Below are 72,089 nucleotides of genomic sequence, written 5' to 3'. Positions count from 1 at the left end.
AGGGGAAGGAGGGGATGCTGCCATGGGTAACAAAAAATAAACTATCAATACCTTTCTCACCCCAAGTTTAAATATAGAATGTCTTGGTCAAAGGGCAATTCTAATCTAAATATTTTTATAGTCAAGGAAACTGAGGCTCAAAGACATACCCTCACTTGTTGGGGAGGATATTTAGGATTGGGTACCTGTAAATAGGCATGAGGTACTTGGGAATAGGCTGTGGAAAGGCAAGGTCAGAGCTGGGGCTAAAATTCAGGTTTCCAGTTTTCTTATTCTTAGCTCATTGTCCTCATTGCCACTGCTGGACTCCACTTTCTTTAAGTGAAAAATTTGCAGAGTTGGAAAGGGTTTAGGCTGTGTGCGTGCCACTTGGTCAAGAAAGAGACAAGAGAGCAACCAAGTACCTTTCTAGGCTGACCTTTTGGGTAAGTGGACAGGTCTTTTGAGGTTTATTGTTCAGGTTTACTGCTGTCCCATTTTTTAAATAAAAATGTCATCATATGAAGGATACATTCTCTAGTTGTGCATAGTCTCTACAACTCCCTATTGTCTTCTCTCTGGTAACTTAATTCATTTATGTTACCTCTCTGGCCCCCGGAAAGTATTCAACTGGTTGACTGGTTTTATTTGAAGGCAGGGACTAAGTCAGATTTAGTATCTCTTTATCTCCAAATGGGAAATGTTAGGGAGAAGATATTAGAGTTCCCATCCATATACCTCGAAATATATCTTTTTGTGACTACCTGTCACAACTTTTAAAGACTACCTTTAACCTTCATTAAAAATTTATTTCACCTTCCCTGGATCACGGTTGATACGTTCAGCTACACATCCCCTCAGCCATATCTCACCAAAATGACTAGAAGAAGGAATGCCCAACAGAGGAAAAATTCAGAGACTGTGCCCTCTCCTTCAGAGCTACTGGATATGGACATAAATAGTATGTCAGAAAGGGAAGTCAGGCTAACAATTATCCAGGCAATGGCCAGGTTGGAGAAAACCATTAATGACAATATGGAATTGATTAGGGCAGAAGTAAAAGCCACCAGAGATGATGTTAACAATGCTATCAATGAGTTCCAATCTAATCTAAATTCTCTAACAGCTAGGGTAACTGAGGCAAAAGATAAAATTGGTGATCTAGAGGACAAACTGATAGAGAAAAAGGATCTGGAGGAGGCCTGGAACAAACAGCTTAGAAGTCATGAAAACAGATTTAGGGAAATAAATGATGCCATGAAATGGTTCCAACATCAGAACTATTGGAATCTCTGAGGGGGAAGAGAAAGAAAGAAGACAAGAGGATATAGCTGAACAAATTCTCCATAAAAATTTTCCCAATCTGGTGAATGGAACTAGCGTTCGTGTCCTAGAGGCAGAAAGGTTTTCCCCCAAGTTCATAGAATCTAGAAAGAAAATTTTCACCTGACTGTGAAAATGATGAAACATAATTTTAGACAGGAGCTCTTGAAAGCAGCTTAGGGGAAGAGATTCCTTATGTACAGAGGAAGGCCCATCAGAATAACGTCAGACCTGTCCACAGAAATCTGGCAAACCAAAAAGGGCTGGCAAGATGTATTCAGGGCACTAAATGAGAAGAACATGCAGCCAAGAATACTTTATCCAGCAAGACTGATGTTCAAAATGGATGGAGAGATAAAGAGCTTCCAAGACTGGCAAGGTTCAAAAGAGTATGTGATCACCAAGAAATATTAAGGGGGGGTTCTATAAAAGAAGAAAAAACCCAAGAATACCATTGAACAGAAATTTATGGAGTCAATCTACAGAAACAAGGATTTCACAGGTAACACAGTGTCAATAAAAACGTATCTCTCAATAATCACTCTCAACATGAATGGCCTAAATGTGCCCATAAAATGGCATAGGGTTGCAGATTGGATAAAACGACAGGACCCATCAATATGCTGTCTACAAGAGACACATTTTGAACCTAAGGATACATCCAGACTGAAGGTGAAAGGATGGAGAAGCATCTTCCATGCCAATGGGTCACAAAAGAAGGCAGGGGTAGTGATTCTCATATCAGATAAATTAGATTTGAAACTAAAGACTACAGTCCGAGATACAGAAGGACAGTACATCATTATTAAAGGGTCCAACCACCAAGAAAATCTAACAATTGTAAATATTTATGCTCCTAATATGGGAGCAGCCAATTACATAAAACAACTGTTATTCAAGATAATGTGTCATATTGATATGAATACATTAATAGTAGGGGTTCTTAACATGCCACTCTCAGTATTAGACAGATCATCCAAGCAGAAAATCAATAAATAAACAAGAGCATTGAATGACACATTGGACCAGATGGACCTCATAGATATATACAGAACATTCCATCCTAAAACAACAGAATACTCATTCTTCTCAAGTGCACATGGAACCTTCTCCAGAATAGACTGCATACTAGGTCACAAATCAGGACTCAACCAATACCAAAAGACTGAGATTATTCCCTGCATGTTCTCAGATCACAATGCTTTGAAACTGGAACTCAACCACAAGAAAAAGTCTGGAAGGAATTCAAACACGTGGAAGCTAAAGATCACCTTGCTTAAGAATGCTTGGATCAACCAGGAGAGCAAAGAAGAACTTAAACAATTCATAGAAACCAATGAGAATGAAGATACTTCAGTCCAAAACTTATAGGATACAGCAAAGGTGGTCCTAAGGGGGAAATAAATAGCCATCTAGTGAAAAGAAGGGCCATCTGTACCCCAATGTTTATTGCAGCAATGGCTACGGTCGCCAAACTGTGGAAAGAACCAAGATGCCCTTCAACGGATGAATGGATAAGGAAGATGTGGTACATATACACAATGGAGTATTATGCCTCCATCAGAAAGGATGAATACCCAACTTTTGTAGCAACATGGATGGGACTGGAAGAGATTATGCTGAGCAAAATAAGTCAAGCAGAGAGAGTCAAGTATCATATGGTCTCACTTATTTGTGGAGCATAACAAATAACATGGAGGACATGGGGATATGGAGAGGAGAGGGAGTTGAGGGAAACTGGAAGGGGAGATGAACCATGAGAGACTATGGACTCTGAAAAACAAACAGAGGGTTTTGAAGGGGCGGAGGGGGTGGGAGGTTGAGAAACCAGGTGGCGGGTAATAGGGAGGGCACGTACTGCATGGAGCACTGGGTGTGATGCCAAAACAATGAACACTGTTATGCTGTAAATAAACAAATAAAAAATATTTTTAATTAAAAAAAATGGAAAAATCCAGAATACACCAGCTGTCTCTACACCTTAAAGAACTGGAGAATCAACAACAAATTAAGCCAACCCCACGCACAAGAAGGGAAATAAAAGCAGAGATCAATGAGATAGAAACTAGAGATACGGTAGAACATATCAATGAAAGTAGAAGCTGGTTTTTTGAAAGAATCAGTAAGATCAATAAACCATTGCCTAGACTAATCCAAAAGAAAAGAGAAAGGACCCAAATTAATAAAATTATGAATGAAAATGGAGAGATCACAACTAACACCAAGGAAATAGAAACAATCATCAGAAATTATTATCAACAGTTACATGCCAATAAGTTAAGCAACCTAGATGAAATGGATGCATTCCTGGGAAACAATAAACTTCTGAAACTGAATCAGGAAGAAATTGACAACCTGAATAGACCAATATCTAGTAATGAGATTGAAGCAGTGATCAAACAGCCCCCAAAAAGCAATAGCCCAAGACCTGACGGATTCCCTGGGGATTCTACCAAACTTTCAAAGAAGAAATAATACCTGTTCTCTTGAAGCTATTTCAAAAAATTGAAGCAGAAGGAAAACTTCCAGTCTCTTTTTATGAAGCCAGCGTTACCCTGATCTCCAAACCAGGCAAAGACCCCACCAAAAAGGAGAATTTCAGACCAATATCACTGATAAATATGGATGCTAAGATTCTCAACAAGATCCTAGCTAATAGGATCCAACAGTACATTAAAAAGATTACCCACCATGACCAGGTGAGATTTATCTCTGGGTTGCAAGTGTGGTTCAACATTCACAAATCAATCAATGTGATAGAACAATGTGCTTGTTCTCTCAATAAGAGAAGAGAGAAGAACCACACAGTACTCTCAATTGATGCAGAAAATGTATTTGACAAGATACAGCATCCATTCCTGATTAAAATGCTTCAAAGTACAGGGATAGAGGGAACATTCCTCAACTTCATAAAATCTATCTATGAAAAACCCACAGCGAATATCATCCTCAATGGGGAAAAGCTGACAGCCTTCCCTTTGAGATCAGGAACACGGCAAGGATGCCCACTCTCAACACTCTTATTCAACATAGTATTAGAAGTCCTAGCAACGGCAATCAGACAACAAAGAGAAATAAAAGGTATTCAAATTGGCAAAGAAGGAGTCAAACGCTCTCTCTTCGCAGGTGACATGAAACTTTATATGGAAAACCCAAAAGACTCCACCCCCAAGCTACTAAAACTCATACAGCAATTCAGTAATGTGGCAGGATACAAAATCAATGTACAGAAATCAGTTGCTTTCTTATACACTAACAGTGAAAATACAGAAAGGGAAATGAGAGAATCGATTCCATTTACTATAGCACCAAGAACCATAAGATACCTGGAAATAAACCTAACCAAAGAGGTAAAAGACCTGTACTCAAGGAACTACAGAGCACTCATGAAAGAAATTGAAGAAGACACAAAAAGATGGATGACCATTCCAAGCTCATGGATCGGCAAAATAAACATTGTTAAAATGTCTATACTGCCTAGAGCAATCTATATTTTCAGTGTCATTCCAATCAAAATTCCACCAGCATTTTTCAAAGAGCTGGAGCAAATAATCCTAAAATTTGTATGGAATCAGAAGAGACCCCGAATTGCTAAGGAAATGTTGATAAACAAAAACAAAGCTGGGCGCATCACGCTGCCTGATTTCAAGCTTTACTACAAAGCTGTGATCACCAAGACAGCATGGTACTGGCATAAAAACAGACACAGGGGATCAGAGTAGTGAGCCCAGATATGGACTCTCAACTCTATGGTCAAATAATCTTCAACAAAGCAGGAAAACATATGCTGTGGAAAAAAGAGTCTCTTCAATAAATGGTGCTGGGAAAATTGGACAGCTATGTGTAGAAGAATGAAACTCGACCATTCTCTTATACCATACACAAAGATAAATTCAAAATGGATAAAAGACCTCAACTTGAGGCAGGAATCCATCAGAATCATAGAGGAGAACATAGGCAGTAACCTCTTCAACATTGGCCACAGCAACTTCTTTTAAGAAGTCTCCAAAGGCAAAGGAAACAAAAGCAAAAATGAACTTTTGAGACTTCATCAAGATCAAAAGCTTCTGCACAGCAAAGGAAACAGTCAACAAAACAAAGAGGCAACCCATGGAATGGGAGAAGATATTTGCAATTGACAGTACAAAGGGCTGATATCCAAGATCTATAAAGAACTCCTCAAACTCAACACTCCAAAAACTGATAATCATGTCAAAAAATGGGCAGAAGACATAAACAGACACTTCTCCAAAGAAGACATACAAATGGCTAACATACATTTAAAAATGTTCATCATCATTAGCCATCCGGGAAATCCAAATCAAAACCACATTGAGATACCACCTTACACCAGTTAGAATGGCCAAAATTAACAAGACAGTAAATAACGTGTGTTGGAGAGGATGTGGAGAAAGGGGAACCCTCTTACACTGTTGGTGGGAATGCAAGTTGGTACAGCCACTTGGAAAACAGTGTGGAGATTCCTTAAGAAATTAAAAATAGAGCTCTCGTATGACCCTGCAATTGCACTACTGGGTATTTACCCCAAAGATACAGATGCAGTGAAAAGAAGGGCCATTTGAACCCCAATGATCATAGCAGCAATGGTCAGAGTCGCCAAACTGTGGAAAGAACCAAGATGCCCTTCAATGGACGAATGGATAAAGAAGATATGGTCCATATATACAATGGAGTATTATGCCTCCATCAGAAAGGATGAATACCCAACTTTTGTATCAACGTAGATGGGACTGGAGGAGGTTATGCTGAGTAAAATAAGTCAAGCAGAGAGTATCATATGGTTTCACTTATTTCTGGAGCATAACAAAGAACACGGAGGACATTTGGAGATGGAGAGGAGAAGAGAGTTGGGGGAAATTGGAGGGGGAGATGAACCATGAGAGACTGTGAACTCTGAGAAACAATCTTAGGGTTTTGGAGGGGTGGGGGGGGGTGGGAGGTTGGTGAGCCTGGTGGTGGGTATTATGGAGGCAAGTTTTGCATGGAGCACTGGGTGTGATGCATAAACAACGAATTCTGGAACACTGAAAAGAAATTTTAAAAATAAATAAAATTCTGGGGCGCCTGGGTGGCTCAGTGGATTAAGTCGCTGCCTTCGGCTCAGGTCATGATCTCAGGGTCCTGGGATCGAGCCCCGCATTGGGTTTTCTGCTCCGCAGGGAACCTACTTCCTCCTCTCTCTCTGCCTGCCTCTCTGCCTACTCGTGATCTCTCTCTCTGTGTCAAATAAATAAATAAAATCTTTAAAAATAAATAAATAAATAAAATTTTTTAAAAATTTATTTCATCTAGGGGTGCCTGGGTGGCTCAGAGGGTTAAGCCTCTGCCTTCAGCTGAGGTCATGATCTCAGGGTCCTGGGATCAAGCCTGGCATCGGGCTTCCTGCTCAGCAGGGAGCCTGCTTCCCCTTCTCTGTCTGCCTGCCTCTCTGCCTCCTTGTAATCTCTCTCTGTGTGTGAAATAAATAAATAAAATCTTCAAAAAATTTTATTTCATCTGAATATAAATTGTGTGTGTGGAGAGAGGCTGTAAGAAAAGAGAAAGAAGGAGAGCAGGAGCTATTTATTTATTAAGAACTCTCCTTCCTCATGAACCTAGAGAACATTATGCTAAGTGAAAGAACCCAGACACAGAAGGATAAACATTACATTATATCACTTATATGAGGAATCTAAAATAGTCAGACTCATAGAAGCAAAGCATAGAATGGTAGTTGCCATGGGTTGAAGGGAAGGGGAAATGAGCACAAAGTTTTAGTTATGCAAGATGAATACATCCTAGAGATTTCCTGTGTAGCATAGTGCACAATACAATAGTTAATAATACTGTGTTGTATTTGGTAAGAGGATAGATCTTATATTATTAGCTTATCACAAAAAATTAATAAATAAGAAGATTGGAGGAAAGTTTTAGAAGTGATGGATATGTCCATGGCATAGACTGTGGTGATGGTTTCATGGGTGTATACTTATCTCCAAACTTACCATATTATATACATTAAATAAATATGGCTTTTTGTGTGTCAATCATACCTTAAAAATTAGTTTTTAAAAAGTGGTAAATAAGGTGGTGGGAGGAAGCTGACCTCTTTCCTCCTGCAATTCCTGTCTGGGTTTCGTGTTGTGGTGATGGTACCTTCAAAGAGCATATCTACAGTCTGAGCCGCACTGCTTAGCACAATAACAATTTGATATTCTAAGTATGTGGTGCTTTATTATGGTATTTTACCCTTTTTCACATGTGTAAACACTCTCAATTTTCTGAGCTACTATATAACCCTGTGAGTTAGATGCAGCAAGAAGGAGGAAACATGTTCAGAGAGGTTATTTGTCCAAGGTCATGAATACGTGAATAGCCAATAGGCCCCCAGCTCTACTCCTGACTTCAAGTCTGATCATTTCTTCTATGCTAAACTGATATTTTTCTGGAAGTGTTTCATTTGTGAGTATGTCTTGTCTTCACAATGAGTCTTTGAATTTTTGGAGGGCAGGGATCATGTTTTACTTATCTCCGTATTCCTTGAAGCATCAATCACAGAGTCTTGCATGAGGTGCTCAATAATTACTTGTGGGTAGTAAATTAGCCAGTATATCCACTCTGTCCTGCTCCCAATACTGGATATCATTTATCTCTAACTTCTAAGTGTCCATGTTTAAACTTTCATTTTAATAAGCCTTTTCTAGGCATGAAAATACATTTGCAGGGACTGTGTTAGGCTCTGCTCTGGAAATTAAAGCTGTAAGTAAGATAGGGTCTCTGTACCCAATTAGTTTGAAGTTTTGACTTCAAACAGAGGTGCCTAAAGGCAAGAGAAATAGAGGGATAGAAATAAGGGAAAGGCCCTGGGACCCTGTCTACTCTCTTTCATTTCAAACATCAGGTTGGGCCCCTTTGTGCAAGTTATTATGATAACAGGACAAATTTTAAGTTTCTATTAAAATTATTGTCTTTCTAGAAATGAACTTTTTAAGATCTAGGTTTTGTCTTTCCTGGGGAATGAGAGTGGACAATTAAGAGAAGACAGGGCATCAAATTGGTGGTATAGCTTCCTCAGGACAACCTGGCCAAATTTACTAGGCTTATTCTTATTCTTCTGAGAGAATAATTTGACCCTGTTGTGGTTATTCTATCTAAAATAGCTACCTAGGGGTGCCTGGGTGGCTCAGTTGGCTAAGGTCCCACTCTTGATTTTGGCTTAGATCATGATCTCAGGGTCATGAGATTGAGCCCTGCATCAGGCTCTATGTTCACCGGGGAATCTGCTTGAGATTCTCTCTCTCCTTCTCCCTTCCCCATGACACCCCTACAGCCCCCGCACATGCTTGCTCACTCTCTCTTTCTCTAAAAATAAGTTAATAAATCTTTAAACAATGAAATGAAATAGCTACCTAGATAGGGTACTTCATAAGCAATGGATACATTCTTCTCTAAGAGGCCTCAGTGTCCTTTACAAAGTAATTTTCCACCACTTTCACTCCTCTCTCCTGACTCTGATCAATGGATTAACCAAATCTTACCTGAGCACTGAGCCAGGCAATATTATAGCAAATAGAGTTTTAAAAATTTAGACTCTTAAGCCCTTGCTGATACAGAGAAAGGAAAGACTAAGTGAATAAAAAACAGACTTCACACAAAGCAGTTGTATTCCAAGGTCAAAATGAGGGGTACTAATAGTTAATATTATAATTCAGAGAAGGCAAAGATTGCTGTGGTCACAAAAGTTTTCAAGACTAAAGTCTTGAAAGATGGATAAAATGTAGAGTGGTTAAGAAGAGAGGTGGGCAGGGGCGCCTGGGTGGCTCAGTGGGTTAAAGCCTCTGCCTTCAGCTCAGGTCATGATCCCAGGGTCCTGGGATCGAGCCCCGCATGGGGCTTTCTGCTCCGCAGGGAGCCTGCTTCCTCCTCTCTCTCTGCCTGCCTCTCTGCCTAGTTGTGATTTCTCTCTGTCAAATAAACAAAATATATAAAAAAAAAAGAAGACAGGTGGGCAAAAGCAGCCCAGGCAAAAATAGACATATCCAGAATGAGTATGGTGGGATACTATGTGAACCGGTTTTAGGTGAAATAGAGGGACGGTAGTGAGAAATGAGGCTGGACCAGACATAGGCACACAGGAATGGTTTGATCTTGCTAAAGAGCTTGGACTTTAATCAGGAAGCAATGGGAGCTGTTTGGTATTCACAGCTTCGATTGCACTGTCACTTCTACATGTTCCAGTTCCTCTATGGGATTCTAAGCTACTTCAAGATGAGAATGGTATCCTATATCTTAATACCTCCAGAGCGCTTAGCCTGGTAAATATGGAAGGACCAGAGATATGAAGGAGGAGTTGGCAGCTTGTTTATTAACTGAATTCCTGATTTTGCTTGTGGCCATGTTAAATTAGGTATGTGAGACAGAAAGAGGTCCCACTATCCATTTGAAAATTTAGGATAAGTGAAAAACAACTGAAAATTTGAGTTTAATGTGAGGGAGAGAGAGAGAGAGACAGAGAGGTCCTCTGCATTTGTATGTAATCAAGTCCTCTTCAGGGAATGAGTTCTTGAGGAATTCAACCTTTGCCCTCTAACTAAAGGTGATAAGAGAGGTTTTACGACTTCTCTCCTTGGGCACTTGTAAACTGTTATGCAAAGTTCTTTGTATAGCAAGTAGCCTTTCTCAAGCCTTAAAATTATATTTTGTACAGTCTCTAACTTACAAATGCTTGATTCACAAATAATACTTTCTTACAGGAATCTATTGTCATTTCTGTTCTTCCCCTTCCTTACTCACCTCCCTCTTCTCCAAGGCCCCTGAGGCAACTGGAAGTTGAGCCATTGTAAAGCAAATAAAGTGAATTTTCAGAAAATCTGTGGGAGGAAGGGACAAGGCTGAACTTAGGGACGTAAAGAAGGTAGCAGTAGGTTAACAAATAGGTCTTGACCTCTTAGATTAGATTAGATTCCTTTTATGTATACAAACACCTCTAAGATATTTAAAATGGCTATTAGACTCTTACTAGTATACCTGTGCCAAATAATGGCCCATTGCCTACAGGCTAATAATTAGCTCACTTTGCCCCATGATACGTGAATATTAGGATATCAGGAACTGAGAGTTTGGGTTCTAGTAGAGAGGATAAGTCACTCTGTGAAGCCTAGTTGACTTTAGTGGTATGACAGGCAGAAATTTAAGATGGCCTCTTAAGATTCCTGGGTTCCTCCTGTACACACACCTTTTATCAGTTATTTGATCAAACACTAATCTAGAGCTGCTGTGAATAGATTTTGCAAATGAAATTAAGGTCCTAAATTACTTGACCATAAAATAGAGAGATTTTGTGAGTAGGCCTGAAGTAATCAATGAGATCTTTCTTTAAAAATAGAAACTTTTCTCCAACTAGTGGCAAAACAGAAAGTCAGAGTTTTGAAGTAGTATTGGGATTTAATGCATAAGAAGTTTTTTTGTTGTTGGTTTGAAAATGGAGGAGATAAATGTAAAGGAATGTGAGCAGCGTCTTGAAGCTGAGAGTGGTCCCTGATTGACAGCTTGCAAGAAAATGGGGACCTCAGTTCTGCGTATGCAAGGCACTGAATTTTGTTAACTTGATTGAGCTCAGAAGACCCTGATGCCCAAAAGAGAACTGCAGCCCTGGGCAATACCTTTATTCTAAACTTGTGAGACCTGAGCAGAGGGTTCAGTCAAGCTATACCAGACCTCTAACTCACGGGAACTGTAAGCTAATAAATGGCTGTTATTTCAAGCCACTAGGTTTGTGTTATTTTGTTATCTTAGCAATAGAAACTAGTACCTAGGTGATCTCCTAGGTTAAGCCTGAGGGTTTGGGCACTCAAGAGTCTGGAAAGAGGAGCTCCATAAAACAAGGGGCTACAAAAAGCAAACTTAGCTATTTGAATATTCTGTTGATGGAGTGGGTTTCTGCTCAAGGAAGGGTAGGTAACTCTCTTCCTTCCCTCTCCCTATAAGCCATCCCATGAACAGGACCTAAGGCTTAGATCAGTCCTATTATTGCTGTGGTTCAGTTCTACAAAGTTAAATAGATTTCTACAGTCCCGCCTGAGAACTTTACTATTATGCATAATGTTGTTTCTATGGAAAATGACTCTGAGTTCCCAAGAAGTTAAAATCAAGTTTTTGGAACAAAACCATTCATTCTAAATATGAACTGTACTCATTTTAATAGAATATAAAGCCATAGACACCTGAGAACTGTTATTTGGAGGGTGAAGGGGAAAGAAGAAATCCAAGCGTATCATGGATCTAGATCCTAGTTGCCTGTGTTTCTTTTTCTTTTTTTTTTTAAGATTTTAATTGTTTATTTGACTGACAGACAGACAGAGAGTGCGTGCGCGCGTGCGCACACACACACACGAGGGGGAGTGGCAGGCAGAGGGAGAAGGAGAAGCAGGCTCCTCACAGAGCAAAGAGCCAGATGCGTTGCAGGGCTCTATCCCAGTACCCTGGGATCATGACCTGAGCCAAAACCAGACACTTAACCTACTGGGCCACCCAGGTGCCCCGTTGCCTGTGTTTCAATCCTAGCTCTGTCACTTGCCAGTTATGTGACTTTGAGCAAATTGCTTAATCTCTCAGTGCCTCTTGTTCTCCATCTATATAATGGGATAATAGTATCAATCTCATAGGGTTTCTGAACAAATAAAAGAGCAGATAAAGCTGTTAGACTAACACTCAGCATACAATGTTAAGTGTTACTTATTACTGTTATTAAGCCCCAGAAACTTTACTTTTCTTTTCTTTTTAATTTTTCAGAAAGTTTTTATAGTCTCTTTTACCTCTTAGCTTCCTTAGACATATCAGTTAATCTAAATCATTTTAGAGGTGCCTGACTGGCTCAGTTGGTAGAGCATGAGACTCTTGATCTTGGGCTTGTGAGTTTGAGTCCCACATTGGGTATAGGAACTACTTAAAAATAACATTTTGTTGTGTGGGAGGGTGCCTGGGCGGCTCAGTTAGTTATGTGTCTGCCTTCCACTCAGGTCATGATCCCAGGATTCTGAGATCGAGCCCCGTTTTGGTCTTCCTGCTCAGCATGAAGTCTGTTCCTTCTTCTCCCTCTTCTGCTCCCCCTGCTTCTGCTTGCCCATGTTCTCTCTCTCTCTCTCAAATAAATAAATAAAATCCTTTTTTTTTAATCTTGGGGGGGAAATCTAAATCTGTTCTTCTCTAAATCTTTAGCTATTTTAGCATCTGGGAATTTACAGTCTTGGAATATTAGGACCATCTTTAATCCATTCTCTAGGCTAAAGATTCTCTAGGCTAAAGCCAAGTTAGGATGTTCTTTTTATCTAGACCAAATTCTATCTATGTCAAGAAGCCTGATACCTTTCTGTGTGGTTACCAAGAAAGAGCAATTCTTGTTTGTTTGTTTGTTTGTTTGTTTAAGTGGAAGAGTATAAAAGTGAAGAGAATAAACCTGGAAATGACTTTTAAGACCTCAGTTTTTAGGGTAAGCCAAGAATCTAAGTTTAAAGTGTGAAAATGATCTGACTGCAAAAGCCTGAGATCTGAGTGAGGGTATTATGACTAAATTTAGAATTTTGTTTTTCACCCTATGTTTGAAGCTTTCAAACCTAATTCAAAATGCACAGCCTATTTGAGCCGAAGTCCAACATTCTGACGTATCAAAAACAAATAGCCATTCTTGACACAGAAGGATCTAGTTTTAAGAACAGTAAAAGGTAACTTAAAAGGCTTACTAAAGGGGCGCCTGGGTGGCTCAGTGGGTTAAAGCCTCTGCCTTCGGCTGAGGTCATGATCCTGGGATCCTGGGATCCTGCGATGGAGCCCCACATCAGGTTCCCTGCTCAGCGGGGAGCCTGCTTCCCCCCTCTCTCTCTGCCTGCCTCTCTGCCTACTTGTGATTTCTGACTGTCAAATAAATAAATAAAATCTTTTTTTTAAAAAAAGCTTACTAAAAAAGCCACAAGAGGCAATGGGCAGCACATAGTTTTTTCTCAACATTTTTATGAGATAAATGCAAATAAATAAGAGACATGTGTTTTCTATTTTCCCGAAATTAGAGTACAACAGGCAGTGAGCTCCAGTTCACATTTAAATAGACTGAGGTTTTTGTTTAGAGGTAATCAATAATACAATTATTATTCTACTTGGCAAAAAGCAAAAGGCTGGCAAAGAACTTATGAAAAGGAACTCGAGTATATCCCAGCACAATGTATATACATCATTTAATTAAGGATGTATTTACTGACTCCTGCCTCTTTTATCCCTTTCACGTGTTGACTGTGTTTTTGGAAATACCAAAAGCAGATTTTGAGGGGTGTGAGGGAGGACAGAAAATGAAACTCTTCCAAGCATACTTCTTATAGCTCCAGCACTGTGAACCAAGGGGACTAGGCAAGCCCCTGTGTATAGGGGTTGCAGGATGTAATGAAAAGATTATGAAACCTGGATTCTAGTCCTGACTACCATTTAGAATAACCTTAGTATTCTCATGTGTAAAACGAGAATACCAACCTGGATTCTAGTCCTGACTACCATTTAGAATAACCTTAGTATTCTCATGTGTAAAATGAGAATACCAACCTCTGCTTTAAGAAACTCAAATGATTATTGTGAACGTCCAATGAGATAATGGGTGAGAACATGCTTGTAAACTATAAAGCACTGTGCAAACTCCAAACCTTTCCCTCCTCTGTGCACTATCTTATGTGTTTATCACAATACTTGGCACAATACAAAGTGAGGTCTTTACTGGTATATCTCATCTACCAGACTGTGAAGTCATTAAAGGCATGGAACATATCTGTCCTTTTCACTGTTAAACCCCTGCACCTAGCCCAGAGACTGACACAAAGTAGGTAGGTATCCAATAAATATTAAATTGATCATAAGAAGTTCATATTAAAAAGGCATAATTTGCTTTTATGGCCCTTGATATTTTTTGCCAAACTTTTTTCTTATCACTGGTGCTCCTTCTGTTTCAGAACCCTACTGCTTGACACTTTCCTGTTAAAAAAAATACTCCAGGGAAAATAACTTACAAGATGTCAAGATGGACAATACTTACTGGGATATTTTCCTCTTCCCCTTGAGGAGTTAGCTTCTAATAGGAGTGAAGAACTTAAGCTAAACGAACAATCTCTAATGGTTGGAATTTCAGGCAATTGTGGGCAATTTTTGAGTTTATGCAAGAAGCCTTTGGGAATCACTGATTTCCAGAGCCAGGTAGGGTGAAGTATGGCACTGGCCTTGGATGCAAAATTCAAGAGAGCATCAAAAACTCTGTAATCAAGATAAATGATAATTTAATAGTTGTTTACTTTTTTAGTCTTATTGAGATATAGTTTATATACCATAAAGCTCACTCATTTAAAGTGTACAATATAGGGTTGCTTGGCTGCCTCAGTCAGTAAAGCATGCGACTCTTGATCTCAGGGTTATAAGTTCAAGTCCCATGTTGGGTGTAGAGTTTAGTTAAAAAAAAATAAATAGAATTGTAAAAAAAAGTGTACGATACGATAGTTTTTGGTATATATTCAGAGTTGTACAATCATCACCATAATTGATTTTTAGAACATTTTCACTGCTCCAAAAAGAAACATTGTAACCTATAAGAGTCAGTTCCCATTCTTGTCAACCCCAGCCTCTCTCCTCCCAGTTGTAGACAACCACAAGTATTTTGTCTGTATAGATTTATCTGTTCTAGACATTTCGTGTAAGTGAAATTATACAATATGCGGTCTTTTGTGATTGACTTCTTTAACTTAGTATGATGTTTTCAAAATTCATCCATTGTGTGGATATACTACATTTTGTTTATCCATTCATCAGCTGATGGACATTTGACTCATTTCTGCTCTTTGGTTACTATGAATAATGCTGTTATGAACAAGTTTTTGTGTGAACATGTTTTCCATTCTCTTGGACATATACTTAAGAGAACTGTTAGGTCATATGTTAACTCTAGGTTTAACTTTTTGAGGAACTGTCAAACTATCCCTCATTTTACATTCCCACCAGAAATATATATATGAGGGTTTCCACTTTTCCATATTCTTGTCTGTGATCATTGTCTTTCAGTTATGGACATTCTAGTAGGTGTGAAGTCATGAATGCAAGACTTTTTTAAGATTAAAATTAATGCGGGGTGCCTGAGTGGCTCAGTGGGTTAAAGCCTCTGCCTTTGGCTCGGGTCATGATCTCAGGGTCCTAGGATCGAGTCCCACATCAGGCTCTTTGCTTGGCAGGGAGCCTGCTTCCTCCTCTCTCTCTGCCTGCCTCTCTGCGTGCTTGTGATCTCTGTCTGTCAAATAAATAAATAAAATCTTTAAAAAAATTAATGCAAAAATCCATGGTGAACAAAATATTGAACTTTTTAATAAAGACAGAACCTGAAGTTCTGTGCTGAGCCATATTAGAGCCTGAGGCAAAAGGAAATATGTATGTTCCCATATACATGTTTCTATTTCTTTTTAATGGTCATTAAAAAAAAAACATTTTGAAAGTACCTTTATGACTGTGAAGAGATATGACTATGCTTCCTGAATTTGAACATAAATTAAAAAGAAAAGAAAATTGGAAATGTACAAATAACCAGATGAGAGCATCAGTTATAGAAAAAAGTATCAAAGAGAAATTAAGAAAATTACAGATGTCCTAATTTCATATTTGAAATGGAGATACAAAAATTACATGAAGTGCCCTCAAAATTTTAATTTTAACCAGAGAAAGTTTTTGTCTGAATACTTCTGATTTACAGAGAAACCAATGACTTGGCTCATAAATATTTTGATGACTTAAGTCCTATATAAATTTTATCTGAAATAGTTTTAAGAAGCATGCAAAATTATAACAACACAAACTATAACTGACTCAAGAAGAAATAAAACATTTGAACAGATCTTTAAAAGTAAAGAGATAAGAGATAGGGGACGCCTGGGTGGCTCAGTTGGTTAAGCGGCTGCCTTCGGCTCAGGTCATGATCCTAGCGTCCTGGGATCCACCCATATAAGGGCTCCTTGCTCGGCAGGGAGCCTGCTTCTTCCTCTGCCTCTGCCTACCTCTCTGCCTACTTGTGATCTTTCTCCCTCTCTGACAAATAAATAAATAAAATCTTTAAAAAAAAGTAAAGAGATAGAATTAGTAATCAATGAGAAGTCCATAAAGAGAGGCACAGGCCCAGATGACTTAACTGATTAATTCTACCAAATGTTTTGGGGCACCTGGGTGGCTCGGTGGGTTAATGCCTCTGCCTTTGGCTCAGGTCATGATTCTGGGGTCCTGGGATCGAGCCCCGCTTCGGGTTCTCTGCTCAGCGGGGAGCCTGCTTCCCTTCCTCTCTGCCTGCCTCTCTGCCTACTTGTGATCTCTGTCTGTCAAATAAATAAAATCCTTAAAAAAAAACAACAACCCCAAATGTTTAAAGAAGAATTAACAGTCCTTCACAAACTTCACAAAAAATAGAAGAGGAAGGAACAATTCCCAACTCATTCTCTGAGACCAGAATTACCCTGATATCAAAACCAGAGAAAGACATCATTAGAAATGAAAACTACTTGGGGCGCCTGGGTGGCTCAGTGGGTTAAGCCTCTGCCTTAGGCTCCATCTCAGGGTCCTGGGATCGAGCCCTGCATCAGGCTCTCTGCTCGGCAGGGAGCCTGCTTCCCCCTCTCTCTCTGCCTGCCTCTCTGCCTACTTGTAATCTCTCTCTATCTCTCTGTCAAATAAATAAATAAAATCTTTTAAAAAAAGAAATGAAATGAAAACTACTGATATTTCTTATGATTATAAACACAAAAAGGTTCAGCAAAATGCTATCAAGCTGAACCTGGAAATATATAAAGAGGATGGTTTGTCATGAAGAAGTGAAATTTACTGCAGAAATTGGTTCAACATATAAAAATCAATCACCCCATTAATAGAATGAAGTGCAAAAACCACGTGATCGTTTCAGTAGATGTACAGAAAAAAATTAACAAAATCCAAACCTTTTCATGAAAAACAAAACAAAACAAAGTAGGAATAGAAGGGAACTTACACAAACTGAAAAAGGGCATCTTTGGTAAGCCAAATAATGGCTCCTGTCCTCATCCCTAGAAACTGTGAACATGTTACCTCACATAGTAAGATAGACTTAGATGTGACTAGGATCTTGAGATATGGAGATTACGCTGGATAATTCGGGTGGGCCCAAAGTAATCGTAAGTTTCCTTATAAGAGGGAGACGGGATCAGAGTCAAAGACAGTAGATGAGAGATTAGGGATGATGCTGCACTGTTGATTTTGGAAACTGAGGAAGGGGCCCATGAGCCAAGGGATGCATGCAGCCTCTAGACGTAAGAAAAATGCAAGGAAACAAATTCTTCCCTAGAACCTCCAGAAGAAACACAGACTTGCTGACACCTTGATTTTAACTAAGTGCAACTGATTTCAGATTTCCTATCTCTAGAAATGTTAAGAGAGTAACTTTGTATGACACTCAGTCACTGACTTTGCAGTGACTTGTTATAATGGCAATAGGAAGCCAATACCACACCAATAAAAATCCTTTCTTCTTAGGTCAGGAATAAACCAAGGATGTTTTCTCTTACCACTTCTTCTTTTTAATATTATTCATTTGAGAGAGAGACAGAGAGAGCACAAGCAGGGGGAGAGGCAGAGGGAGAGGGAGAAGTAGACTCCCCGCTGAGGTGGGAGCCTGATGTGAGGCTCCATCTCAGGACCTGGAGATCATGACCTGAGCTGAAGGCAGATGCCTAACCATCTGAGCCACCCAGGCACCCCCCCTCTTTTTTTAAAGATTTATTTGAGAGAGAGAGAGAGAGAGAGAGCACAAGTGTGAGGGGCAGAGGGAGAAGGAGAGAGAATTCCAAGTGGACTCTATGCTGTGCACAAAGCCTGATATGGGACTCAATCTCATTACCCTGGGACCACAACCTGACCTGAAACCACGACCTGAGCTGAAACCAAGGGTCGGGCACTTAATTGACTGTGCCACCCAAGGGTCCCTTGTCTTACCACCTCTATTCAGCCTTGTAGTAGAGGTTCTGTCAGAGCAATTAGGAAGGACAAAGAGATAAAATAAATTAAGATTAAGAAAGAAGTAAAACTTCACTGGATTCTACCCCTGAAACTAATAATACAGTATATGTTAAATAAATTGAATTTAAATGAAAAAAAACAGAAAGAAGTAAAACTATAGGGGTGCCTGGGTGGCTCAGTCATTAAGTGTATGCCTTAGGCTCAGGTCATGATTCCAGAGTCCTGGGTTTGAGCCCCGTGTTGGGCTCCCTGCTCAGAGGGAAGCCTGTTTCTCCCTCTCCCACTCTTCCTACTTGTGTTCCTTCTCTCACGGTGTCTCTCTCTGTCAAATAAACAAATGACATTTTTTAAAAAAGAAGTAAAACTATATCTATTTTCAAATGACATAATTTTGTATACTGAAGAGTCTAAGGAATCCATAAGAATTCTAGAAGTAGAACTAATAAACCAATTTGATAAGGTTGTACAATACAAAACCAACATACAACAATCGGTTGTATTTCACACATTTGCAATGAACAATCTGAAAATGAAATTTAGAAAACAATTCTATTTAAAATAGCATCAAAAACACTTAGAAATATATTTAACAAAAAAGTATAAAACACAGAAAAATTACAAAATGCCATTGACAAAAATTTAAGAAGACCTGAATATGTGGGAAAACATCCATTCCATGTTCATGGATTGGAAGACTTAGTATTGTTAAGATGTTTTGTATTGTTAAGTATTGTTAAGATATAGTGATACTCTCCCAAATTTTGTACACATTTAACACATTCCCTATCAAAATTCCAGCTTGGCTATTTCAAAAATTGCCAAGGTGTTCCTAAAATTAATATAAAAACACAAAGGGCCAGGATAGCTAAAACAATCCAGAAAAAAGGAATAAAGTTGTAGCACTCAGCCCCCATGATTCTTAAACTCACTTCAAAGCTCAGTAATCAAGATCTGTGGTAGAGACATAGGTTAGAAATATAAATGAATGAAATAGAATTGAGAGTTCAGAAATAAACTTTCACATTTTATGGTCAATTTCCTACAAAGAAAGAATAGTTTTTTAACCATATGGTGCTAGAACAACTGAATATTTACATGCAAAAGAAAGAAGTTAGATGCCTTTTTTCCACAATATACAAAAAATAATTCAAATTAGGTTAAAGATCTAAGTGTAAATACTAAAACTATAAAAGTCTTAGAAGAAAACTTAGGTGTACTTCTTTATGCCTTTAGGTTAGACAATGGTTTCTTAGATATGACAACAAAAGTCCAAGGAACAAAAGAAAAAAACAGATAAATTACATGTAATCAAAATTAAGATATTTTATGCTTTAGATGACATGTTAAGAAATTGAAAAGAACCCATAGAATAAGAGAAAATATTTGCAAACTACATATCTGATAATGCACACATATCCAGATATATATATCTTACAACTCAACAATAAAGTACCAATAATCTAATTGAAAAATGGGCAAAGGATTTAAATAGACATTTCTCCAAAGTAGCTATGCGAATGGCCAATAAGTACATACAAAGATGCTCTACCTTGTTAGCCATCAGGGAAATGTAAATCAAAAACACAATGAAATGCTACTTCTCACCTACTAAGCTAGCTATAATTAAAGTGAGAAATGTTAGTAAGGTGTGGAGATACTGGCACCCTGATACATGCTTGTAGTAATGTAAAATGATACAGTGCCTTGGAAAACAGTTTGCAATTTTTCAAAGGGTTCAATATAGGGCTACCATATTAACCAGCAGTTCTATACCTAGGTATATGCCCAAGGGATTTGAAAACGTGTCTATACAAAACTTGTACACAAATGTTCATAGCAGCATTATTCATAATAACCAACAAGTGGAAACAATTCAAACACACATAATGGATAAAGAATATGTTGTATATCCATACAATGGGATATTATAAAATCATAAAAGTCTTGGAAAAGGAATAAAGTACTAATATATGCTATATCATGCATAAACCTTGGAAATATTATGCTATACAAAAGAAGCCAGTCACGGAAGGCCACTTGCTATATTACTTAATTTATATGAAGTTTTCAGAAGGGATAAATCCATAAAGACAGAAAATAACTTAGAAATTGCCAGGGACTTGTTTGTTGGGGGAAAGGTGATAATGGGTATGGGATTTCTTTTTGGGGTAATAAAAATGTTCTGAAATCAGATACTGGTGAGGGCTACTACTGAATCATACTCTTTGAAATGATGAATTTTATGGCATGTGAATTATATCTAAAAAAAAAAAAAAAGACCTGGGGTGCCTGGGTGGCTCAGTGGGTTAAAGCCTCTGCCTTCAGCTCAGGTCATGATCCAAGGGTCCTGGGATCAAGTCCCACGTTGGACTCTCTGCTCTGAGGGGAGACTGTCCTCCTCTCTGTCTTTTCCTGCCTCTCTGCCAACTTGTGATCTCTGTCTGTCAAATAAATAAATAAAATCTTTAAAAAAAAGACCTTCAAGACAGGTCAAATTTACACAGAGAAAGTTGTGTGATTTTACATGTCTCATGATACATCCTCATTCTATATAAATGCCCTCAGTGGTTCAAAGTACATTTATCGATTTCTTCTTGTTTTTCTTCTCATACCCTACATCATTTAGTACAGTGCCTTCCAAAATGTATGATCTTATAAATCATTTTAGGTGTGAAATGTATGCATTATATGTATCAATTGCTTTTTAATCTGCTTGAGCTCCCTAATAAAAAAACATTACTCAAACCTCATGTTTTATTTTTCTCCCCTCATCCACAAATTCCCTGAGGCTAAAAATCATGGTAGATTCATCCCCCTATTCTTTGCACACTCAAACCTCGCTTTTATTCCCACCTTGTGTTAGTGTCTGATACAAAGATACTGCTTATAATTCTTTTAAAACTCCTTTTATTTTCCCCTCCCCAACTTGAACCTAATCTTGATGACCAATACTGGGTTTCATTCACATTCGTATTCTCTACCACCCTCTTGTGTAGCTCTATTCTTCATATAAGTTCTCTTTTTTTCTAAGATTTTATTTATTTATTTACTTATTAGAAAGAGAGAGAGAGAGCATGCGTATGCACATGAGCTGGGGGAGGGGCAGAGGGGAAGGAGAGAGAAAGAATCTCATGCAGAATGCTTAGTGTGGAGCCCTACATGGAGGTCGTGATCTGAGCTGAAACCAAGAGTCTGGTGCTTAACCGACTGAGCCACCCACGCTTCCCTACATGCAAGTTTATAATGAATGAATAAATTCTGTTATATCTGGTCTCCCATTTGCCACATCAAATTGTATTTTTTCCCAATTCATGTTTCAAATTAATGTACTCTAGTTTAACTATGCATGCATCTATTATTTGGACTGTAATTTATAGGTTCATTACTCATTTGTTTGTCTTAAAAAATAAATGCAAAAGTAAGAGAAACTATTGTCCCAGAGATCATTGCCTGTACAATTATATTTGTATATTCTCCAACTGAGAGTCTGCTAAATATGGCCAGATGATGGTGAAATCCCAACTCTTCACTTGCCTATTTAGATTTTACACCCTTGCAGGAGACAGTTTTCTTACTTTTAAAACAATTACAATGAAAGTTGGAAACTGGGCTCTCAGAGAGAATGGAACAGGTACTGACTGGACCAGGAGTCCAGAAGTCAACAGGATCAGCCTTGAAGACCAAATATTGTAGGTTGGCCACCAAAGTCTGTCTCTGGTGTTTTCTGGAGGCATTTTTCTTGGGATCAAGGCAGGTATACTAGAAGTAATGTGAGTGGTTAGAGGCAGGGGTTTCTGCCTTTGCTGTGAATTAATTGAGCTTTTCTCCTCCTAGGTCCATGGGTCCAGCACCTCTCAATTTGATACACAACTAAATAAAACAGTGCATCAGGTTTCCCCCCACTAAAACTGACTAGCAGCTTCAAAGCCTATTGTTCTACTAATGCTTCCTTCTGATTATTTATTTATATGTATTTCTTTAAAATCCAAATTGTCATTTGTTCCAGACAGAAAAAATCCCAAGAGTCATCAGAGCAAAACTGAAATAGGTTTCACTCAATGCTCTCCACTTTTCTACTTATCCTTAAATTGATGTAGAGAGATGTTGTGTACTTAGCTCAAAATAAATACACTTGGTAGTACAACCAGATCCCCTGCAATACTCAGAATTGATTCTCCCTTTACCCTAGGTTGTTTGCCTGACTCCCTCTTCTCTTATGATAAGTTATTTCTCAAGATGCCAGAAGTTCCTTCTGCAACTGACTCGTGGTGTCTGCCCTATCAGTTTCCTAAATGTGCTCACACTTGTCTAAACCCCAGGCAAGGACACACCTCAAGCTTAAACTAAGACCTCTTCATCTCACTACACAGATTACTGACAACACAGACTGGCTCCATACAGTGTTTTACAAAAGAATGGTCATAAATCAAGGCAGAGAAGTTTACACAATTCTCTATGATTAACCTTTATTTGAAGGTGACAATAATCAAAATAAATAAAGAAAAAGTAATGATGCAAAGAAATAGAATAAGCCGGCGCCTGGGTGGCTCAGTGGGCTAAAACCTCTGCCTTCTGCTCAGGTCACGATCTCAGGGTCCTGAGATCCAGCCCTGTATTGGGCTCTCTGCTCAGCAGGGGTCCTTCCCCCCCACCCCCGCCTACTTGTGATCTCTGTCTGTCAAATAAATAAATAAAATCTTAAAAAAAAAAGAAATAGAATAAGCATATTCCATGCTGGGTTCTTGTACAAAGCTAGAGGTAACATTAGAATGGAGAGAGAAACCAAACTTTGGAAAAGGATTAGGACTGCTTTATTGTCTCTCCCATACTTTATGCAGCACAAACCTTCCCTCACACGAATCTCTCACATCTTTCCTGCGCAATGCTTCACAAAGAAGTTTCGGCCTTGTATTTTAAACGTGTTTTTGGGGCTCGCATCCAGCTAGTGTATTTTCCGTCATGGAGAGAGCCAGGAAAAGATAAACGTTTTTGATAAATATACAGGCTTTTTAAAAGAGTCAGGCTGAGCTCAGTCAAACGAAGAGGAAGGAGCTTTGGGCGTGAGAACAGCGTCCCAAACCCCGTATGAAGATGCTTACTGTTACAGAATTAAACAAGGAAGCAACTTGTTTTGAATCCAGTTTTGTCACTGACTCACTGTATGAATTTAGGCCTAACCCTTCCCATTTCTGTCTTCAGTTTTCCCATTTTTCATTAGTTGGATGAAGTAGACTTTGACCTCTAGCAGCACGGGGCTCCCGGGCGCAAAAAAAAAAAAAAAAAAAAAAAAAAAGTTTCTGTCCACTCTCACTAGCACTTACTAGCTGTTACACTTATTAGCTGTTACAGCTTTTGGGAAATTGGTTTACCTCTTCTGGGCCTTAGTTTCCTCATTTATAAAATTGGGAAAATCAGTCCTTCGTTTACCTTATAGTATTACAATAATTTGGCAAAATAACGGAAAGGCAGTTTTGTCATAAAATGCCGTACACCTGCGAGGTAACTGAAAGTCGAGAACGAGAGAGATCTATAATGTAGAAAGAAGAAAGGAGTGGAGGCAAAGGCAAAAGAAATTTGTAATGGTAAAAGAAAAAGGAAGAAAGAAAAGGAGGAAGGACGAGGCAATTTCGATGAAGATAAAGGCCGTTAAGAGGGCGCGCAAGCACTCTGGAAAACAGGGGGTAGGGCCGCGGGGAAGCTGGATCACGTTGCAGGCGGAGCCATTTCGGCAGTGCACGGCTGTTGGGCGCGGACCTATTTGGCTGTGACGCCCGCTCCAGGCTTTTATCCCCTAGGACTTAAGATGGCGGCGTGCATGCTGAGGGAAAGTACTGCTGGTCTACCAGGTGTGGAAAGCAGCCAAAGAGCAAATCTGAGGAAAATACAGAAGATCGCCAGCTTTTGTTTTGTGGTGAGTGCTGAGCTTCACGTCAGCTAGAAAAGTGTCCGTTAGTAAGGCTACACACTTCGGGATCGCGTGGCCTGCCTAAGTGGGGGGAGGAGCCGGCCTGTTTCTCGTTTTTCTCTCCCGCCTCGCTATAAAATATCGGAGAGTAATTTTCTTTAGTCACCTTACCACCACTGAAAAAGCTAGACGGTTGCGGGTATTAGCTCGTAGGAGGGATTCTGGGCCGTTTTCCTCTCATTTTTTCCTCGTTTAAATGGGTTTTTATTGAAACCACGTGGGCTTAAAATGAAAGATTTTGTATCCCCAGAGCGCTTCAGGAGCAGCCTAACCTCTTGGACCTACTTTCTCCGTCCTGTATTTCGCGTGCAGGCGTTGTGGTTTTGATAATCAGTTTGTAACATATTCATGGGCTAGATTAAAAAAATAATTTTTTTAATGCCCTTTATGCTTCAGATGAGAACTTCTGGGCATTTTAACGTTAACATTTGTTCCAGAAGTACACTGTTATGTCAGAGATAGGTTTGTGCGTCGGTGTACAGGTAATCTTTGGGGGGAATTGTTACATTATTTCGTGGATTATTACCTTGATTTCTCACTGAGTAGGAAAAGAAGTAGATTTTCCGTGTTCAGATCTGTTGATGAAAATAAATTTATATTAAGCATAACATGTTTGGGGAAGACAATAAAAAATGTGCAGCTTTGTTTTTATGACGAGTAACTGGAAACAACCTGTATAGCCATCTATAGATTGTTAGAATAAATTGTGGGACCTTCGTGTTACGAAGTATTTTGCAGCTGTAGAAACAGATTTACTTCTTTACACACTTTTGATCTAGAGTATGTTAGATTGTTATGTGAGAAAAGTAAGTTGCAGATGCCTAGTATATTCCTGTGTCTTTGGTGGGAGGGGTGATGAGGGAATGTAAGATTAATTTTTTTTTGTCCTTTTTTGGGGGGGAGTTTCTACATATGTTATGAAATAAGTACTTGAAATATACAGACATGTAAAGAATAACACAAGAAGAGATGCCCCCCCAAAAAACCAAAACAAAAAACAGCGAACCTCTGTTTTCATCATCCAAACATAAAAATAATACATTACTATGATAGCTGAAGTTCTCTGTGTACCCATTCCTGGAGTCATCTCTTTTCTTCCTTCATCTGCAGAGGTAACCATTATTTTAAGCAGTGAATATATTTCCCATACATTTCTTAAACTTTTGTGACATGTGAACTACTTCTAAGATGGGTTATTTTTTTTTTTTTAATTTTGAAGAGAATTTTTTAAAAGAAAAGTCAATAAAAAAGATTAATTTTTAAGTGCCTCTTACCTGGATTACAGTAATGGGGCCGTTTGAAGTTTCTTCTAAGATGAAGGCAGAATCTAATTAAAAGAAAAACAAAAACAGGAAATAAGTGTTGGTAAGGAAGTAGAGAAATTGGAACCCTTGTACATTGATTTTGGGATATAAAATGCTGCAGCACGGTTTCACGATTTCTCTGTAGGTTAAACGTAGAATTACTGTGCTTCCTTGCTAACACTTGTTATTTCGTTTTTTTGTAAGAAAATTAAAACCATTTTAGTATGTTTGAAGTATGTCATGGGTTAGGTTTGCGTTTTCCTAAAGAATGATTTGGGGCATGTTTTCATGTACTTGTTAACCATTTGTATATTTTCTTTGCAGAAATGTCTGTTCAGGTCCTTTGTCCATTTTTTAATTTGGGTATATTTGTTGCTGAGTTGTAAGAATTCTTTATATATTCTGAACTGTTACATATATGGTTTGGACGTTTTTTTTCCCCATTCTATAGGTATTTTTCATTCTTCATAATGTCCTTTGGTTTGGTGTACAATTTTTTTTTTAACTTGAAGTCCAGTTTGTCTATTTTTTTTTCTTTTGTTGCTTGTGCTTTTGGTGTCAAATCTAAGAATTTTTTTGTTAAATCCAAAGTCATGAAGATTTATCTCTGTGTATTCTTCTAAATGTTTTATGGTTTTAGCTCTTGTATTTATGTCATTGATCCATTTTGAGTTAATTTTTGTATATGGCGTGAGGTCCAGCTGCATTCTTTTACATGCATATAGCCAGTTGTCCCAGCATTGTGTGTTGAAGAGACTGTTCATTCCCTATTGAATGGTATTGGCACCCTTGTTGAAATCAGTTAGCCACAGATGTATAGATTTATTTAAGGTCTTTCAGATTTATTCCATTTATCTCTATATCTGTCCTTATGCTGATACCATACTATTTTAATTACTGCAGATTGTAGTAAGTTTTAAAATTGCAAAGTGTCACTCCTCCAGTTTTGTTCTTTTTCAAGATTATTTTGGCTTTGTGGGCCCCCTGCAATTCCATATGCATTTTGGGATCAGCTTGTCCTTTTCTTTTTAAGCCATATGAAAAAAAAAAAGGAGTTGCAAACCAAAAACACAGTAGTACTGGCTTTTATAGTTATCTGTATAGTTATCTTTACCTGTGTTCTTTATTTCTTCATACACTTTCTATTTCCTATTTCATATTACTTTTTATTATCCTTCCATTTTAGCCTGAAGAAGTCCCTTTGGCAGTTCTTTTAGGGTAGGTCTATTAGCAACAAAATCCCTCATGTTTTCTTTATCTGGAAATGCCTTAATTTCTCCTTTCAGTTCTTTTGACAGAAATATAATTCACACACCATATAGTTAACCGTTTAAAGTGTACAGTTCAGTGGTTTTTAATCTATGTACAGCCATCACTGCAGTCATTTTAGAATATTTTCATCACCCCAAGAAGTCCATGCACTTTAGCATGGACCCATATCCCCTTGAGCCCTATCTGCCCAGCCCTAGGCAATCATTAATCTACTTTATGTCTCTATAGATGTCCCAGTTTTGAACATTCTCTATGAATGGAATAATATAGTATGTGGTCTGTTGTGATTGGCTTTTTACTTAGCATAATGCAATGTTCATCCATGTCGTAGCATGTATCAGTACTTCATTCTATTTGTGGCTGATTAGTGTTACACATTATGGATATACCACATTTTGTTTATGCATTTATTCATTGATGGGCATTTAGGTTGTTTCCACCTTTAGGCTATTAAGAATAATTCAGCTAAAATATTCATGTACAAATTTCTTTGTAGACATGTTTTCATTTCTCTACGTGTATATTTTAGAGTATTTTTACTGGGTCTTACGGTAGCTATATTTAATTTTTTGAGAAACTGCCCAACACTTTTCCAGAGTGGCGGCAACCATTTTACATTGACAGCAACAGCATATGAGGGCTCTAACTTGTCTGCATTCTCACCAACATTTGTCATCTGACTTCATCCAATTCTAGCCATCCTAGTGGATGTGAAGTTGTATCTCATTGTAGTCTTCTTTCCCACAAGGTTAGTCCTCAGATGGTGGTCCTTAGGGAGGGGCAATTTGAATATGCCCATAATCACCCTGGGACGACCGGTTTTGTTAGGGCTGTCTTCCCCTTACCACACCCAGCAGTGGAGATCAGCTTGCTGGGAACTAATGGTTCACTTGCTTTCCATAATGCCTGGGGGCATAAACTACTTTAAAAGTTAATCCAATCAAAATATGGGTCCTTTGAAGAACTAGTTTTTGAGGATAGTGTTTGATACTTGTTTTGACCCTAGGAGGGCTCCTCCCAGTTGTTTTAGTCCCCAGCTCTCTCCTGCGAGCTAGTTTACCTATGTAGAGTTTAGCCTCTATATTTTGAATCTGCCAGTTGGCTTTTGCTACAACCTCATTTTCTTTTAAGGACTCCTTAAGGCTTGGCCTTCTCCATGCTCTTGTAAATGCCGTCAGTCCCTTTGGGAAGAAATTAAGAGCTCTCTGTTTTAATGTCTGCTTGAGCCTGGTCTCTGGAAGTAGGGTAGGAACAACAGCAAGTTTCACTCTGAGTGACAGTACTTTCTGGGGTGTAGGGTGTAGCCAGAGGCCCTCGGGGTTTGCTTTTCTCTCCTCACAACCCAGGGCAGGGATGATAAGATTCCGGGTCTTTTCCATTGACCATACCCAATAAAGTATAGATTCCACCAGTGGAGGCTAGAACCCCTACCTCTCAACCACACTTGCCGAGGACTCAACCCTATTAATAGGCAGCTGGGGGCTGGATGAGAAACGGTTCTTTCTGGGAAGAAAGCACTCTGAACTCTGGACCTGGGAAGAGGGGCGGAAAGGGAACCCTGTATTCTTGGTCGCAGGAACCTGGAATGGAGATTCTGCTTTCTTGAGCTGAGATGAGAAAGGGAGGTATTTGTTCAAATCAGACTCATCTTTCTTGGTGAATTTTTGAAGTTGTCCTTGAATATATGTTTCTTCATTTGCCGTTTATCCTTAGATCAGTTTCCAGAGGCTTTAAATGGCTTAAAAAAAAAAAAACAACAACCAGTTTTCATCAGTTTCAGTGGGGAGCAGCAGGTCACTGGAGCGCCTCATACTGTCATGCCATAAGCTGATCTCTTCCCTTTATTTTTGAAAGACATTTTTTTTTATCAGATACAGAATTGTTGGTTGACAGCTTTTTTCTTTCGTCACTTTAAATATGTCATTGCATGGCCTTCTGGCCTCCATGATCTCTGATGATGGGTTGCTTCTCTTTTCTTGATTGTAGGATTCTTTTGGGGAATTCCAAATTTCCATTTGGGATGTCTTTGAGTTTATTCTCTTTGGGGTTCATGAATTTTTTAAGTTATGTAGATTGGCTACTGTTAAATTCTTGTGACTCTCTTATTTTGTTCTGGACCTCTCATTTTGCATATGTTGCTATGCTTGTTACTGTCTCTTAGAGTCTTAATTTTTCTTCAGTTTTTTCTTTTTCCATTCCTCATACTAGATAATCTTAATTTAACTATCTTCATGGTCATTTATTCTTTCTTCAGCCTATTGAAATTTTATGTTGAACCCCTCTAAAATCCAGGGAATTTTTCATTTCAGTTACTATGCTTTTCAGTTTCAGAATTTGTATTTGGTTCCTTTTTATAACTTCTGTTTCTTTATTGTTATTTTCTGTTTATTGATGATCTGTTCTCCTGGTTTTCTTTAGTTTTTGTTCCTGGTTTCTGTTAGCTCTTTGGCATGTTTATGAAAGTTGATTTTTTCAGAAAGTCTAATGTCTGACCTTCTTTGGGGACACTTTCTGCTAACTTGTTTCTGTCTGTGAATGGGTCATACCTACTTGTTTATTTATATGCCTAATAATTTTTTAGTGAAAATTTGCCTTGAAAAGTAGGCACACTTTGAATTTTGTCATATGGTAGCTCTGGAAATCAGAGTATTTTCCCCCTCACCAGGGTTTGTGTTGTTGCTTATTGTGGGGGTGCAGTCATCCACTTGTTTAATGACAATCCACTTGTTTAAAGTCCAAACTATTTTTGCAGACTATATTCCTTGTCATATGTGGTCACTAAAGTCTCCTGCCATTATCTTTGTTGTCAGGCAGTGACCTGATAAGATTTCTTTAAATGACAAAATTTATAGCCCCTTTCTTCTTTGAGCACTGTCCTGATAGTAGTAAGTTTCTGATTAGGTTCTAGAGTTCTGAAAAAGTTGATTTTACTTTTTTTTTTTTTTTGCCACTTTAATAATTTCAGTGGAGGGATAGATCCTAGGAGCTCCCTATTCCACCATTTTTGGTGTTGTCCTCTTGTCTCATACATTTGATACTGTGATTTTATTATAATTTAGTTCATAGTACTTTCTATTAATTTTGCTTGTGAAAAAAATTTGCTTGTGATTTCTTCTTTGATTCATGGGTAATTTAGAAATGTATCGTTTAATTTCCAAATATTTGTGGAATCCCCAATTTTTCTTTTGGTTTTGATTTTTAAAAATTCTGTTGTGCTGGAGAACATACTCTTTATGATTTGAGTCCTAAAGTTTTTCAAAGTATGGTTTGTGGGTCAAATCTAGCCTGTTGTCTGACTTTGTATGACTAGAAAACTATGAGTAGTTTTACAGTTTTAAGTGGTTTAAAAATTCACAAGCAGAATTGTGTTTCTTAACTCATGAAAATCATGCAACATTCAAATTTCAGTGTTCATAAATAGTTATTCTGGTATACAATTATATTTACCTGCACGCCCATTGTCTATGGATTCTTCCATTGTATAACTGCAGAATTGAGTAATTAAGATGGTAACCATGTGGCCTGCAAAGACTAAATATTTACTCACCAGTTCTTCATCAGGGCTTGCTTACCCTTAAACATCCCTGTACCTGTAACTTACGTTATGCTGCCACTACCCTCTCATCAGCAATAATTGAAAAAAGATCTTATGTTCTAGCATTCCTCTTAAACATGGAATAAAAATAATCTTTTTACATCTTACCATTTAATGAAGTTGAAAGGCAGAAAAAAGCACGCTGAACAAAAATATTGGTGACTGATGTATGAGAAAAACTACAACTGTCTTATGCAAATAATTTTTTTGTATTAGACCTTTATGCACATCTCTTCCTTCCATTCTAATTTCTTTCCAAACTTAAATTTACCAAAAAGAATAAATATTAAGCCTCTTTTTATTCAAAATAATTTATCTTTACTAATGTACACCTATACATTCTGTGTAGTTATAGTCAGCTTGTCTTAAAAATATCATTTTATTTTCGTTTTTCCTCTTTAATGATACTTCATACAGTATTATTTTATATCCGTCAAGATGGGCCACAGAGGTGTAGTTTCAAATAGGTTTTTAGTATTGAATTTCTTTTTTTTCCTTTTTACTGTTTGATCCCCTTCACCCATTCCTGCTTCCCATTGCTCCCCTTCCCCCCATTCTACATACCTCCAGCAACCATCAGTCTCTTCTCTGTATTTGTGAACTTGGTTTTGTTATTGCTGTTTTAGATTTCACATAGAGCTCAATACAATATTTGTCTTTCTCTGTCTGAGTTATTTCATCTTGCATAGTGCTCTTGAGGTCCATGCATGTTGTTGCAAATGGCAAAATTTCATTCTTTTTTTTAAGGCTGAATAGTATTTCATTGTATAATATACACCACCCTTTCTTAATACATTCATTCATCAGTGGACATTTAGGTTGTTTCCTTATTTTGGCTATTGTGAATAATGCTGCAGTGGAAGATGGAAGTGCATATATCTCTTGGAGATCCTGATTTAAATTTTCTTGTATATATACTCAGAAAGGGACTTGCTGGATCACATGGTAGTTCTATTTTTAATTTTTTGAGGAACCTCCATAATGTTTTCAGTATTGGCTCCCCCAGTTTACATTCCCACCAATAGTGTACAGGGTTCCTTTTTCTCCACATCCTCACAAACACTTGCTACTTCTTGTCTTCTTAATGATAATCATTCTAATAGGTATGAGGTGATATCTCATTGTGTTTTTTTATTTGCTGATGATTAGTGATGTTGAGCATCTCATCTTTTCATGTACATGTTGGTTATCTGGATATTTTCTTTGGAAAAATGTCTATTCAGATCTTCTGCCCAATTTTTACATTGGATTGTATAACTAACTTATGCCAGTAATTTTTGACTCCCAGTATGTTGGAAAAGAGTGAAAAGGTAACAGAAGTTTTACTTCGAAAAGTGAATAAAGCAGATTAAAAAATGTCAGGCCTGCATAGATCTGGAAAATACGAGGAGAGAAATCTATCAATTGAAGCTGGCTTCAGAATGACATAGCTGATAGAATTAATGGTTTAAGGATTTTAAACTTACTGTCAATGTAGAGGAAAGACTGAAAATATTAAGTTGAAGTATGAAAAATAAAAAAAAATTCCACTTCTGAGAATGAAAAGTATAATTGGTTTTTAAATTTTAAAATGTTGAGGGAGTTTCCTGTCTTCTTTTGTTATTAATTTCTAGTTTAATTATATTATGGTTTGAGGTAATACTTTCTATAATGTTTTTTATGTATGTTAGGCTTTGCTTTACATGAGTGTTCCTTATATACTTAAAAAGAATGTGAATCCTGTTGTTGTTGGATTGAGTGTTTATACCATTGATTTGTATTTCTTTTGTCAGTTTTTGTTTCATGTATTATGAAGCTCTGTTAGGTGCATATACATTCAGCCCTGCTATGGCTTCTTGTTGAATTGGCCTTGTCTTATTATGTAATTCCCCTCATTATTTCTGGTAATTTTCTTTGCTCTGAAATATGCTTTTGCATTTTATGTATGATATAGCCAGTCCTTTTCTTTGGTTGGTCTTTGCATGGTGTGTATTTTCTCATTCCTTTACTTTTAGTCTTCATATATCAATATATTTGAAGTCTGTTTCTTGGAGACAGGATATTGTGTCATGGTTTAGGGTTTTTTTTTTTTTTTTTTTTTGGATCATCCTGACAGTGTCTTTGTTTTTGCATTTTAGTTAATGTAAATTTGGTATGTTTGGATTTAGGTTTACTACTTTATTCATTGGTTTCTCTTTGTTTCTTTTTTGTTCCTCTTTTCATCCCTTTCTGCCATCTTTTGGGTTATTTCAATACTTCAGTTTTCCATTTTATTATTTTTGACTGTATCTTTTTATGTAGCCTTTTTAAGTAATTACTTTAGGGGTTACACGACATGTTCTTAAGTTTTCGCTGTCTAGTTTACCCTATAATTTTGGAATGTAGAAACTAACATCTTTTACATCCTTTATCATTCATGCTATAATGTCAAGTATTCCATTGGTATACATTGAAAATTATCAGAAGATGTTCATATCTTTTGTTTTTTTTTCTTGTTTTTTTTTAATTTTATTTATTTGACAGACAGAAATCTCAAGTAGTTGGAGAGGCAGGCAGAGAGAGAGGAGGAAGCAGACTTCCCGCTGAGCAGAGAGCCCGATGTGGGGCTCGATCCCAGGACCCTGGGACCATGACCTGAGCCGAAGGCAGAGGCTTAACCCACTGAGCCACCCAGGTGCCCCCATATCTTTTGTTTTTAACCTTGAAACAAATTTAAATAATTCAGGAGAGATAAATAATCTGTTGCATTATCCAGATAAATATTTCTTTTACTCTTTATTCTTGATTCAGGTTTCTTTCTGGTATTTCCCTTCTACATGAAGAACTTTTTTGTAGCAATTCTTACAGAGACGCTCTCAGGGCCTATATATTCTTAGTTTTCTCTAATGTGAGAATGAATGTCTTTATTTTACTTTCATTCCTGCTGGTAATTTTTCTGGATAGATTATTTTAGGCTGACATTTTCTTTCTTTCAGCCATTTAAACGTGTGTGCCACTTCTGGCTTCTGTGGTTTTTGATGGGAAATCATTTATTTGAATCATACCTTTATGTGGCAGTATTTTACTTTTCTCTTGGTGCTTTTATAATAGTTTCTTTAGCTTCACTTTTTGCCAGTTTTATTATGGTATATCTGGTTGTGGATTTCTCTGTGTTTATCCTTTCTGAAGTTTTCTAAGTTTCTTGAATCTGTAGGTCTGTGTCTGTTGCAAAATGTAGGAAGTTTTCAGGCATTTATTTTCTCAAGTATTTTCAGTCCTGCACTCTTTTCTCTTATCCTTCTGTTATTGTCTCATCATTCCCTAAGCCTTTGTACATTTTATGCTCAATATTTTCTCTATTAGTATTGGATGGTTTCTATTTATCTCTTTAAGTTCCTTTGCCATCTCTATTGTGCTGTTGAATCTGTCCATTTATTTTTTAAGTTTAGTTACTGTAATTTAATTTTAATTAAATTACTTTAATTTTAGTTACTGTATTTTTAACTTTAATTTTTAAAAAGATTTTATTTTTAAAAAAATATTTTATTTATTTGACAGAGAGAGAGATCACAGGTGGGCAGAGAGGCAGGCAGAGAGAGAGGGGGAAGCAGGCTCCCCATCAAGCAGAGAGCCCAACTTGGGGCTTGATCCCAGGACCCTGATATCATGACCTGAGCCAAAGGCAGAGGCTTAACCCACTGAGCCACCTAGGCATCCCCAGAATTTTCACTTTTTTGATTGCCTGTTAACAAGATTTTCACTTTCAGTATTTGTTGCAAGAAAGTTTGTGATTGCTTATCTCAGTATTTTTTCCAGCATTTTTATAAATAGTTATTTTAAGGTCTTTATCAGATAGTTTTAAGAGCTGTCATCTTGTTGGCTTTTTTTTTTTTTTTTTTCAGTAGGCTCCATGCCCATTGTGGAGTCCAGTGCGGTGTTTGAACTCATGACCCTGATCATGACCTGAGCTGAGATCAAGAGTTGACACGACACTTAACTGACAAAGCCACCCAGGTGCCCCTTGTTGGCATTTTTCACAATTTAATTCATGTTATGCAACCTTGGCAATAATGCTACAAAAGTAATGCTGTCCCATTCTCTGTTTATCATATGTACATGTTGTCACTGTGTCTTAATACATGTGTTGTTAACTTTCATCTATTGGTTAAAGTATACCAAAGTTTGCTGCTATAAAGTTACTGCTTTTTACTTTGAATTTTATATGTATCTTGTGGGGTTATACTTTGAGATTATGCAAACATCATGTTTCTCTTCATACTTTTACTCATTGATTCTATCCATTCATGCCCCTTACCTTTCATAATGATTATGTTAGTGTTTCAAGGTTATTTAGGATTTCCATTATTCCTTCTATGTTTAATAATTGGAAATCTGAAAGGAATAGCTGTCCCTTCTCCCCATTTTATTTACTTAATCAAATATTTATTAGTATGGACTCATTGATATTTATTTCATTCTTTTGGTTATAATCTTAATGCTGTCATTTTGTTGTAATGGCTCTCAGGTTTAGCCACTGAGCTTTTCTTCATGTTGGCTCCTGTGTCCTATTGATATGCGCCCATGTTTTTTGAGCATTGTACTCCTTTCTCACAACATAGTATGTATTAGACACATCTGGTTTTTTTTTCCCACCCAACTCTAGAATCAACCATTTTTCTTAGGAATCCTGATTCCTACTGGAGATGGTTTTTAGAAAACAGTATTTGTGTACTCATTGTGTACTCTGTATTGTGTACTCAAAAACACATGTCTATGTGGTATCATTGTTTTTAGGTCCTCTCAGTCAACAAAGTATATGTTTATAATCACGTGTAGACATCCTTCTTTCTATAAGTATTCTTCTGTACATATGTGTATGTGTGGTTGTGTGTGTCTGTAAAACCATGAATTCATATTAATATGTGTGATTCCAGATAAAAGCACAGGCTTCTTTCTCTTCTAGTCTTCCCATTTTTCTTTATTGTAATTCCTTTTTATGAAAGTGAAAAACTTTATTTTCATTATTTTTGATTTATGTATGGATATATATACATACATATATATGTATGGGTGTATATATACTTGCTTGATTTTAGAATGTTATAAGTTTTTTGATTGTTTCTGTATTTGAAACAATTTCAAAATTACCAAAACATACCCCTCCAGAGAGCAAATTTCCTAATTACAGTATTTGTGTACAGTATGTCTTTAGTATTACAGTATATAGTAAAAAATACTGTTTCTAAAGTTACATAAGTCAGTTCTTTTCTTATCTGCCCAGTTAAATATGCTTATGTTACCCATTTGTTTTACAATTCAGTTGGTTATTTTTTGTATTCCATTTTGGGTTTCCTCCCATATGTTGTTTATGTTGAAATACGTATTTATATTTTGGTTATGTGAAATATTACCATGGTTCCAAATGTCAGACCTATATGAAAAGATTTATAAAGAGAAGTGTCACTCCCTTCCTCGTATTATACATAGGAAAAACATTCCTAACCACCCCCTGTATATAATCAGTTTTGGTAGTTTCTGCTTTATACTCGTTGAATTTCTTTTGCAGAAGTGAACTGATACATGCGTATTTTTGTATATCCCTTTTTTTTTTCTTACATGAAAGGTTGCAGACTATAGCTATTCTTTTGAAATTTGATCTTTCTTATTTTCCATTTACAGTATATCCTGGAAGAAGTCACTCTGTATCAGGTAATAGAGATCTTCCTCATTCTTGTTTTGTTTCGTTTTGTTTTACCTCCTTGTTGGATACACTATTGTTTAATTAACTATGTGTGTGGGCATTTAGATACTTTTCAAGGTTTTCCAATTGCAAACAAGAGTAGGTTGTTGGGAATAGCTTTGTTTATATATATTTTGTATTGTTGAAGATGTATCTATGGTGTAGACTTCTGTGAGAGTTGTTAATTGCTTTTAAAGGTGGTCTTGTTAAGTATTGCCAAATATCCCTCCAAATGATTGTACACTTAGCATTCATACCAGCAGTGTGTGAGAGAACCTATGTCCTTACAGCTTCACCAGTTGAATGTAGTTTTTTTTTTTTTAAGTTTTTATTTATTTATTTGACACAGAGAGAGCGAGCATAAGCAGGGAGAGCAGCAGACAGAGGGAGAGGGAGAAGCAGCCTCCCCACTGAGCAAGGAGCCGGATGTGGGGCTCTGTTCCAGAACACTGGTATCATGATCTGGGCCGAAGGCAGATGCTTAATCGACTGAGCCACCCAGGTACCCCTGAATGTAGTTTTAAACAATGAAAGATTTTACCAAACATGATACATTTTTTGCATTTAACAATAAACAGTGGTCATGCGTATATACATATGCATACACAATGCATAGATACATACCTACGCATGTATTTGCAATGGCTGAACCTTTTCCCCCCATATGTGTGTACCATATTTAAACAAGCCTCTGCTTTTTTACTTAAAGATTTTATTTATTTGAGAGAGAGAGGGAGAGAAGAGGAGCAGGGGTTGGGGGTGGAGAGAGTGGGACAAGCAGACTCCTGGTGAGCCTGGAGCCCGACGTGGTGCATGTTCCCTGGACCCTGGCACCCCCAGCCTCTCATTGTTGGGTCCATAATCAAAGGAGTGAGACCGATACAAAGCGAAGGTCAAGCAAAGCTTTATTTTGCGCCAAGCATCGAGAATCAAACCGACTGATCTGGGCTGCCTCTTACAGAGAGAGAGGCCCCTCCCTGCCTTTTATAGAGCAAAGGCCACGTGGTTGAGCCTGGCCACACACAGGTGGCCAGTGAGATTGTAATACACAGAGAAAGCTGCACAGTCATCCTAGGTCACACACGGGTGGCCAATTGAATTACAATTCACTGCATAGTAGCTATTTGAACTAGCCTATCACCTTGGTCAGAATTGGCGCCCAAAAGGCGAGGGCCCACACTCCTTGGTAGCTAGGGAGACAGTATGCACGCCCCACTGATTGGATGTCTCCACCTGGCCCGACTCATCTCTGCATGCAGGCTCTGTTATCTCTACCTGACCTGACCCACCCTTGTATTTGGGCTCTGTTATCTGGGACTGGTTGACCATATTTTACTGTTTCCTGGACTTGCTTTTAAGTAGGTTCCCCTGAGGAGGGGGCAGGGTCAGTTTAAGTTTTACTGCATAAACAACAAAATCACTGTTTAACTGGATGGAATCCTGTGGCTAAATAGGTCCTTACATCCTAATGAAACTTTTAGTTTTTTCACGATTACATACAGTGGCGTGAATAATTTCATAGTGGTTGTATTTTGTGTTTTTGTTGGAGTCATGTCTAAAATCACTTTCTTTCATCAGTGTTTTAGTTTTTCGAGTACACTCTTGTACCTCTTCACTTAGGTTTATTTGTAGGTATCTTATGGTTTTGGTGCAATTTTAAATGGGATTGATTCCTTGATTTTCCTTTCTGCTGCTTCATTATTGGTGTACAGAAGTGGAACAGATTTCTGTATGTTGATTTTATATCCCGCATATGTCAGTTTTAGCAATTTTTTGGTGGAGTCTTTTGGGTTTTCTGTATGGAGTATCATGTCTTCTGCAAATAGTCAAAGTTTGACTTCTTTCTTGCCTGTTTGGGTGCCTTTTCTTTTTGTTGTCTCATTGCTATGGCTAGGACTTCCAATACTGTGTTAAATAACAGTCATAAGAGTGGACATCTGTGTCTTTATCCAGACCATAGACGAAGAGCTCTCAGTTTTTGCCCGTTGAAAATGGGCTTTTTGTATATGGATTTTATTATGTTGAGGTATGTTCCTTCTGTCTCTACTTTGTTGAGAGTTTTTATCATGAGTGGATCTTGTGCTTTGTCAGATGCTTTTTTCTGCATCTATTGAGAGGATCATATGGTCTCATCCTTTTTCTTTTTTTTTTTTTTTAAGATTTTATTTATTTGACAGAGACCAGCGAGAGAGGGAACACAAGCAGGGGGAGTGGAAGAGGGAGAAGCAGGCCTCCCGCAGAGCAGGGTGCCTGACGTGGGGCTCGATTCCAGGACCCTGGGATCATGACCTGAGCCGAAGGCAGTTGCTTAACAACTGAGCCACCCAGGCGACCCCTTTTTTCTTTTATTAATGTAGTGTGTCATGTTGATTTGCAAATATTGAATGACTGTTGTTGCAGCCCCCAAATAAATCCCACTTGATCATGGTGAAACCATTCTTTCATTCTTTTCATGTATTGTTGGATTTGATTTGCTGGTATTTTGTCGAGAATTTTTGCATCCATGTTCATCAGGAATATTGGCTTGTATTTTTCGTTTTTTTTTTAAGATTTTATTTATTTATTTGACAGACAGAGATCACAAGCAGGCAGAGAGGCAGACAGAGAGAGAGGAGGAAGCAGGCTCCCTGCCAAGCAGAGAGCCCGATGTGGGGCTCGAACCCAGGATCCTGGGATCATGACCTGAGCTGAAGGCAAAGGCTTTAACCCACTGAGCCACCCAGGCGCCCCTATTTTTCGTTTTTAGTAGAGTCTTTGTCTGGTTTTGGAATCAAGATAATACTGGCCTCATAGGATGAGTTTGGAAGTTTGCTTTTCATTTTTATTTTTTGTAACAGCTTCAGAAGAATTAATTCCACGCTCAATAGAATTCCCTTGGGAAGCCATCTGGCCCTGGACTTTTATTTGTTGGGAGATTTTTTGATTACTGATTCAGTTTCTTTACTGGTTATTGATCAAGTGTTCTATTTCTTCCTGTTTCAGTTTTGGTTGTTTATATGTTTCTAAGAATTTATCCATTTCTTCCTTATTGTTCAGTTTGTTGACATTTAATTTTTCATAATATTCTCTTATAATTGTTCGGATTTCTGTGGTGTTGGTGTTCTTTCTCATCTTTCACTTGTGATTTTATTTATTTGGGTCCTTTCTCCTTTTTTTGGTAAGTCTGGTTTAGGGGTTTGTCAATTTTCTTTAAAGATTTTATTTGATTATTTGACAAACAGAGATCAAAAGTGGGCGGAGAGGCAGGCAGAGAGAGAGGTGGAAGCAGGCTACCCGATGAGCAGTGAGCTTGATGCGGGGCTCAGTCCCAGGACCCCGAGATCATGACCTGAGCCGAAGGCAGAGGCTTAACCCACTGTGCCACCCAGGTGCCCCTAATTTTTAAAATATTTTTAAAGAAACAGCTCCTGGTTTCATTCATCTGTTCTGGGTTTTTTTTGTTTGTTTGTTTTAGTATCGTTTATTTCTGCTCTAATTTTTATTATTTCCCTTTTTCTGAGGACTGTACGCTTTCTTTGTTGTTCTTTTTCTACCTCCTTTAGGTTAGGTTGTGTATTTGAGATTTTTCTAACCTTAGGTTAGGTTGTGTATTTGAGATTTTTCTAACCTTAGGTTAGGTTGTGTATTTGAGATTTTTCTTGGTTCTTGAGATACGCCTGTGTTGCTGTATACTTTCCTCTTCTGATGGCTTTTGCTGCTTCCCAAAGGCTTTAGACCATTGTGTTTTCATTTTCATTTGTTTCCATGTATTTTTTAATTTCTTCGTTAATTTCCTGGTTGACCAACTTATGATGTTTAACCTCCATGTATTTGTGGTCTTCCCAAATTTTTTCTTGTGCTTGACTTCAATTTTCATAGTGTTGTGGTGGGAAAAGATGCATTGTCTATTGAGGCCTGGTTTGTGACCTAATATGTGATCTATTCTGCAGAACGTCTTATGTTTACTTGAAAAGAATGTGTATTCTGCTTTGGGATAAAATGTTCTGAATATATCTACTAAGTCCATCTGGTCCAATTTGTCATTCAAAGCCTTTGTTTCCTTATTGATTTTCTGCTTAGATGATCCGTGCATTGATATAAGTGGGATATTAAAGTCCCCTAGTCTTTGCTGTATTTTTAGCCATGCGTTCCTTATGTTGGTTATTAATTGTATATATTTGTGTGCTCCCAAGTTGGCAGCAGAAATACTTACGATTATTAGATCTTCTTATATGAATTGTTCCCTTTATTATGATACTGTGTCCTTCTTCATCTCTTGTTACAGTGTTTGGTTTAAAAATCTAGTTTTTCTGGTTTAAGTATTGCTACTCCAGGTTGCTTTTGACATTCATTGCATGGTAAGTATTTCTCCATTCACTCACTTTCAATCTGCAAGTGTATTTAGGTCTAAAATGAGTCCATTGTAGGCATCGTACAGATAGGTCTTGTTTCTTTTATCCTCTCTGATACCCTGTGTCTTTTAATTGCCATATTTAGTCCATTTACATTCAAAGTAGTTATTGATAGATATGAATTTAGTGCCATTTTATTACTTGTTTTATCATTGTTTCTGGAGATTTTCTCTGTTCCTTTCTAGTCTTTGTCACTTCTGCTCTTTCTTTCCCATCCAAAGAGTCTCCTTTAATATTTCTTGCAGGGCTGGTTTAGTGGTCATGAACTCTAGTTTTTGTTTGGGAATTTTTCTCCTTCTATTCTGAAAGATAGCCTTGCCCGATAAAGTATTGCTGGCTTCAGATATTTCCCATTCAACACGTTGAGTATATCATGCCACTCTTTTTTGGCTTGCCAAGTTTCTATGGAGAGATCTGCAGTTAATTTTATGGGTCTTAGTTTGTAAGTTAGTGACTTCTTTTGTCATGCTTTTAGAATTTTTCCTTTATCAGTATATATTTTTTAAAGATTTTATTTATTTGACAGAGATCACAATTTTATTTATTTGACAGACAGACAGAAATCACAAGTAGGCGGAGAGGCAGACAGAGAGAGAGGAGGAAGCAGGCTCCCTGCTGAGCAGAGAGCCCGATGTGGGCCTCGATCCCAGGACCCTGGGATCATGACCTGAGCTGAAGCTGAGGCTTTAACCCACTAAGCCACCCAGGCGCCCTATCGGTATATTTTTCAAATGTAACAATAATATGTCTTGTTACTAGCTTCTTTTTTTGATTTTGGTGGGAGTTCTCTGAGCTTCCTGGATTTGGATGTCCGCTTCTTCCATCCTTGTCATCATTACATCCAGTCAGTTTCAAATCTCAGTTACTGTGTTTCTCATTTCTGCCTGATTGTTTTTTTAACTCTCCTCTTTGTGGTAAAGATCTCCCTGATGTCTTTCACGCTTTTCTCAAGCCCAGGAACTTTACGATTGTTGTTTTAAATTCTCCATCAGGCATATTATTTATATCTGTTTCGATTAGATCTTTGTGATCTTTTCTTGTTTTCTTTTGGTATGAATTCCTCCTTTTGGGCACTTTGACTCCAGCTCTGTCTTATGTGTGTTAGAAAACTCTGTTATGTTTCCTGCTCCTGAGAATGATGGCTTTATGAAGAAGAGGTCAGGTAGTGTTACAGGGCTTGGCACTTCAGCGAATGTCTGTGGTGTGTACTGCATGCACTCTGGTCTCCCTCCTCCCTCATGCAGCACTCTGCCACACTCTTGGGTCAGTCATCTGCAGAGGTCCTCCTTGCCTGCAGTGGGCAGTGTTTGGCTCTTGGCCAGAATGTGGTGAGTTTTAGACAGGGGTGCTCTGGTCTCTTTGTTACATGAGAACTGATACTACTTCCATTAGAACTGAAGCCTTGCAGAACAGAACTCTGTGGTCAGGGGATGCCTGGGTGACTCAGTCACGTGTCTGCCTTTGGCTCAGGTCTTGATCGCAGGGTTCTGGGATCGAGCCCTGCATCAGGCTCCTTGCTTGACAGGGAGCCTACTTCTCCCTCTTCCTCTACACACCCCAACACCCCCCACCCCCAGCGCTTGCTCTTGCGTGCTCTTTCTCTTAAATCTTAAAAAAAAAAAGAGGAAGAACTCTATGGTCTGTAGACGTGGTGCATGCAGGGCTTTCTGCTGGTCTTCTGGGGAAGGGGCCTGCTGTGCTTTTCCTTATGTACATTTGCTGGAGTCAAGCATTAGCAGCAGAGTGTTCCGGGGGTGGGGGGAGTGGGGGAGGTCACGGAGCCAGGCAGCCAGTGTTGGCGCTGTGCTGTTTACTGAAGTTCGTTTGTGCTGAGAGGCAGTGGAGGGAGATGGCACCAGCTATTCCTTTTTTTCCCGGAGAGGGAGTCTGCTTGGTGCTCTCAGGGAAGCACTCTCAGAACAGTGAAAAATTTCCCCTCATGTGTCCCATGTGTTAATTCAGATCAGTTTTCATACTGTCTCCAGGTTGCTTGTCTTCTTGGAGTAGTTTATTGCACTTTGGGCTGTATCCCAGCCAAACTTGCTGGCTTTTTAACAGCCAAACTTTAGGGACTAGGTGTGCTGGGGACCTGCGATGGTCTTTTGGGATAGGGTCTCACTCCACTAGAACTAATGCAGGTTTGATCAAGAAGGGCAGTCACGCCAGAGTGCAGGGGTGTGGGATTTGGACCAAAGTAGGCTGAACAGCCAGTTTCTGATTTATCCACCCTCAGCCCTTGTCTCTGTGCCTGTGCTGAGGGACAGGGGAAGGAAATGGCGGCTCTTGCACTTTCGTCCGTTCTGTCCCTGGAGAGGCAAAGCCACTTCTCACAGATAACGCTCCAGAAGTGTGAACAGTCTGTCCCCATGTGCCATAGGCAGTCCTCAGATGGTGTTGTCTGCCTCGGGTTGCTTGTGTGCCTTCTCTCTAGGAGTAGGGCAGTGCCCCCAGGTCTCTATCCCAGCCAAACTTGTGGACCTCTAAAACTCAAGGCTTTAAGTCCTGCTTGTTACAAAAATTCATGAAAATCAGCCTCTCTGGTTTTCCCAGCCAGTGGCTTTGGAGAAGTGTTTTCGTGCATACCATTCTCTCTCACCTTTCTGAGACCAGGGCTCCCTCCCTGGCACAGCACCCACAAGTCCATTTCTCCCCCAGAGCACCTCTCAACATTTCCCAACTTCCTTGATGTGGCCTCTTCTCTCCCTCTAGTTGTACAGTTTGTTCTGACAGTTCCCAGGTTGATTTCTTGGGTATTTAGAATGTTTGTAGGGTCCTCCTACAATGCCGCCATCTTAGCTCTTTTTATTTTTTCCCAGTTTTCATATTTTAAAAAAATAATTGCCAATTTGGTGAAGAATGGCATCCCAGTGTTTTTTAAATTTGTATTTTTAAAAACTTTGAGTAAGTTTAAAATTTTTCTCAATTTTAAGTATCATTTTTATAGGCTTTTCTTTCTTTCTTTCTTTTTTTTTTTTTAAAGATTTTATTTATTTGACAGAGACACAGTGAGAGAGGGAACACAAGCAGGGGTTGGAGGAGAGGGAGTAGCAGGGACAACATGGCACTCCATCCCAGGACCTTGAGATGGGATCGTGACCTGAGCCGAAGGCAGATGCTTAACGACTGAACCACCCAGTCTCCCCTTCATAGGCTTTTCTTTTGCAAGTAGTTAATACCCTTTTTTCCTGTTTATCTTTTAGATTTTTGATAATTTCTCTGCAATTTTAAAGAATTCTTTATTTAATGGACTGTAGCCCTATGTGAAGATAAATTGCAAATATTTTCCCTGAGTTTGTTAGTTCCCTTCTTCCTTTTTTTTTCAACTTAGATGATGTAGGAAAGATGTTAGGGTTCGAAGCTGACGGCCAAGAAGGAATTCTTGAGACGTCTTCGGTACAAAAAAGTGATGTTATTAAAGCATGGGGACAAGACCTGTGGGCAGAAAAAGCTGCACAGGGGTCATGAGGAGTGGCCCATTACATACTTTCAAGTTGGAAGGAGTTTAGGGATACTGTAAATATCTAAGGAATTTGGAAGCAAGGTTTCCAGGACCTTGAGGGGGCTAGCTATTGTTGGGAAAAGGTCATTTATTACCACCTAATAAAACCTTAGTCATGAGATCCTGCAGATGTATATCTGTGGGCCAAAACTTGGGGGAAGATAGCCAACCTGTATCTTGTGGGGCGGGGCGGGGGGATTAGAGATAAAGAAAGTTTCCAAAGGAATTTTTATAAGTTAAAGTAGACTTACAGGTTTGGGGGGTGGGGTCAGGTTAGGATTGCCTTTTGCCCTCTGTAAAGTATTAACTTCGAGGCAGTTGAGTCCTTAGAGGAATGTCACTCTGCCTGTTTCAGGGACTTGTCAGTGGGCTGTAGCTAGTAAGGAAATTAATAATTTTTCTTTGCCTTTGTTTCCCGAAAACATCAAGATATAATTTATAAATAAATTAAAATTGATAGTACCTTAGTTTATTTTTCACTTGTTGGAAGGACTTTTTGGTTGTCTCCAGGTTTTAGTGGTACAATAGAGCTTCTGAATATTTCATACCAATTTTGGTATGGATATGTATTTTTAGTTTTGTCTTGGGTAAATAAATACCTAGGAGTAGGTTTATTGGGTCATACTGTAAGAGTATAATTAACCTTACAAGAGACTGCCAAATAGTTTTCCAAAAAAGCTTTACTGTTTTACATTCCCACCTGAAATGTATGCATTTCCAAATGTTCTACACTCTCAACAGCATTTCATAGTGTTTTTAAAAAAGCCATTCTAATAAGTGTTTAGTAGTATTTTGTCATTTTAATTTGCATTTCCCCAGTAATTATGATGTTGAATACTTTTTCATATGCTGTTTTGCATTTACATCTTTCATGAAATGTCTGGTCAAATTTTTGTTCATGTTTAATTGGGTTGCTTAGGATTGACATAGAATGTTTCTTCATATTTTCTAGGTATAATGCCTTTGTCAGATGTATGTATTTTGAATATATCCTCCCATTCTCTGGAATGCCTTTGGTTTTCTTAAGGATGTCATTAAAATATGAGAAGTTTTTTTAACTTTTTGTTTTTGTTTTTAAAGATTTCATCCATTTATTTGTTGGATAGAAAGAGCACAGGCAGAGGGAGAAGCAGGCTCCTTGTTGAGCAAGGAGCCTGACACAGGACTTGATTGCTCCCAAGACCCTGGGATCATGACCTAAGCCGAAGGCAGATGCTTAACCAACTTAGCCACCTAGGCATCCCAAAGATCAGAAGTTGTTTTTTTTGTTCTGTTCTGTTTTGTTTTGTTTTATATTTTATTTATTTATTTGACAGACGGAGATCACAAGTAGGCAGAGACGTAGGCAGAGAGAGAGGAGGGGAAGCAGGCTCCTTGTTGAGCAGAGAGCCTGATGTGGGGCTCGATCCCAGGACCCTGGGAACATGACCTGAGCCGAAGGCAGAGGCTTTAACCCACTCAGCCACTCAGGTGCCCTAAAGATCAGAAATTTTTTGATGAAATCCATTTCATAACTTTTTTTTCTCATATGGTATGTACTTTTTTTTTTGTTTCAAGTTTTTATTTAAATTCTAGTTAGTTAACATATAGTGTAATATTGGTTTCAGGAGTAGAATTTAGTGATTCTTCACTTACATATAACACCCAGTGCTAATCACAGCAAGTGCCTTCCTTAATACCCGTTGCTCATTTAGCCCATCCCCCGTCCACCTCCCCTCCAGGAACTCTGTTCTCTGTAGTCAGGAGTTCCTTATGGTTTGCCTCCCTATCTTTTTTTTTCTTCCTTCCCCTATGATCATCTGTTTTGTTTCTTAAATTCCATATATGAGTGAAATCATGGTATTCGTCTTTCTCTGACTGACTTATTTTGCTTACACTCTGGCTTCTTAATGTTGTTGCAAATGGCAAGATTTCTTGCTTTTTTGATGGCTCAGTAATATCCTATTGTATATATTTACCACATTTTCTTTACCCATCAGTCGATGGACATTTGGGCTCTTTTCCTAATTTAGCTCTTGCTGATAATGCTGCTGTAAACATCAGGATGCATATATCCCTTCGAATCAGTATTCTTGTATTCTTTGTGTAAATACCTGGTAATGTAATTGCTGGATTGTAGGGTAGTTCTATTTTTAACTTTCTGAGGAACCTCTGTACTATTTTCCAGAGTGTCTGCACTAGTTTGCATTCCTAACAACAGCGTGAGAGGGTTCCCCTTTCTCCACCTTGTGAGGTGGTAATCTCATTGTAGTTTTTATTTGTATTTTCCCTGATGGTGAGTGATGTTGAGCATCTTTTCATGTGTCTGTTGTTCATCTGTATGTCTTCTTTGGAAAAATGTCTATCCATGTCTTCTGTCCATTTAACTGGATTATTTGTCTTTTGGGTTTTGACTTTATAAGTTCTTTATAGATTTTGGATACTAACCTTTTGTGAGATATATCATTTGCAGGTATCTTCTCCCATGCCGTATGTTGCCTTTTGGTTTTTTTGATTGTTTCTTTTACTGTGTAGAAGCTTTTTATTTTAATGAAGAACCAGTAGTTCATTTTTCCTTTTTTTCCCTGTTTACAGAGACTTGTCTTGTAAGAAGTTCTAAGACCAGTGTCAGAGAGGTCTCTGCCTGTGTTCTCCTCTAGAATTTTAATGGTTCCTCATCTCACGTTTAGGTCTTTAATCCATTTTGAATTTACTTCCGTGTATGGTGTTGGGACTAGAAAGTGTTACAGTTTCATTCTTCTGCATGTTGCTGTCCAGTTTTTCCAACACAATTTGTTGAAAAGAGGTGTTTTTCCCAATGGATATTCTTTCCTGCTTTGTCAAAGATTAGTTGACCATACAGTTGTGGGTCCATGTTTTTTATCTAATGCATATTTTCCTTTGCCAAAGTAGAAAAAATACTCTGTTTTCTTCTTTTATCATTTCACTTCTTACATTCAGATCTTTAAATCTATTAATTAAAGTTAATTTAATTAAATTAATTTTATTTATGGAATAGCTTTAGACTTACAGAAAAGTTGAGCAGCTAGTACAGAGAGTTCCCATACTACTCCCTCCCCATCATACAGTTTACCCATCTTGCATTAGTGTGGTTCATTTAAGTAAATGGATTTAGTCATTATTGTTAAGTATCATCTATAGTTTATATTAAGGTTCACTCTTTATGTCCTGCAATTCTAAGAGTTTTGACAAATGCATGATGTCATGTATCTAACATTACAGTATTATACAGAATAGTTTACCTTATGCACCATCTCTCCATTCGTTCCTTTCACCTGCCTCCCTGAAGTCCGTGGCAACCAGTGATCTTTTATTGTCTGTGGTTTTTCCTTTTCCAGTGATCTTTCATTGTCTCTGAGGTTTTTCCTTTTCCATGTTCTGTAGTCTGAATTATATAGTATATAGCCTTTTTAGATTGGCTTCTTTTACTTAGCAGTGTTCTTTTAAGAACCCTCCATGTCTTTTCATGGTTTGATAGCTCATTTCTTTTTAGTGGAGAATAATAATTCAGTGTCTGGATGTACCATAGTTTACTTACCATGCACCTACTGAAGAACAGCATCTTAGTTGCTTCTAATTTTTGACAATTGATGTATTGTTAAGTAAACCCATATCTTTATAAATCAAGCTGCTATAAATATCCTTTTGCAGGTTGTGTAGACATAAATTTTCAGTTCTAATACCAAACTGTCTCCTGTACTGGCTGTGGTATTTTGCATTGTCACTAGTAATGAATGAGAGTTGCTCTTTGTCTTTGCTGGCATTTGATATTACCAATTTTGTTTCATTTTTTGTTTTTGCTTTTTAAAAATATTTTAGCTATTTTTTTTTTTAAGCTATTCTGATAGGTGTGTAGTGGTATTTCATTGTTGTTTTAGTTTGCAGTTCTCTTAAGATATATGTTCATCTTCTTATCTCCTTATTTTCTTTGGGTCACTGTTCAGGTGTTTTGCTTATTTTTTGGACTAGGTTTCTTGTTTCCATATTGTTGAGTTTTAAAAGAGTTCTTTCTGTGGGGTCTCCTGGGTGGCTTGGTCATTAAGTGTCTGTCTTGGGCTCAGGTTGTGATCTGGGATCCTGGGATCGAGCTCTGTGTTGGGCTCCCTGCTCAGCAAGGAGTCTGCTTCTTCCTCTGCCCCTCCCCCCGTTCATGCTCTCTCTCACTCTTGATCCTACTATCTCTTTCTCTTGAATAAAGAAATACAACCTTTATTAAAAAAAAAAGTTCTTTGTATATTTTGGTTACACATCCTTTATCAGATAGTGTTTTGCAAAATCATCTCTTAGTCTCTTCATTTTCCTTATACTGTCTTGTACAGAGCATGCAACTTATTTTAGTTTAACTTAATCAGTTATTTCTTTCATGGATCATGGTTTTGGTGTTATATGTAAATTGTACTTAAAGGAAATATTTAAGACAATTTTGGTATAATTGGGGGAGGGTCAAGGGTCATAAAGGAGGGGTGGTTTCTGCACTTGATTTGAACTAGTAAAAGGTTGATAGTAGACTTTGGTAATGTGTGTGTATATATATATATGCATGTAAAAAAATAGAAAACTAAGAAAACAAAGGGAAAATAAAATGGCAGAGGCTAGCTTTAATATATTGACAATTACATTAGATTTCAGTGGTCTCAGTGCACTTAAGAAAAAGACAAGAGACTGTCAGAGTAGAGTAATAGCTATGACCCAATTATATGTGTTAATAAGAAACTGACTTCAATATGATTATGTAGGCAGATTGAAGGTAGAGTTGTAGTCAGAGATACGCCATGCAAACCTCAAAGGAAAGCAGTAGTGACTTTTTTTTTAGATTTTATTTTACTTATTTTTATTTTTTAAATTTTTTTTATAGATTTTATTTTTAAGGAATCTTTACAGCCAATATGGGGCTTGAACTTACAACCCCAGGATTAAGAGTCAGATTCTGTAGGTGACTGATCTAGTCAGGCACCCCAGTAGTGACTATTTTAATATCAGATAAACTAGGCTTTAGACAAAAATATATTTTATATATGATACATTAATATATTGATATATATTAATGTATAGATTTTAAAGAGGAGGGCACTTTGTAATGATAAAATTCCACTTATATGGCAGTCCTAGGGCCCCTGGGTGGCTTAGTTAAGTGTCTGATTCTTGAATTCTACTCAGATCACCATCTCAGTCGTGAGATTGAGCCCCATATCAGGCTTTTCCCTCAGTGCAGCGTTTGCTTAAGATTCTCTACCTCTCCCTCTGCCCCTCCTCCTCCACTCTCCTACTTGGATTCTCTCTCAAAAAAAAAAAAAAAAAAAAAAAAGATACAGCAGTTCTGAAGTGCATGTACCAAACAGTGGAATTGTAAGACTCAGCAGTCTTCACAATTGGTAGAACAATGAGACAGAATATCAGTATGTGTGTAGAAGAATTCAACAGTGGGGCACCTGGGTGGGTGACTTGGTTAAGTGTCTGCCTTTGGCTCAGGTCATGATCCCAGAGTCCCAGGATCAAGCCCCGCATCAGTCTCCCTGCTCATCTGAGAGCCTGCTTCTCCCTCTCCCTCTGCCTGCTACTCCCCTTGCTTATACTCTCTCTGTCAAGTAAATAAAATCTTAAAAAAAAAAAAAAAAAGTACAGTAAGCCAACAAGATTTAATTGGCATTTATAATTGGCCATATATTTAATTGGCATTATACACATCATACAACAACTGAAGAATACATATTAATTATTTTTAATTACTAGGGTTTATTTTTTAGTTTTATGTTTACGGAAAAATTGAGAAAATACAGTTTCCATATATTCTCTCAAAACACCCCCCCCAATAAAACCAGTTTCCTTTATTATTGCTATCTTGTATTTGTATGGTACATTTATTACAATTGAGCCAATATTGATATATTATTAACTAAGATCTATAGTTTACATTGGGGTTCACTCTGCTTTATATATTTGTTTTTGATAAATTTAAAATTATATGCATTCACCATTACAGAATCCTACAAAGTAGTTACACTGCCCTAAAAATCCCCTGTACTCCCACCTTTTCATCCATCCCACCCTTCAAACTCCTGACGACTACTGATATTTTTTACTGTGTTCATTGTTGTGCCTTTACCAGAATGTCATACAGTTGGATTCATACATTATATAGCCTTTTCACTTTACTTCTTTCATGTAGCAATATGTATTAAAGTTCCTCTGTGCCTCTTGAGTTGATAGCTCATTTTTTTTGTTGCTGAATAATAAATACATACAATTTTATAGTGTTTTCTGTGCTGTTCAGAAGATTTAGGGGTGCCTGGGAGGCTCAGTTGGCTAAGTATCTGACTTGGTTTTGTCTCAGGTTGTGATCTCGGGTTATGAGATTGAGCCAACATTGGGCCCCATGCTTAGTGTGGAGTCTGCATGAGTCTCCCCCCCACCGCCCCCCCGCTGCTTGCACAGGCTCACTCGCACTCTCTCAAATTAAAAAAGAGGTTTACCAACATAGACCAAACTAGCCGTGAAACAAACCTCACCAAATTTAAAATAACTGAAATCATACAGAGTATATACTGACTATAATAGATTCAAACTAAAAATTAAAAGCAAAAATAAGGACCTCTAACTAGTTGGATATTAAACAACTCTTAAATAATCTGTGGGTCAAAGTTAAAGTCTCAAGGGGGAATTTTAAATATATGCATATATATGTTTATATATCTGAAAGGACATGTAAGCATAGCTATCAAAATATGTGAGACAAAGTATTAAAGCATCGTATGGAGAAGAATTTATACCACTAAGTACTTTCTTTTTCTTTTTCTTTTTTTTTAGAAATGAGAAAAGGTATCAATTCTATAATCAACTTCCCACTTCAAGAAACTAAAAAAGAAAAAAAAAAAGCATAATTAACCCCAAACCAGCTAAAGGAAGGAAATAATAAGGTAAGAAATTAATGAATTTGGGGTGTCTGGATGACTCAGTAGGTTAAGCATCAGCCTTCAGCTTAGGTCATGATCTTGGGGTCCCAGGATCTCCTGTCCCTCCTGCTTGTGCTTTATCTCTGTCAAATAAATAAATAAAATCTTTTTAAAAAAGATAAAACTTATATGAAAAAGCAAAGGCCCTAGAATAGCTGAAACAATCTTGAAAAAAACTGAATTGGTAGAATCATTCTATCTCTTATTAGTGTCTACTACATATCTAGAATAATCAAGACAGTGTTACGCTGGTAGAGGGATAGACACATACTTACCAGTATGACAAAGTCAAGAACTGAGAAATAGACACAGTTATGCCCACCTGATTTTGACAAATGCAGAAAAACAGTTGAGTAGGGAAAGAGCCTTTTCAACAATGGTCCTTGAGCAGCTGGACATCCATAGGGGGAAAAAAGACTCTTGACCTGAGTTTCACACTTTGTATAAAAATGAACAGAAAACAAACTCTAGACTTCAATATAAAACGTAAAACTTAAAACTATAAAACTTCTAGAAGAAAACAGGAGAAAATCCTCAGAATCTTGGGGTAGAAAAGGAGTTCATATACTTTTTTTTTTTTAAGGTTTTTATTTTTTTGACAGAGAGAGAGCACAAGTAGGCAGAGCATCAGGCATAGGGAGAGGGAGAAGCAGACTCTCCACGGAGCCGGAGCCTGATGTGGGGCTCAATCCTAGGGCCCTGGGATCATGACCTGAGCCTAAGGCAGCTACTCAACTGACCAAGCCACCCAGGGGCCCCAGGAGTTCATATATTTCAAAAGCATGACCTGTAAAAGGAAAAATTGATTAATTAAAACTCATGAAAACTAAAAACTCTTATTCTGCTAAAGATTGGTAAGAGCATGTAAAGAGAAGCTACAGAGTGGCAAGAATTTATTTGTGAACTGTGAATCTTTCATGTAAATACTAGTATTATTTAGTTACAAATACATAAAAATCTAGAAACCAAATAGTAAAAAAACCAGCCCATCAATCCAATTAGAACATGGACAAAAGACATGAAGGATTATTTTAAGGAAAAGGTTAAGCAGATGGCACATTAGAAAAGGAAGAGCTGTTCAACATCATTAGCCATTTTTATTTATTTACTTATTTAAGATTTTATTTATTTATTTGACAGAGAGAACACAAGTAGGCAGAGAGACAGACAGAGAGAGAGGGAATCAGGCTCCCCGCTGAGCAGAGAGCCTGATGCAGGGCTCGATCCCAGGACTCTGAGATCATGACCTGAGCTGAAGGCAGAGGCTTTAACCCACTGAGCCACCCAGGCACCCCCATTAGCCATTTTAAAAATGCAGATGAAAACATGAACAAATTGATTAAATAATAAAATGAAAAATAGTGGTAACATCAAGAATGCAGAGAATCTGGATTACTCATGTTTTTGATGGGAATGTAAAATGGTATAGCTATTCTGGAAAAGTTTAGCAGTTTCTTATTAAACATACAACTACTGTATAATCCAGCAGTTACACCCTTGATTATAAAAAATAAATCCCAGAGAAATGAAAATTTATGTTCACACAAAAACCTGTGTATGAATGTTCATAGCATCTTATTCATAATAGTAACAGTGTAGAAATTCCAAGATGTCTTTTATTTTTAATTTTTTTTAATTCTTTCAGTTTTTAGATTTTATTTTATTTATTTATTTATTTTTTTTAAATTTTATTTATTTATTTGACAGAGAGAAATCACAAGAGAGGCAGGCAGAGAGAGAGGAAGGGAAGCAGGCTCCCCGCTGAGCAGAGAGCCCGATGCGGGACTCGATCCCAGGACCCTGAGATCATGACCTGAGCTGAAGGCAGCGGCTTAACCCACTGAGCCACCCAGGCGCCCTAGATTTTATTTTTTTAAGAGAGAACAAGCGTGAGTGGGGTTAGGGGAGGGGCAAAGGGGGTAGGGAGAAGCAGACTCCCCACTAAGCAGGGAGCCAGAGGATGCAAGAGTGGATCCCAGAGCCCTGGGATCATGACCTGAGCTGAAGGCATATGCTTAACCACCTGAGCCACCCAGGCACCCCCTTCTAGATGTCTTTTAATGGTTGGATGCCTTAAAGAAATTGTGGTATGTTCATTGTAAGTTGTTAATTTAACTTTTTTTTTTTTTCCCCAAGATGCATTTACTCACTTAAGAGAGACAGAGCAGGGGGAAGGGTAAAAGGAGAGAATCTCCAAGCAGACTCCCTGACAAGCATGGAACTGGCTCAGTCCCAAAACCCATGAGATCACAACCTGAATGGAAGCCAAGAGTGGGACGCCTAACTGACAGTCATCCAGGCACCCCAAATTAACATTTGTTAAGTAAAACCCTTGGGATGTTTGATGGTGAGCCCAGGTGCTATAAGAGACCACAAGGAAAATTGGAAATAGAGAAGTTCATTACTCACAGGTCCTTGAAGGTAAGTACACCGCACATCTTGAGGAGCCACATGAAGTAGTCAAGACGGTGCAGGTAGATGGCATGTCAGGACCTGGGGCACATGCCTTTGTTAGGGTTTGTAGGTAGTGCTTTGGGATTTCTGGGCTAAGACTGGATTGGTCGATTCAAGCCTAGAAATGCAAGGTTTTGGTAAGCTTTTCAGGGGTCTTATACAGGGTTGCACAAGGGAAAAGCCCTGGGAGGCAAGGGAGACTTGATCACAGCGCCATTGGAGAAGTTGTATCAGGACTAACATAGTTGTGACTGTGTAGATTGTTATCTAGGGCATGTGTTTGCATGAAGAGCAAATGTTAGTTTAAGGCCCCTTAAGGCCTGTTAGCCAAACCTAAAATGGATGCTGAGGCAGTAATATAGAGAAGCTTAGCTCAATTTTTGATATGTGTAATCACTTAGGAATAAAAAAGAATGAAGTTGATACAACAACTTGGGTAAATCTCCACAGAATTATGCCAAGTGAAAAAATCCAATTGTAGAAGGTATTATTTATATAGTATTCTGAAAATGACAGAATCATAGAAATGGAAAATAGAGTAGTGGTTATTAAGTTTCAGGGATGGGGTTGGGTTCAGAAGGGTGATGAGTTGTAAGATCACATGAAATATCTTTGTGTTAAAGAAAGTGCTCTGGGGGCACCTGGGTGGCTCAGTAGGTTAAGCCTCTGCCTTCAGCTTATATCATGATCCCTGGATCCAATCCCCGAGTCAGACTCCCTGCTCAGCAAGGAGTCTGTTATTCCTTCTCCTTCTGTCCCCTGTCCCCCACCCCCACTCATGTACTCTCTTGCCCACTCACTCTCTCAAATAAATAAAATAAAATTAAAAAAAAGTCTACATCTTGACTATCAATAAAAGTATCCTGGTGGTGGTGATATTGTAGTTTGGTTTTGTAAGCTGTTGCTGTCTGAGTAATGTGGGTAGACAGTAAAAGGGTTATCTTTGTGTTATTTCTAAGAACTGCATATGAATGTACATTTATCTTAAAATTACAGGTTTAATTATAAAAGACTCTGGTCTTGAATTACCGATTTATCAAACCTTTATAGATTTCAAGTTATCTGGACAAGGTTTCATTATATATATTTTAACTTTTTTTTAAAAGAAAACTGTTTTGTTTTTATTTTTTAAAGATTTTATTTGTCAGAGAGAGAGAGCATGCGAATGAGCACAAGCAGGGAGAGTGGCAGGCAGAGGGAGAAGTAGGCTCCCCACTGAGCAAGGAGCCCAATACAGGACTTGACCCCAGGACCCTGGCATCATGACCTGAGCCAAAGGCCAACCCTTAACTGACTGAGCCACCCGGGCATCCCAGGGCTTCATTTTCTTTTTTTTTTTTTTAAAGATTTATTTATTTATTTATTTGACACAGAGAGAGAGAGAGAGATAGGGAGAGAGAGAGAGAACACAAGTAGGCAGAGAAGCAGGCAGAGAGAGAGGGGAAAGCAGGCTCCCCACTGAGCAGAGAGCCTGATGCAGGGCTCGATCCCAGGACCCTGAGACCACGACCTGAGCTGAAGGCAGAGGCTCAACCCACTGAGTCACCCAGGCGCCCCCAGGGCTTCATTTTCAGTGCAAATATAGTATCATCTTAATGTCTGAGACTCAACTGTTTAGCCAGTTAACGTGTTTTGAACACAGCTCAAAAGTAGAATAAAACGTATTTTGAGTAAAAGAGGTACAGCAGTGTCTGCACTAGAGCTCATATTGAATTCATTTCAGTGAATCTCTCGCCTGGAACCTTGATATATAATTCTAATAAATCTGGTTTCTAGGTCCATGACGGATTTTGAAAGTAGGAGAGGAGTGATAGCATGAATACATTGATTATTACTATTAAGTGCAGCTCATAGCCTGACTGCAGGTAAGGAGGCAAATATATATAAAATAGTTTGGGACAATTTAATGTAGAGGGCGTCTAGAAAAGGTTAAGTTATAGTTACATCTTCTGTTTTGTTAGTCGGAAAAGTATGTTACACATTTTAGGATTCTCTTCTAAAGTTAAAAAAAAGTTTGCATATGCTGTAAACACTCAGCTAATTGAGAAAACTCACCTGTTCAGAAGGCACAGCTCTAGTAGTTCCTGGGAGGAGTGAGAAACCCTTATTGATTTGGAAATGAAGTGTTGTGTTTGCTTTTTTATCCCTTGTTTACGACAAAACAGATGAAATAATAGTGAAGTTGTCATTGCTTAGACTGGTGTAGATGTCAGTAGTACTGTTGGGAAGGGCAGTAAGCCATAATAGAGGAGTTGGCACATCTAGGGGGACATAACACCTGAGGTGGTGGCCAACAGTATAATACAATTTTCAGTGTGTGGGCTTTTCGAGGGAACTGCAGAGTGGAAGATATTTTCAGGATAGTACTAAGTTGTTACTTTACTTTTACTGTGTTGATATCTGCACTGGTGGTGTCAAAGCAGTGGAAAATAAATCTGCTTCTGCCTGAGTACAGAGGTACCAAATTGTACCAGTGGTCATTGTATTCTTCACCATGCACTTGTACTAAAAACAAAGGGAAAAAAAAAGTCAATTTTTCTTAAAAAATGTTTTTGAGCAATAAATGTAATAAATTATATTAAATATAATAAATTACATATAATAAATATAAATATAACTATAATAAATTATATTAAATATAGGCGCATGAGTACATGTCTTAATATTGTGTGATAAAAAGGAGAGTAAGCATGAATCACTTCTGCAAACTGAGTTATGGTGATTGCCTTGGAAAATCACCTGTAGCATCATAGAAAACTGCTATTCAATTTTTTCACTTAACAGTTTACTTAGAAGAATAACTGTTAGAGAAACTATGGTTTTTCATATTTGTCTTTTAGGCATTTTTTTTTTTAAGTAAATAAGTGAGCTTCTCCTTTCAAGGAAAACAACTGATAGTATTTGTTATACATTTAAAATTTTGGATTTCAAACAAAATTTAGAATTTTTGTGAACTTAATGTCCATCTGTGTGAGCTTTATAGTTTCACCAATACTTATAGTTAAGATTTTTGTGATAACATGAGATTTATTTATTTATATTATTTTTTTTAAAGATTTTGTTTATTTATTTGACACAGAGAGATCACAAGTAGGCAGAGAGACAGGCAGAGAGAGAGGAGGAAGCAGGCTCCCTGCAGAGCAGAGAGCCGGATGTGGGGCTCAATCCCAGGACCCTGGGATCATGACCCAAGCCAAAGGCAGATAGTTTTGCATTTTATATTTAGGTCTGTGACCGATTTTGAGTTAATTTCACATGTGGATATTCAGTTATTCAGTCACCATTTATGGGTGACACTGTTTTGTACTGAATGACTGCTGTTTTGTCAGAGATCAGTTGACTGTGTCTATGTGAGTCTCTTTCTGGGTTTAGGCTTTCTGTTCTGTTCATCTATTTGTCTATTCCTTCTGCAGTATCACAGTGTCTTGATTACTGTAACTTTATAGCAGGTCTTGAAGTCAGACAGTGTCAGTCCTACAACATTGTTATTCTTCAGTATGGCATTAGTTATGCTGGATCTTTTACTTCTCCATATAAACTCTAGAATCAGTTTGTTGATAATACGTAGAATAATTTGCTGGGATTTTGATTGGGATTACATGGAGTATGTTGAAACAAATTGGGAAGAATTGACATCGTGACAATACAGATGGTCCCCAATTTATAGTGGTTCAACTTAGATTTTTCAGCTTGATGGTAGTAGAAAGGTGATATACATTTAGTAGAAACTGTACTTCAGATTTTAAATTTTGATCTTTTCCTGAGCTAGCAATATGATACTATATGTGTGTATATATATACATATGTATAATATGTATATATATGCATATATAATATGTATATATATGCATATATAATATGTATATATATGCATATATAATATGTATATATACATCATATATATGTATATGTATGTATGTACATATGTATATATGTGTATATATATCCATTTTTTAGTTCTTTGATGTCTGTCATCTATATATATCTCTCTCTATATATACATATGTATGTATACGTATGTACATATATATATGTGTATATATATCCATTTTTTAGTTCTTTGATGTCTGTCATCTGGGTGTTGTAGTTTTCCCCATATAGATCTTATATATGTTTTGTTAGATTTACACCTAAGTATTTCATTTTGGGTGATATGAATGTAACCAGTATTGTGTTTTTAACTTCAAATTCCACTTATTCCTGGTCTCTAGGAAAGCTGTTGATTTTGTATATTAACCCTGTATCTTACAACTTTGGTGTAATTGCTTCTTAGCTCCAATTTGTTTTTTTTTAGTCGGTTCTTTAGTAGGATTTTTTTACAGAGACTACCATGTCATCAATGAACAAAGACAGTCATATTTCTTTCTTCCCAGTCTGTATTCCTTTTCTTGTCTTTTCTTTTTGCATTAGTTAGGACTTCTAGTGCAATTAAAAAAGGAGTAATGAGAGATAGACATCCTTACCTTCTTGAACTTTGTGGGAATTCTTCCAGTTTCTCGCCATTAAGTATGATGTTAGCTGTATTTTTTTTGTAGAGGCTCATTATTAAGTTGAGGAAGTTCTATATTCCAAATTTGCTGAGCGTTTTTAATCATGAATTGGTGTTGGGTTTTATCAAATGATTTTTCTGCATCTATTGATAAGATCTTTTGATTTTTCTTCTTTAGTTGTTAATGTGATGGTTTACATTCATTGATTTTTTTTTTTTTTTAAGATTTTATTTATTTATTTGACAGAGAGATCACAAGTAGGTAGAGAGGCAGGCAGAGAGAGAGAGGGTGGGGAAGCAGGCTCCCTGCTGAGCAGATGAGCAGAGAGCCTGATGTGGGACTCGATCCCAGGACCCTGAGATCATGACCTGAGCTGAAGGCAGCAGCTTAACCCACTGAGCCACCCAGGTGCCCCACATTCATTGATTTACTAATGTTGAATTAGGCTTGCATACTTGAGACATACAGCTTGTCATGGTGTATAATTATATTTTTGGATTCAGTTTGCTAGTTTGTTGGGTATTTGTGTATCTTTATTAATGAGAAATGTTGATGTGCTGTATTTTTTTCTGATAGTGTTTTTCATTTTGCTGTTGGGGTAATGTTGGCCTCATAGAATGAAGTATTTCCTCTGCTTCTATTTTCTGAAAGAGATTTTAGAGAATTGGTATTATATTTTATTAAATGTTTGGTAGAATTCACCAGTGAACCCATTTGGGTGTGAAGCTTTCTGTTTGGAAGGTTAATTATTGATTCCATTTCTTTAATAGATACTGGCCTAATAAGATTGTCTGTTTCTCCGTGTGTGTGTGTGTGTGTGTGTGTGTGTGTGTGTGTGTGTGTGTGTTTTAAAGATTTTTTATTTATTTATTTGACAGACGGAGATCCTAAGTAGGCAGAGAGGCAGGCAGAGAGAGGAAGGGAAGCAGGCTCCCTGCTGAGCAGAGAGCCTGATGTGGGGCTCGATCCCAGGACTCTGGGATCATTACCTGAGCCGAAGGCAGAGGCTTTAACCCACTGAGCCACCCAGGTGCCCCTCCTTCTGTGTGTGTTTTGACAGATTATTAGGATTGTGTTATTTAATCTGCAAGTATTTGTGGGTTTTCCATTTATATTTCTGTTACTGATTTCTGATTTAATTCCATTGTGGTCTGAGAGTGTGTATACAGACCACAAGAGGGATGCTGTTATTTCTCTCTTTCTCTGGTAAACTTCTAACTGGTGTTTTTTAGCTTGTTGCTCTCATGTAGTTACCAGTCTCCATTCAACTGCTTACCAGCAAAATTTCTGTTGTTCTTGGGAGTATTCTTAGGATTGATTCCCCAGGCACACCACCCCCCGCCCCGCCCAGTGTATTCCAAATATAGTTTCAGTGTATTCCCTTGGGGATACCTTCTGAGCTCTCTGTTATAGCCTGTCTCTGCCCCTTGTCAAAACCTCTGCACTGCTGCTCCAGAGCTGAGAGGAGGGGAAATGACTTGCTTTTCTCAGTGTGACACCCCCACTTAGGGAGCAGAGTTGTTTGGCTAGGGTAGTAGCCTCTAGTTTTCCTAAATGACTATTTCAGCTTCAGGTTAAGTTTTTCCTTTGCGCTATGTGTCAGAGAAGGTCTCTTTCCACATTAATGTTCCTCTTATCTACAAAAATACCTTTTTGGGGCACCTGGGTGGCTCAGTGGGTTAAAGCCTCTGCCTTCGGCTCAGGTCATGGTCCCAGGGTCCTGGGATCGAGCCCTGCATCGGGTTCTCTGCTCAGCAGGGAGCCTGCTTCCCCCTATCTCTCTGTCTGCCTCTCTGCCTACTTGAGATCTCTCTCTCTCTCTCTGTCAAATAAATAAATAAATAATTTTTAAAAATCTAAAAAAAAAAAAAAACCTTTTAAAAAAATCTGTAAAAAGAGGTTGCTGAGATTTTGATTGGGATGGCATTGAATCTATAGATAAATTGGGGAGCTTGATATTTTACTAAGTTTTCCAATTCATGGGCATAATATTTCTCCCTATTTTTCTGGATTCGTTTTGATATAGTGTATTAATATTTTGTTTCCACATACTGTTCTTACATGTATTTTGTTAGATTTATACATAATAACTTTATTTTGGGGGTGCTATTATAAATTTTATTATTTTTATTTTTTTTCATTGAATTCCAGTTATAGTCATATATAGGAATATGATTGCCTTGTCTGTTGACCTTATATTCTGCTACCTTGCTAAACTCACTTTTTTATTCTAAGAGGGTTTTTTTTTTTGGTAGATTATTTGAGACTTTTTGGATGGATAGTAATGTTTCCTGCAGATTAACTTTTTCCTTTCTAACATGTGCGCCTTACAATAGTTTTTCTTTGCTTTATTGAACTGGCAGGCCTTCCAATACAGTGTGGAATGGGATGGCATACTTTCCTTCTTTCCAATCTTTGTTAGCTATAGGTCTTTCATAGATGCCCTTTAGTAGGTTAAGCACTTTCCAGTCTGTTGAGTGTCTGGAGGGGTTTTTATTGTTGTTGTTGCTGTTTTTTAAAAGATTTATTTATTTGAGCGAGTGAGGGAGCATGAGTGGGAGGGACAGAGCAGGAGAGGGAGAGGAAATCTGAAGCAGACTCTGTACTGAGCAAGGAGCTGAGTCAGTGCTCAATCTCTCGACCCAGAGAGAGCATATAGTTGTTTGTAGTATTTCTTCATTTTCCTATTAATGTCTTTGGCGTTATTTGTGACACTGATTCTGAGCTTTATATGGAAAGGCAAACATTGTAACAAGTAATGTAGTATGGAAGAAGCACAGAGTTGAAAGACTCACACCATTTGTTTCAAGACTTACTATAAAAGTATAGTTATGAAGATAGGGCAGAATATAGATCAATAGTATAGAGAAGTGAGACTCACGCAAATATTGTAAACTCATCTTTGACAAAGGCAGACAGAGTGCTCAGTGGTGAAAGGGTGATCTTTTCAAATAGTGTTGGAACCACCAACTGTATGTTCACAGTTTAAAAAGTGAACTTACCTAGAGACATCACACTTTTAAAAAAATTTCTCTTAAAATGGATCTTAGACCTTAAATACAAAATGGAAAACTAAGACTTCTAAAAGCAAATACAAAAGAATATGTGAACTTGGGTTAGGTGATCAGTTTTAGATCCAACATCAAAAGTGTAATTCATGAAAGGTGAAATTGGTAAGCGGGACTTTATTAAAATTAAAAATGTTTGCTCTGGAGGGTGCCTGGGTGGCTCAGTGGGTTAAGCCTCTGCCTTCAGCTCAGGTCATGATCTCAGGGTCCTGGGATCAAGCCCCGCATCGGGCTCTTTGCTCAGCAGGAAGCCAGCTTCCTCCTCTCTCTCTGCCTGCCTCTCTGCCTACTTGTGATCTCTCTGTCAAATAAATAAATAAAATCTTTAAAAAAAAATGTTCTGAAAAAAAACAGTGTCAAGTGAATGAAAAGACAAACTACAGACTAGAAAACACTTTTGCAAAACCCATATCTGGTAAAGGACTTGAATATACAAAAAACTCTTTAAATTCAGTAATAAGAAAACAACCCAATTAGAAATTAGAAGATACATAAATAGCCAATGAGCAAATGAAAAGATGCTCATTTGCAGTTGGAGGAATTCAATTAAAAAAAATGAGAAATTGCAGGCGCCTGGGTGGCTCAGTGGGTTAAAGCCTGTGCCTTCAGCTCAGGTCATGATCCCAGGGTCCTAGGAGCTCCGTATTGGGCTCTCTGCTCTGCAGGGAGCCTGCTTCCCTTCCTCTCTCTCTGCCTGCTTCTCTGGCTACTTGTGATCTCTGTCTGTCAAATAAATAAATAATCTTCAAAAAAAAGTCTTAAAAAAATTATTTTAGAAGAAAGGAGTAAAAATTATATTCTGTCATTTATGTTTATCTGTGTAATTCGTTTTTTGGAGCCTGTTTATTTCTTCATATGGGCTTCTTTATTTCTTCATAGGAATTTGACTTTAATTCAATTGAATTAAAGTCATTTCTTTTCAACTTTGTTTTTTTCTTCTAAGTCACGTCAACTAACAGTGAATTCTCTTAGTCCTTTTTTTTTTTTTTTAAAGATTTTATTTATTTATTTTATTTGACAGATCAGAGGGATGCAGAGAGAGAGGAAGGGAAGCCGGCTCCCTGCTGAGCAGAGAGCCCAATGCGGGGCTTGATCCTAGGACCCTGGGATCACGACCCGAGCGGAAGGCAGAGGCTTTAACCCACTGAGCCACCCAGGTACCCCTCTCTTAGTCCTTTTTTGTCAGTCTTAATTTTTTCTCATTATTGAAAGATAGTTTTCTGGATATAAGCTTCTTGCTTGCCTTTTTTTTTTTCTTTTAGCACTTTTTGTACTACTATTACTTTTTATACTACTACTACCACTACTACTACTACTACTTTTTGTACAACTAATGCCTCTGGTCCTCATTGTTTCTCATGAGAAATCACCAGTAAAGTTTCTTTGGGTCACTTACGTGTTTTTTTCTGTTGTTGCTTTTATAATTTTTACTGAAAGCAACAAAATGTTTGTAAAATAAATCAAAGAAGTTCTAGATAAATAGGGATTAATACAACATCCCTGATTCAGAAGATTTGGTAAGATATCAGATATTCTGAATTTCATCTGTATATTCAGTAGTCGTCTCAGTCAAAATCCCAGCAAGGTCTTTTCGTAGATATTGCTAGCTAATTCTAAAATTTATATGAAAATGCAAAGAAATTAGAATAACCAAAACTGTTGTAAAAAATAAAAAGTTGGAAAGGCAGAGCACCTGGGTGGCTCAGTTAGTTAAGCCTCTGACTTCTGCTCAGGTCATGATCTCAGGGACCTGGGATCAAGCCCCACATCAGGCTCTGTGTTCAGCAGGGGTCTACCTCTCCCACTCACTCTCCCTCTCTTTCTCAAAAAGTTTGGTGAAAGGGCACACTATTTATAGACTCATGATAAAGATGGTAATCAGTAGTATTTGGTATTGGTGAAAGGAGAAAGACGATCAGTGAAAGATCTACAGTAATCTAGTTAATTATTTTCAACACAGATGCAAAGACCATTCAATGTTGAAAGGATAATCTCTTTAACAAAAGCTGCTGAAACAATTGGAGGGCCACATGCCAACAGAAAGTGCGAACACATACTTTATTCATTATACAAATATTAAAATGAGTCACAGAGAAATTATATGACATCTAGAAGAAAACACAGGAAAACCTCTACAGTTTTAGAAAGAGCACTGAAGGCACAATACTAATGCTAATTGATAAATTTATTTCTTAAAAAAGTATGGGCAATTTTTTTTTTTTTAACAATTTATTTTTAGGGCAGTTTTAGGTTCATAGCAAAATCGAGACGGAGGTAGAGAAATTTCTTGTATACTCCCTCCTCCCACACATGTATCACCTCTCCCATTATCTACATCCTCCACCAGAGTGGTACATTTGTTCCAACTGTTACAACCTTCATTATTTACACATCATCATCTAAGGTCATTACTTTAGGACTCACAATTTGGACAAATGTGTTAGGATATTTATCCATCACTAAAGTATCATACAGTCTCTGCCTTGAAAATCCTGTCTTTGACCTATTTATTCCCTTCCTCCAGCCCCCAACTAATGGTAACCACTGATCTTACTGCCTCCATAGTTCTGTTCTGAATGATTTTTCCTGCTGTACTTTCTGCTTGCATTCTAGACTGGGTAGTTACTGTTGACCTATGTTGAAGTTCCCTGATTCTTCATTTGTGTTGAGTGTACTTAAAAGCAGGCATATATTCATTTCTGTTAATGTGTTTTTAATTTCTACCATTTTCCTCTGATTCTTTTTTATATTATTTCCAACTCTTCTGTTATTACCTATGTGATGTGGCCTGTTGTCTGTGTTTTTAACATATCCTAGTTATTTTAAATTTACCGTTAGTTTCTACATCTCATATCTAATCTGGTTTTGAAGATTACATTTTCTTGGGGCTCCTGGGTGGCTCAGTGGGTTAAAGCCTCTGCTTTCAGCTCAAGTCATGATGCCAGGCTCCTGGAATCGAGCCTTGCATTGGGCTCTCTGCTCAGTGGGGAGCCTGCTTCCCCTCTCTCTGCCTCCCTCTCTACCTACTTCTGATCTCTGTCTGTCAAATAAATAAATAAAATTTAAAAAAAAAGATTGCATTTTCTTCACTATTTTTTTGTCCCTTTGTTTTTATATACATTATAATTTTGCTGGAAGGCACATTATATAAGATAATAGATATTGAAGTATTTAAGTTTTTGTTTTAATTCCAGTTAGTTAACATACAATGTTGTATTAGTTTCAGGTGTTCAGTATACTGGTTCAATGTTTCCCATATGTCGCATTCCCATGTGTTCATCACAAGTGTAGTCCTTGATCCCCATCACCTATTTAACCTGTCCCCCCACCCACCTCCTCTCAGGTAACCATCACTTCTCTATAATTAAGAATCTGTTTCTTGATTTCTCTTGTTTTTCCCTTTGCTTGCTTTGTTTCTTAAATTCTAAGTGAAGTGGTATGGTTTGAGTGAATGAGTGAAATGATATGGTTTTTGTCCTTCTCTGACTGACTTATTTCACATAGCATTATACTCTCTAGCCCCATCCATGTTGTTGAAATGGCAAGATTTTATTCTTTTATGGCTGAATAATACTCCATTGTATGTATATACCACCTTATCTTTATCCATTCATCAATAGATGGACACTTGGACTGTTTCCATATTTTGGCTGTTGTGAATAAAGCTGCTATAACACTAGGGGTGCATGTAGCCCTTTGAATTAGTGTTTTTGAATTCTTGGGGGTAAATACCCAGTAGTACAATCACTGGATCATAAGGTAGTTCTGTTTTTAACTTTTTGAGGAACCTACATACTGTTTTCCAGAGTGGCTGCACCGGTTGGCATTCCCACCAACAGTGCACAAGTGTTCATTTTCCTCATCTTCACCATACCTGTTGTTCTGTGGTTGATTTTAGCCATTCTGACAAGTGTCACATGATATCTCATTGTACTTTTGCATTCCTTAATGATAAGAGATGATGAGCATCTTTTCATGTGTCTGTTAGCCATTTGTAGGTCTTTGGAAAAATACCAGTTAATGTCTTCTGCCTGTTTATTTATTTATTTGTTTGTTTTAAGATTTTATTTATTTATTTGACAGAGCAAGCACAAGTAGGGGGAGCGGCAAGCAGAGTGAGAGGGAGAAGTAGGCTCCCCGCAAAATAGGGAGCCTGATGTGGGGCTTGATCCCAAGACCCTGGGATCATGACCTGAGCCGAAGGCAGACGCTAAACTGACTGAACCACCCAAGCACCCCATTGTCTGCCTTTTTTTTTTTTTTAAAGATTTTATTTATTTATTTGACAGACAGAGCTTACAAGTAGACAGAGAGACAGGCAGAGAGAGGAAGGGAAGTAGGCTCCTGGCTGAGCAGAGAGCCCGATGCGGGGCTCGATCCCAGGACCCTGGGATCATGACCCGGGCCAAAGGCAGAGGCTTTAACCTTCTGAGCCACCCAGGCGCCCCTGTCTGCCTTTTTTTAAATTGGATTGTTTTTTGGGTGTTGAGTTGTATATATTACTTATATATTTTGGATATTAAGCCTTTATCAGGTATGTTATTTGCAAATATCTACTCCCATTCTGTAGGTTGCCTTTTAGTTCTGTTGATTATTTCCTTTGCTGTTCAGAGCTTTTTATTTCAGTGTTGTCCCAATAGCTTATTTTTACTTTGGTTTTCCCTTGCCTCAGGAGACCTCTCTAAAAAGATACTGGTACAACCGATGTGTTAAAGAAGTTACTGCCTGTGTTTGCTTCTAGGACTTTTATGGTGGCAGATCTCACATTTAGGTCTTTAATCCATTTTGAATTTACTTCTGTATGTGGTGTAAGTTAAGTGGTCCAGTCTCGTTCTTTTGCATGTAGCTGTCCAGTTTTCCCAATACCATTTGTTGAAAAGGCTGTCTTTCCCCCACTGGTTAGTCTCCTGCTTTGGCAAAGATTAATTGATGATATAATTGTGGGTTTATCTCTGGATTTTCTGTTCTGTTGATCTATGTGTCTTTGTGCCAGTACCATACTGTTTTGATCACGACACGTTTGTAATTTAACTAGAAGTCTGGAATTGTGATGCCTCCAGCTTTGTTTTTCTTTTTCAAGATTGCTTTGGCTATTTGGAGTCTTCTGTGGTTCCATACAAATCTTAGGGTTGTTCTAGCTTTGTGAAACATGCTGCTGGTATTTTGATAGGAATTGCATTAAATGCGTAAATTGCTTTGGGTAATATAGTCATTTTAATAATATTTGTTTTTCTAATCCATGAGCACGGGATGTTTTCCATTTCTTTGTATCATCTTCAGTTTCTTCAGTGTTTTATAGTTTTCAGAGTATAGCTCTTTCACCTCTGCTTAGGTTTATTTGTAAGTATCTTACGATTTTTGGTACAGTTGTAAATGGAATTGATGCCTTGATTTCTCTTTGTGTTGCTTCATTATTGGTGTATAGAAATGCAACAGATTCCTGTACATTAATGTTTTATCCTGCAACTTTACTGAATTTGTTGATCAGTTCTAGCAGGTTTTTGGTGGAGTCTTTTAGGTTTTCTGTATATCGTCTATATCATGTCATCTGCAAATAGCAAAGGTTTTATTTCTTCCTTGCTGATTTGGATTTTTTTATTTCTTTTTGTTGTCTAATTTCTGTGGCTAAGACTTCTAGTACTATGTTGAATAAAAGTGGCGAGAATGGATATCCTTGTCTTATTCCTGACATTTAAGGATGATGTTAGCTGTTTTTTTTCCTCCCCATAGATGGCCCTTATCATGTTGAGATATGTTTCTAAACCAACTTTGCTGAGAGATTTTTTTTATTTATTTTTATTTTTTTATAAACATATAATGTATTTTTATCCCTAGGGGTACAGGTCTGTGAATCGCCAGGTTTACACACTTCACAGCACTCACCATAGCACATACCCTCCCCAATGTCCACAACCCCACTCCCCCTCTCCCAAGCCCTCCTCCCCCCAGCAACCCTGCTGAAGGTTTTTATCATGAATGGATGCAGTGTTTTGTCAGATGCTTTTTCTGTATCTGTTGAAAACATCATATGGTTCTTACTCTTTCATTTAGTGATGTATCTATCACATTGACTAATTTGTGAATATAAACCACCCTTGTAACCCAGGAATAAATCCCAGTCACTCTTGGTGAATAATTTTTTTTTTTTTAATTAACGTGTTGTTGACGGGTGGCTGGGTGGCTCAGTTGGTTAAGCGTCTGCCTTCAGCTTAGGTCATTATCCCACTGTTTTGGGATTGAGTTCTGCATCAATGTACCCGTTCAGCAATCTGCTTTTCCCTGCCCCTCTGCTGCTCCACCTGCTTGTGCACTCTCTCTCTCTGTGTCAAATAAATACAATCTAAAAATAATTTTTAAAATGTATTGTTGAATTTAGTTTGCTAGTATTTTGTTGAGGATTTTTGTATCCATGTTTATCAGGAATATGGGCCTGTACTTTTTTTTTTTTTTTTGAAGGTTTATTCATGTATTTATTTGAGAGCAAGAGAAGGAGAGGGCGGGGGTGGGGGACAGGGAGGGAAAGAGGGAGAGTGAGAATCCCAAGCAGACTCCATGCTCCAGGCTCCATGGAGCCTGACACAGAGCTCAATCCCATGACCCTGAGATTATGACCTGTACTTTTTTTGTGGTGTCTTTATCTGGTTTTGGTATCTGGGTAATGCTCGCCTCATAAGATGATTTTGGAAGTTTTCCTTCCGTTTGCATTTTTTGGAATAGTTAGAGAAGAATAGGTATTAACTCTCCCTTAAATGTTTTGTAGAGTTTGGTTGTGAAACTGTCTGATCCTGGACTTTAGTTTGTTGGGAGCTTTTAGATTATAGATTCAGTTTCTTTGCTGGTTATCTAATGGTCTGTTGAAATTTTCTATTTCTTCCTGTTTCAGTTTTGGTAGTTTATATGTTTCTAGGAATTTATCCATTTCTTCTGGGTTGTCCAGTTTGTTGACATACAGTATTTCATAATATTCTCTTGTGATTGTTTTTCTATGGTTTTAGTTGCGATTTCTTTTCTCTCATTTTTTATTTTATTTGAGTCTTTCTCTTTTTTTTCCTTGATAATTCTGGCTAGAGCTTTATCAATTTTATTGATTTTCTTTTTTTCCAAAGAACCAGGACCTGGTTTCATTGATCTGTTCTGTTGTGTTTTTTTTTTTTAATCTTTATCATTTATTTCTGTCCTAATCTTTATTATTTCCTTCCATCTGCTGGTTTTAGTTTTATTCTTTATCTAGTTCCTTTAAGTGCAGGGTTAGGTTACTTGATATTTCTTTTGCTTCTTGAGGTAGGCCTGTATTGCTGTAATCTTCCTTCTTATAACCCCTGCCTCATCCCACAGGTTTTGGATTATTGTGTTTTTATTTTAATTTGTTTCCACGTTGTTTTTTTTTTAATTTCTTCTTTGATTTCCTGGTTGGCCCATTCATTGTTTAATAGTATGTTATTTAACCTCCAAGTATTGTGGTCTTTCCAGATTTTTTTCTTGCTGTTGATTTCTATTTTCATAGTATTGTGGTCAGAAAATATACATGGTATGATTTTGATCTTCTTGAACTTGTTAAGGTTTTTTCAATGTGCTAATATGTGATCTGTTCTGGAAAATGTTCCATGTGTACTTGAAAAGAATGTGTATTCTGCTGATGAGGGTGGAATGTCCTGAATATATCTGGTTTTTGTTGTTTTTTTAAGTGCAAAAAGGTGATTTTATTAAAGCATGGGGACAGGATCCATGGACAGAAAGAGCTGCTGCCTAGATCTGTTAAATCTTTCTGTTCCTGTGTGTCATTCAAAGCCATTGTTTCCTTGATGTTGTTTAGATGATCTGTCCATTGATGTAAGTGAGGTGTTAAAGTCCAACATTATCATCATAGTTTTAGAAATTATTTCCTTTATGTTTGTTATTAACTGTTATATATATGGGTACTCCTGTGTTGGGTGCATAAATATTTACAATTGTTATATTGTTATATTTTCTCCTTTATGATAATATAGTGTTCTGCTTTGTGTCTTGTTAAAGTGTTTTTTAAAAGTCTGTTTTGTCCAATATAAGTATTGGACTCTGGTTTTCTTTGATGTCTGTTTGAAAGATGCTTCTCCATCCTCTCACTTTCAATCTGCAGGTGTCTTTAGGTCTAAAATGAGTCTCTTTTTTTTTTTCTTTTTTACAGATTGAGAGAGAGAGAGAGAGAGATTACAAGTAGGCAGAGCAGCAGCCAGAGAGGGGAGGAAGCAGGCTCCCTGCCAAGCAGAGAGCCCGATACGGGGCTCGATCCCAGGACCCTGAGATCATGACCTGAGCTGAAGGCAGAGGCTTAACCCACTGAGCCACCCAGGCGCCCCTAAAATGAGTCTCTTGTAGGCAGCATATAGATGGGTTTTGTTTTTTTTAATCCATTCTGTCATCCTGTGTCTTTTGAGTGAAGCCTTTAATCCATTTACATTCAAAGTAATTATTGATAAATATTTATTGCCATTTTATTACTTGTTCTTTGGTTGTTTCTAAAGATTTTCTCTGATGCCTTTTTTCTTTCATGTTTTGCTGATTTTCTTTAGTGATATATTTGGGTGTCTTTTTCTTTGTTCTTTGCCTATATATTAGTGGTTTTAGATACATCATTATCAGTAGGCTTGTATATAACTTCTTCTACAAATAGTAGTCTATATTAACTTTATGGTCATTTAAATATGATCCCATTCTGTACTCCTCTCCTCCCCATGTTTTAGGTATGTGTTAATTGTTTTCATATCCCTTTTTGTTGGTTAGTTCCTTGACTGATTTTTTTTACAAAAATAACTCATTTTTACTGCTTTTGTATTTCTTACTTTGTACTGTCCTTTTTCATCTTTCCTTCCATCAAGAAGTCCCATTTAGTATTTTCTCACAGGGCTAGTTCATTGGTAATGAACTCCTTTAGTTTTTGTTTATCTAGGAAACTCTGTGTCTCCTATTGTGTATGATAACCTTGCTGGAAAGAATGCTTGTGGCTGTAGATTTTTCCCATTCAGCACTATGAATATATGATTATATCATACCACTCCCTTCTGGTTTGCAATTTTCTGTTGAAAATCTCTTGCTCTCTGTATGGGCTTTCCTTTGTAAGTTAATGGCTTCTTTTGTCTTGATGCTTTTAAATTTTTTTCTTTATCTCTATATTTTGCAAATTTAATTATGTTTTGTTACATATTAAATGTCTTGGTGTGGTTCTACTTTTGTTGATTTTGATGGGTGTTCTCTCTGCCTCCTGGATCTGGATATCTGTTCCCTTCCAGGTAGGGAAGTTTTCAGCTATTATTTCTTCCGATAAATTTTCTGCCCCCCCCTTTCTCTCCCTTCCTCTTGTGGGATTCTTAAAATATGAACGCTTAAAATATGAGAGCTTCTACATTTAATGAAGTCCCTGAGTTGCCGAAGTTCTCACTTTGCAAAATGTTTTTTCTGTCTTTTGTTCACTGTGATTACTTTCCATTACTTTTCCATTTCTCTGTCTTCTAGGTCACTATTTCATTCCTCTGCTTCTTCCATCTTGCTGTTCATTCCAACAAGTATGTTTCTCATTTCATATCAAGCCCTTTATCTCTGCTGTATTATTCCTTATCTCTGTTATGGGTCTCATTGTCTCTTTTCTCATTCCAGTGAATATCTTTGTGATCATTGCTTTACATTGTCTGTCATTTTACTTTTATCTGTTTCACTTAGATCTCTGGTTGTGGTCTTGTCCAGTTCTTTCATTTGGATACATTTCTCTGTCTCCTCATTTTTTCTGCTTTTCTGTGTCTGTTTCTGTATGTTAAGAAATTCAGCTGTGTCTTCTGCTGTTGGAAGTAGTGGCTTTATGAAGAAGAGGTCCTGGAGTGTCCTGTAGTGCAGTGTCCCTTATTCACAAGAACCTGGCACCTATGTGTGTTACATACGCCCTATTGTGTCTGAGTCATTTTTCCTTTTAGTGCAGTTGCCTGCACTGACTCTCTGCCTGTTGTGGGCTGTAATTGCTGTTTGTGGCGTTAGTGGGACCCAGGCAGGCCAGCTTTGAGGGGGCATGCCTACCAGAGAACTTAGGGTCAGGGTAGTAGTATTAACAAAGTTTACACTGGGCCACTAGTCTGTGCCAGATCTCCTGAAACTCTGTGGCAGCTACGGGCTGAATGCAATGTTTGGGGGAGCATGCAGGTGGGTGTGGTACAAGGTGGTGGCTGGGGACACATTGGCTTGGCCCAGCGTGATGGATGGGTGTGACTTCAAACAGCAGCTGTGTACCCTCTGGCTGGGTCGGGCGAACGTAGGGGCTTAAGAAAATTTGCCCTGACCGCCAGGGCTGAAGCTAGCAGGCTGGGAGTCCGGGAGTCTTCAGGAGACACCTTGGGCAGGGTGCACTGCTAGCAGGTTAGGTAACAAGTGTCTCTCTAGCCCTGCCTCCCACAGATGGCTCTGTGTTTATGCTGGGGGAGCAGGGGAAGAAAATGGCCCCTGCTAGCTCCCTTGTTTTTGGAGAAGTCCCCCAACACACTGTGAAATCAGTATGAATAGGTCTGTCTCCCTTTTGCCCCTGGTGTTGTGTTAACTGCTGTTTTTATGTTGCCTCTCCACGCAAGCTGCTGTCTCTTTAAGGCCTGTGACCCAGCTATAACTAGCTCTTCTGGTTTACCCAGAGCTCCAAGCTCGAAGTCCTACTGGTTTTGCAAACTGATGAAATTCATCCCCTTTGGTATGTATGTCTGTACTAGTTAGGTAGTTAGGTAGTTTTATTGTAACAAAGCTTGTACATTTATAATGTTTAAAACTGACCATCATCTTTTCTTTCCAGTGAAACACAAAATTTAAAAATAAACAGGAGCAAAACTGTAACAGGGAATGTCAGTTCTAAGTAAGATCCTATATATAGGTTCTACTGATCTACTGAGTAGCAGGGCTCTAGTCATCGTAAGTAAAGAATATAATTTTAAAAGTATCATCTTAAACTGCAAGGATGTCCATTAAACATCACAATTAAACATGCTGAAGAAAAAGCCATGTTGTCAAAATGCTCATTTAACCCACCCAGGCATCTCAAACCCATCCTTTCCT

The 72,089-nt window shown here is 37.9% G+C and overlaps 1 long non-coding RNA gene across 2 annotated transcripts; it reads left to right on the top strand.

Annotated features, from left to right (window-relative positions):
• The first annotated feature begins 24,121 nt into the window (after positions 1–24,121).
• LOC123935382 lies at positions 24,122–55,999 on the top strand. Of its 2 annotated transcripts, XR_006816897.1 has the most exons (5): positions 24,122–24,256; positions 36,119–36,148; positions 50,874–50,983; positions 53,156–53,440; positions 55,250–55,999. It is a non-coding gene; the product is annotated as an uncharacterized LOC123935382 (long non-coding RNA). The 2 variants fall into 2 exon arrangements; XR_006816896.1 differs by lacking the exon at positions 55,250–55,999 and having other exon boundaries at positions 53,156–54,349.
• Positions 56,000–72,089: the final 16,090 nt, after the last annotated feature.

The sequence above is a fragment of the Meles meles genome, chromosome X (genome assembly GCF_922984935.1).
Source record: "Meles meles chromosome X, mMelMel3.1 paternal haplotype, whole genome shotgun sequence".
Taxonomy (NCBI): Eukaryota; Metazoa; Chordata; class Mammalia; order Carnivora; family Mustelidae; genus Meles; species Meles meles.
The sequence above is the reverse complement of the archived record's forward strand: the minus strand, read 5'-3'. Positions and strand labels throughout refer to the sequence as shown.